Source organism: Camellia sinensis, chromosome 3 (assembly GCF_055761805.1).
Source record: "Camellia sinensis isolate YWXY chromosome 3, ASM5576180v1, whole genome shotgun sequence".
Taxonomy (NCBI): Eukaryota; Viridiplantae; Streptophyta; class Magnoliopsida; order Ericales; family Theaceae; genus Camellia; species Camellia sinensis.
The window spans coordinates 221,111,374-221,183,462 of record NC_138963.1 but is presented as its reverse complement, the minus strand read 5'-3'; the positions used below and the strand labels follow the sequence as shown (position 1 = coordinate 221,183,462).

Here is a 72,089-nt window from a genome sequence, read left to right as displayed (position 1 = left end):
AAGCTGACTAATCTTGCAGCCAGCTTCTCTGGCCCAGTCAAAAAATCCACAGGGCCTGGAGGAGAGAGGAATAACCAAAAACGTCAAGGACGAGCTTTCGCCTTGATACCTGGAAAACCAGAAGTTACTGAAAACATTGTGTCAGGTACACTTTCTATCTATGGTCATTTAGCTCATGTCCTCATTGACTCTGGGTCAACTCATTCTTTTGTTGCACCACACTTTTCTGCTAAGTTGGCATCAACATCCGAACCATTAGGATATATATTGTCTGTGTCTTTTCCTTCTGGTCAGTCTGCCTGTAGTACTGATGTATACAGATCATGTACTATATCCCTAAAAGGAAAAACCTTATATGTAGACTTGATTCCCCTTCGCATTGGGAACTTTGATGTAATCTTAGGTATGGATTGGTTGGCTGCCAACCACACCTCTATTGATTGTAAAGCTAAAAAGTCTCCCTCAGGTTACTAAACCAACTCGAGCTTGTCTTTGATGGGACTGGAGTTTCCAACCCTCCTTGTATTATATCCTCCATGACAGCCCAACGACTTCTAAGAAAGCGTTATGGTGGTTATATTTGTTATGTGATCAATGCACAGAAAGAGGCCCCCACCATTGATGCGATCCCCGTAGTACGAGAGTTCCCGGATGTTTTTCTTGAAGATCTACCTGGTATCCCGGTTGATCGGGAAATCGAGTTCACCATTGAAACCCAACCTAGCACACAACCAATATCAAAAGCTCCTTATCGTATGTCAATGGCAGAATTGAAAGAGTTGAAGACTCAACTCCAAGAACTATTGAACAAAGGTTTCATTCGACCTAGTACCTCACCTTGGGGAGCTCCAATATTGTTCGTGAAGAAAAAGGATGGCACGGTGAGTTTATGTATCGATTACCGGGAGCTGAACAAGGTAACCATCAAGAATCGGTACCCTCCGCCACGAATCGATGACTTGTTCGATCAACTTCAAGGCGCCCAAGTATTCTCCAAAATCGACTTGCGTTCTAGTTACCATCAACTAAAAGTCAAAACGGAAAGCATCGAAAAGACTGCTTTCAGAACCCGTTACGGGCACTACGAGTTTCTTGTCATGCCTTTTGGCGTCACAAATGCCCTAGCAGCCTTCATAGACCTCATGAACCTAGTGTTCAAACCCTATCTTGACGAGTTCGTCATTGTCTTCATTGACGACATCCTCATATACTCCAAGTCACCAGAGGCCCAAGAGCAGCACTTGCGAACAATTCTACAAACACTACATGATCACAAACTCTATGCCAAGTTAAAGAAATGCGAATTTTGGATCACTAGTGTACACTTTCTTGGTCACGTCATTAACAAAGATAGCATCTCGGTTGACCTCCAAAAAGTTGCAGCAATCGTGGACTGGCCACGACCTACTAATGTGTCAGAAATCTGAAGTTTCTTGGGTCTAGCTCGACGCTTCGTGGAAGATTTCTCAAAGATAGCATCACCCTTGACCCAGCTAACTCAGAAGAATACACCCTTCGAATGGACTAATAAACAGGAGCGTTGTTTTCAAGAATTAAAAAGTCGACTTGTGTCAGCTCCTATACTAGCACTCCCCATAGGAGCAGATGGGTTCATAATTTATAGTGATGCCTCATACAATGGTTTAGGTTGCATTCTCATGCAAAACGGAAAAGTCATTGCTTATGCGTCACAACAATTAAAGACTCACGAGAAGAACTACCCGACTCATGATTTGGAATTGCCTGCGGTAATCTTTGCTCTCAAAATCTGGCATCATTATCTCTACGGTGCAACCTGCGAGATTTACACTAATCACAAGAGTCTTAAATATCTATTCACACAGAAGGAACTGAATATGAGGCAACGGCGGTGGCTAGAATTTATGAAAGACTATGATGTAAAGATCCATCACCATCCAGGCAAAGCTAACGTGGTGGCAGACGCACTAAGTTAAAAGACAACAAGAGGTTTGGCATGTACTCTCATTTTCCACAAGATCAATGGGCTGCTCGGCAACATAACCGTGGAACCTACCTTGATTGAAGAAATTAGAGCACGCTAATGTGAAGATAAACTTTTGAAAAATAAGTACGATGAGCAAAGGAGTACACCTGATCCTGATTTCATTATAAGTAATGGGATACTAAAATTTCAGAATCGAATTTGCGTACCCGACATTTCGGAACTCAAGAAGAAGATACTGGTGGAAGCTCATAACTCGAGATTTGCAGTCCACCCTGGCAACACAAAGATGTACCATGATCTGAAAAAACACTACAGGTGGATAGGAATGAAAAGAGACATAGCAAGCCATGTCTCCAAATGTCTGCATTGTCAACGTGTTTAAGCAGAACATTAGAGACCTGCAGGACTGTTGTAACCACTCCCTATGCCTGAATGGAAATAGGAACACATCACTATGGACTTCGTGGTCAGGCTACCATAGTCATTTTCAAAGAATGATGCAATATGGGTTATAGTAGACCGATTGACGAAGTCGGTGCATTTTCTGCCAATCAAAATCATGTACTCCCTTAATAAGTTTGCCACCTTGTACATTAAGGAAATCATTCGTTTGCATAGCACCCCAGTTTCAATCGTGTCTGACCAAGACCCCTGCTTCGTGTCTCACTTCTAGAACAAATTACAAGAAGCTTGGGAACCACACTGAAGTTTAGCACTGTTTATCACCCACAAACGGATGGGCAATCCGAAAGAACAATCTAGACGTTGGAGGACATGTTACGTATATGCGTGTTGGACCTCAAAGGTAACTGGGATGAGCACCTACCTTTAGTGGAATTCGCCTATAACAACAGCTACCAAGCAAGCATTGGAATGTCACTGTATGAAGTTGTGCATGGAAGGAGATGTCGATCACCTCTGTGTTGAACAGAAGTCGAGGATAGGAAATTGTTAGGCCCCGAGATTATGCAAGTCACAAGTGAGAAAATCCAACTCATCCAACAGCAAATTCGCACTGCTCAGAGCCGCCAGAAAAGTTATGCAGATACTCGGAGACGGGACTTGGAATTTCAAGTAGGGGATCATGTGTTCCTCAAGATCTCACCAACAAGAGGAGTGATCCGATTTGGAAAGCGAGGAAAGCTAAACCCACGTTATATCGGGCCATTCGAGATACTGAAAAGGATTGGTCCTGTAGCTTATAACCTTGCACTACCACCTGAACTATCTAATGTCCACAATGTGTTTCACATTTCAATACTTCGACGGTACCTCCGAGATCCAGAGCACGTTGTTGATTACGAGGATCTAGAAGTTCAAGAGGACCTCTCTTATAAAGAGCAACCAGTGCAGATTCTCGATCGTCGTGATCAAATCCTCTGAAATAAGACCATACCGTTGGTAAAGGTCTTATGGAGAAATCATCGTATCAAAGAAGCTACGTGGGAAACGGAAAGTCAAATGCGAACCAAATACCCACATGTCTTCGACAATTAAGATACATAAAGTTTGGGGATAAACTTCTATCTAGGAGGGGAGAAATGTGACACCCTAAATATCTAATTAATACGGCAACCAACCACGATTATTAATAAAAATAATAATAATAGTGGGTGTGATAGTAAAATAAATAATTAATTTTCTATTGGTATACGATAAAGTATAATTTAATAATAAGAACAATAATAACAATAATAATAAAATAAATATATGGAATAAGAATAATAATAATAATGAAAATAATAAAATAAATAAGCTATACGTGCTATGTAAATTGATTTGTCATTGTGGTTATCAAATATATGATGAGGAGATTTATTTGAGGGCTAAATTAATCACTAATTAGTGTAAAAAGATTGGAATGTATGGATTTAGTTAAATAAATCAAGTAATAATGAATTAGGAAGATATTACAGAAATTTGTTTTAATTAAAAGGATTTACAAATATATATTAGAAGATGAGGAAGGGCCATTTGTATGTCTACATTTAGGGGGGCAGTGGTGAGTCATCAGTAGGGTTATTAATAAAGGGTGAGTCATCACCCAACATGTGCCTATAAATAAGAAGAAAGTGGTGGAGCTAGCCAGCGTGTAAGCAAAGAAAGAAAAGACAAGAAAAAAAAAAAGAAAGGAGATCAGTAGAAAAGGGAGGAGCCGAAAATCAACAAAAATATAAAGGAATTAGTAAGACTCAATCTTAAGGTGAGTTATATTATATCTTGAGTTACCATAATATATTTTACATATGTTTTGACTTACCATAATTTATTTTATACAAGTTGTATTTTATTAGTTATATTAATAGAAGTTATGTTTCATAAATATTTCAGTTACGTGGATTAATTTCTGAACTCTATTTGTTAAAATGAAATACATGGATATGTTTGTTTAAATTTTAGAGAATATTTGACTATGACCTTATAAACAATTGTGTTTTGTAAGTACCACTACGAGAGTCCCATGCCTTAGGGGACTTAAATAACCATTGGCCTCTATTTGGCCACTTTGTGGTCCTCTGTTTGTCATGAATCCATTGACCTCTGTTCTGATTGTTACTTCTGTGACCTCTGTTCTGTACTGTGGTTATAGTTATTTATATATATAATTTCTGTATTTCACTTTCTGCCACCTAAATGATTTATTTACCAAATTGAGTTGTGTGAATATTTTGACCAAACTAACTATCCATGGTTATTTTGTATACTCTATACTCTTGGCATAATATTTCTCACTCTGCTGTGTGCTTATAGCTATTACCCTTTCAGGTGACGAGATGTAAGAGAAACCCATAACCTCACGTAATGGAACGCGCACGAGGATTGATGTTGAACTACTATTTTGTCTTTCTTTTCTTTCTTTTTTTTTATATTTTTGCTCCCTTTTGTTTCTACTCAGGGTCAGTCACTGAATAATAAAATAATAAAAGCCCTATTAGATATATTTTCTCTTATTAAAATAGTAAAATGGAGTAATTTCCTGTTTAATTATTTTTATTTCCGATTATGCAGTTTAATTTGCTACGAATAGAATAAGGTAGTAAGTTGCGATTCCAACCCTAAGCCCCTGGGGTTGGGTTATGACAAAAGAGCTTCTACCTGGTTTGAAAGGTACACACTTTAGAATTTGTATTCATTGTTTGGTGGGTAAACAATATAGAGTTTCTTTTCATAAAAATATTGCTTTTAGAAAAGAAAATGTTTTAGAGTTGATTCATTCGGATGTTTGTGGTCTTTTAAAAGTTAGAACACATAGTAGTGCACTTTATTTTGTTATTTTCATTGATGATTATTCAAGGAAAGTTTGGACTTTTATACTAAAAACTAAAGATCAAGTTCTAGATGTATTTAAGCATTTTCAGGCCATGGTTGAAAGAGAAACAGGGCATAAATTGAAGTGTATCCGACCAGACAATGGTGGTGAATATATTGGGCCATTTGATGAGTATTGTCGCAGCCAAGGTATTCGGCATCAAAAGACAGTTAAGAAGACTCCTCAACAAAATGGTGTTGCCGAGAGGATAAACCGCACCATTGTGAAAAGAACAAGGTGTCTATTTTCACATGCTAAATTGCCAAGATCCTTTTGAGGTGGGGCAATAAGGACAGCGGTTGACGTGATCAATTTGTCTCCTTCCTATCCTTTGAATGGTGATGTTCCTAAAAGAGTTTGGACCGACAAAAATGTGTCTTATGAGCACATGAGAGTGTTTGGTTATTGAGCTTTTGTTCACATTCCAAAAGATAAGAGGTCCAAGCTTGATAGCAAGTCAAGACAATGTATTTTTCTCAGCTATGGGCGTGGTGAATTTGGTTATAGATTGTGGGGTCCAGTCGATAAGAAAGTCATTCGAAGCCGTGATGTTGTGTTTCTTGAAGACTAAACAATTGAAGACTTTGGCAAAGGTAATCAACCGGAGCCAAAAAGTAGTGATCTCATTGACATGGATCCATCTCCTTCATTTTCGATAGATGATGAAAATGGAAAAAATGTGCAGCCACCTATTGAAGATACGGAGGATGATACTAATCTTAATGAACTTGAGCCAGAATTTGAGGAAAAGCATCTAACTCAAGAACTGCCACCACAACTTAAGTCGAGGAAATCTACAAGAGACCGACAACTTTCGAGAAAGTATCCTCACAATGAATTTGTGTTGACTTCCGATCAAGGAGAGCCCGAGAGCTACCAAGAAGCAATTGAGCATGCAAAAAAAGATGATTGGAAAAAGGCCACGGAAGAGGAGATGAATTCCTTACCTAAAAATCATACTTATGATTTACTGAAATTTCCTAAGTGGAGGAAAATTCTAAAAAATAAGTGGGTTTTCAAATTGAAGAATGATGGCAAGAATCTGAGATACAAAACACGTCTTGTTGTGAAAGGTTTTGGGAAAAAGAAAGGTATTGACTTTGATAAGATTTTATCGCCAGTTGTGAAGATGTCTTCTATTCGGGTTGTACTTGGCATGACTGCAAGTATGAACCTTATAGTTGAACAACTTGATGTGAAGAACGCATTTCTTCATGGTGATCTTAAAGAAGAAATTTACATGGAGCAACCGGAGGGTTTTGTAGAGAAAAAGGAAAGAGAAATTTGTTTACAAATTGAAGAAAAGTTTGTATGGCCTCAAGCAAGCCCAGCGGCAATGGTACAAAAATTTGACTCTTTCATGATGAATAATGATTTTTCTAAAACCACTTCGGACCTTTATGTGTTTGTGAAAAAAATTTCGGATGGAAAATTTATTGTTCTTTTTCTTTATGTTGATGACATGTTAATTGTGGGTCAAGATTATACTATGATTAACAGGTTGAAATTGGAGTTAAGCAAGTCTTTTGCTATGAAAGATTTGGGGCCGACAAAGCAAATAATTGGTATAAAAATTGTTCGTGATCGCAAAAAGGGACTGATTTGGTTGTCTCAAGAAAGTTACATTAAAAAAGTTTTTAAGAGGTTCAACATGAATAAAGCAAAGTCGGTTGGTTGTCCACTTGCAGGTCACTTCAAGTTTAGTTCGAATCAATGTCTTACAAGTGAGAAAGACAAGGAAGAGATGCAGAAAATTCCTTATGCTTCAGCGGTTAGTTCTTTGATATTCGCTATGGTTTGTACAAGGCCGGATATTGCTCACGCCATTGGTGTAGTGTGATAACCCAACCTGTAATAAACTTAATTACGCATGCGATTTTGTGTTTGATGTGAATTTGTATGTTTAACTATGTGAGTTATTATGTGATTATGAATTAAATCTATTTACGTGGTATCCAATTTGAATATGAAATTTATCGACAAGGATTTTGAATTTGATTTGAAATTGAGGGCCTTGGTGATGTACGAAACAAAAATTGATGATGATAATAAGTTCAATTTAATGTTTGGAACCTCCTTGTTTTATTTTGGGACATTGATCGAAGTGGTAACATGATGGTAAAGTAAGAGTGAACCAAGAATTTAATTTGGATAATTTTTCCTACGAGCAACCATCACCCATTTGCCCTTTTCTTTTTTCACACCTCGAATTTGGATGTGAGGCTAGAACCAATGGAAAGCTTATTTTCAAGGCTTCAATTTGGACACAAGAACGACCTAGAACGGAGTTCGGATGAGAGAGTTATGCCCGTTTGAAGTTTTGGAATCTGTGCTGGAAGCAATTATGCTCGAGCGGGAAAATAGACGCTCGAGCGAACAGCGCGAATTCAGCAAGTTTAAAGGCACTTTTTTAGATCATTCTTCACACTTCTATCTTCTCTCTTCATCTCTCTCACCCTTAGTCCGAAAACCCTAGAGATTTTAACCCAAATACCTTCCATTTATCAAAGATTTGGCCTAGATCCCTTACCAAAAAGTAAAGAAGGCTTGAAGCTCAAGAAAATTTAAGGAACCGGCTCCTCTGCAGTTTTAACATAAACTGGACTGGACAGTCAAAGTAATAGGATGGTGACACGTCATCGAAATTGGAAATTAATGGCTCAAATTAAATTAGACACTCACAAGCTTTTTGGAAGATCTAAACGACATCATTCTTTACAATCGTCAACGTTAACACCGTCTTTGTGGGATTTTCATGTTTCTCATTGAAATCCCTAACTCTCTCTCCCTACCTACCTCCCCCTCATTCTCTCTCTTTACCCCCCCTCTCTCTCTCTCTATATATATATATATATGAGTTTACCACATCGACAAGCACTTATCCTAGGAAAGGCGAAGAAACAACAACAATATGCGGCCAAAGACTGACGCTCCGCCATGGGTAAGCTCAAAACCATTAGCATTCAGATCAGTTCAATCCAGGGTTTCAAATTTCTTGTTCAAAATATGTATATTATGTATGTGTGATTTGTGTGCTCTAATCGGGATTCATTGATATAAGGGTTCATGAAGTTTTGTTTCCAATTGTTAATTACTACAATGTGATAGTGTTTCTGCAAAGTTTGCTATTGTTGCATTTTTTACTTTTGCTGAACTATGTTGAACCTCCAATTACTTTTTGATTGGAAGTTGAAATTTTGTGGGGAAAAAAGAGAGTCTCAACATGGCTTTCTCTATCCTTCTGGGTTGTATATTAAATTTTTGCTCTGTTTTTATCAAGTAGTATGGGTGTTTCCAGTTCTAAGTTATGAAGTATGGATACCATATCCATACCCTGTATGGTGCTTCATATGGTTCTTTTGTATACGTATTGGATTCTCGAAACAAGTATTTAATTATTTTTTTTCTGTTCATTTTTTATCGTACTCAAACGAATTAATATATATCCAAATTGTATCTCAGTCGAAATAGTATTTTATTCTAATAGGGAAATAAAATTTCTTTAATTAGACTTCAAATTTTTATTAACATGATATTTTCTTAGTTATTTCTATCAAGTTGTAAAAGATGGAGGTTGAATTCTCCTATTAAGTGGGTTCCAACTTTCAAGGATTTTAGATGAACTTGTGGAAGGAAGTTGTTGATAAACAACCTGAGGATAATCATCCATGATGCATCTAGGACTTACTCCATGCTCTTCATTACCCATCATTGCTACTATACTGCAAGTGGGATACAATTTAGTGTCTTTTGGATTGTATTTTGTGGATGCATTTAAGTCATCAAAAGGGGTTGAAGAATGTAAGGAAATGTACTGTACACTTGAATAGTTAAATGAACATCTTATAAAAATTCAAATATTTCATCACTTGTATTATTTTGGACCCTTTTGATTTAACTAATTATTTTCTTGTGCTCATTATAGATTTACAAAGCATTTTCTTCATTTACAGTTCACATAAAAAGTGCAAAATTACTAGAAAAAATATTGTTCACATAACACTGGAGAGTCAAATAAATTATTTATAAAATTCTGCAAAAAAAAAAATGCATAAAAGGAATAACAATTGTACTTCTGCCTCAAAAGAAATTGTAAAATAATGAAACTACTAAAACAATTCCACCAATCAGTTACTGGAACTAAAGAAGCATTAACAAATGAAGAACATAGGGTCATTTTGTTTCAACGCATAGCACTTTCAGATCCTTGAGAATCTTGTAATGAAGAACAAAGCATAGAACTGGGCATCTGAACTCCCTGCAATAGAATAATAAATGAAGATACTAAACAATAATGCAATCTTGAAATGAATAATATAAATGGAAAATTAGATAATATTTTTTTTACCGTTTCCAATTGAGTGAATGAAGAATCATTCCAAGCTTGAAGTGTTTCTGGAATCATGCATGCCATGGAACTAGACATCCCAACACCCTGCAATTGAAGAATACTAATATAACTTAAGTTTTAATTTCATTTTATATGATCACAACAACAAGACATTTCTACCTATATTGAACAATCTAATAGTGGGGGATAAGTAGTATCTGCAAAAGTAGTAGATGAGTGAGGGGCTAATTGAGGTTCCAACATCTGTCTGCTTTTCTAGCTCTTTGCTTGCAACTCAACCCAACTTTTAGGCCTTTTTCTTGGCCTACTTTTCCCCAAACCCTCATTTTTCTTTAACCCCTTTGCTCCAAAGGTATGTAACTTATGAGGTTGATTTTTGTCCAAAACTTCTTCGCATGATTTCGATGAAAAAGGTGCATGAGCTTCACTTGCTTGTTGGTCAACACTAGGTTGTCGACTTAATACATCATCAATCTTTTTTGCCATCTCAACTGTAAATTTTGCAAGCATGTCCGTCATTTCTAAACTTTCAACCGCACGACAACCCAACTTAATCAAATTGGGGCATAACATCCTATAACGAAAATTCACATCCAAATTAGCCACTGTATGTGTATCTATACACCTATTAATGTCCTGTACTATTCCATTTTTTGCTTTCTTAGCCCATCTCTTTAGTAAGTATTGTTATGGTATATCCTTGATGTTCATCATGTCAAGACCTTTCAAAGCATGGGCACACAAAATTCCACAACTCTCAAACAATTGACAAGTACATGACACCATTGGGCCTTGTAAGTTGACTTTAACTTCACGAACTTTAGGCTCATCAAGCACTTTCACCATATAGTCATGTGAAAGGTTGTTTTTATCTCGTTTCCAAGCAAAAGCAGACAAGCTTTTCAAAAATTGTTCTTTAAATATCTCAAAGATTGGGTTTGTATAAAAATCTCCTGCATTGATCAACAAGGGAACGGGCAAGCCAATTTTTGGCAACTTTTGACGAGAAGCATACTCACAATCAAACTCAATATGAGTAATATCATCAATAATCCTCTCAAAATGCTTGAAAAAATACAATATCCCCAAATCTAATTGCAAGAAAGTACGTAGTTTACCATTGAAGCTTTCGCTAACTTGCGTGGTATCTGCCCAAGCTGACCAAACTTCCATGACATATGGTTTTCCCCATTTTTCTCTAACCCTATATATAGTAGGCAACCAACTATTATCACGAACATCAAATTTATCGAGTATGTCTTCCCTAACACTGGAGAAACTTTCCTCATCTTCATAATTGTAAATAAATTTAGTAAGCTCTGCACCAATCCCACCATCATCACCTCTATATTTGCTTCCTAAATGCTTAATTGCATTTTGCCTCATATGCCATGTGCATATTCTATGGAACGTATCAGGCAGAACTGTTGAGATAGCCTTTGCCATTGCAGGGTCTTGATCAGTGAAAACGGTCTTTGGCTGCTTCCCTGGCATAGCATCTAAGAAACTCTTAAATAACCACTCAAAAGAGGCAATTGTTTCATCATATAGAAGTGCAGCCCCAAATATAACAGTCTTCCTATAATTGTTAAACCCTACAAACACCGCTAGTGGCCAATAGTCCTTGTGGGTTCTATATGTTGTGTCAAAACTCATAAAATCCCCAAATAAACTATAGTCAATTATCATTTTCGGGTCAGCCCAAAAGATGTTAGTAATTTGTTCTCCAACATCTAGCTGCATAGTGAAGTGAAAAGATGAATCCTTCATTGATTTGTCTGCAAAATATGCTAACAAACTTCCAGCTTCCCCAAACTTCAATTCCTTCTGACATTTAGTTCAAAGATAATTTTTTAAGTCCTGACGTGTAAAACCAAGACATTCCCTTCCACCTGCCTGTCGAGATACAAGCTCAAATGTCGATCTCCATCTAATCCCGGATGCCTCTGCCAAATCAGCTTCAATTGCTTGAGCTTTTGCAATTTTTCTTTGTGAAGGCAATAAATGGACACATTGTGGAATATGAAGTGGGTGATTGTGGTCCTCAACAAAATCAATAACCACATAGTTTTGTCTATTTTTGTTGAATGAAACACTCATACGCGCCTTGCAACTAGTTCTTGTTTCTTGGCGTGAATTTTTAGTTTTATCATCTCTCTTGTCTTCACGTCGAAACCCTTCTTTTGAACATACAAACCTCCTAGAAATGATCCTTCCTGTTTTCTTACATGTGTTAGTATATTCAATTCTAAGACTAAAACCGGTAATCCGCCCGAACTCATTGTAGAAATCTTTTGCAGCATCTAGTGAATCAAATTCCAAACCCATTTGAGGTTTGTAATCTAGAATTGTGAGACTTGAAGATACAGCTTCACACATTGAAGTGTCTTTTATAAAGGGGCCTTAATTTGGGTGTTGTCTTGCTGTTTAACACAAGAAACATCATTAGTACGGAGGAAAATAAATTCTAAATACATCATGTTTAATAATTAAAAAGATCCAAAAATAAAACAATAATTAAAAAAATATCAAAAAATCAATAAAAACGTAAATAAAAAATAAAAAGTGCATAAAAACACACATCAATTTTTCCAATAACAAAAAAATATCTATATATATTTTTCAACCTTTTAATATGTGTATACATGAGTGTTTATGTACATAAACATATCTACGATGAACACAATTTATTTTCAACATGAGATTAGTGATTTGAATATTTTTATTTGCGAAGGGTTAATATGTCTATACATAAGCGTCTATGTACATAAACATATCTACAATGAACATAATTCATATTCAACTTGAGATTAATGATTTAAATCTTTTTATTTGTGTATAGTTTTAGTCTCTGTATATATATTGAGAGTTTTATCTTTGACTTTGAAAATTTTGATCTTTATCATTGTGCTTGTAACTTGTACAATTTTATTATAATATTATATATAAATCAAATAATAATAAATAAATAAAATGATAATATGTGCATCATACCTTTTCTTATTCTTTATGCTTGCTGGTAGTATACTTTTCAATCAACTAACCTACAAAGAGAAAAAGCAGAGGACACGGGTCACCATGGTTAATCATCAAAAACTCCAGTGGTCGTTGATTTGCTCAATTCTTTGACATATAGGGAGAATCTTTGGTTGAAAAAAATTCAATGACAGTGCTTGCGGCAAAGGAAATCAAATGCCCAAAGGAATTTGCGCCCAAATCAGATCTTTGAAAATCCCACAGAGACGGTGTTAACGTTGATGGTTGTAAAGAACGATGTCATTTAGATCTTCCAAAGAGCTTGTGAGTGTCTAATTTAATCTTGGCCATTAATTTCCAATTTCAATGACGTGTCACCATCCTATTACTTTGACTGTCCAGTCCAGTTTGCTTTAAAACTGCAGAGAAGCCAGTTCCAAAATTTAAAGAGAGGAAGAAGATCCAAGAGAAAATCAACCATAAATTCTGAAATCAAAATTTAAGGTAAGGAATTTATACTCAAATCATGTAGAATCTATATATAATACTCGAAATTAAGGAGACTATGGGATCAATTTCTTGTGAATTGTAAGAAATTGGGTTTTGAGTAAGAATTTAAAGCTAGGCTCATGGTTATAGGAATAAATATGGAAATTGATTATTTGTGGTTTGATGTTGAATATCGTACATGAATTTGGGTCTGATTTCTACATGCATGTAATTTGGAGGGATTAAAGAATAAATATGGGTTTTGACTTTGATTATTAACCCATGCATGAAATGTAATTTAAGAGTTTGATTCAAATTATACATATTTTGGAACATCTATAATTTAAGGAAATAAATTTGAAAAATTAATTAGTTTGAGTTTGGTTTTTTATTATTCTTCATAAGTTTGAGACTCATCCTTACATGCATGTTAGAATTTCGAAGTTTTAGATTTAATTCATGTGTAAAAGACTTATGAGTTTAAATTTGGGTTAGATATGAAGAAAATTAATAAAAAATCTAAATTAAAGTGATTCAAGAATTAAATTATGATTTGCTTGGGAAAGATATAAAATCAGTAGTTTTGATCCTAATTTTATATATGCAAATGTCTCTTTAAAAGAGTTTATAATTTCAATTTCATGATTCAAGAGGAATTAGTAAAATGAGAAAGAAATTGAATTGGATTCAAAATTATTGAAGGAAATTGGTTTGATTTTAATCTCTAGTCCATGCATGTAATGTAATTTAAGGTTTTCATTTAATTTAAACATGTTATTGAATATATTAAATTAGTTGGTTTTATTGGAATTACATATATGCAATGTTTACTAGGAGAATTGACAAGAAAATGAAGAATTAGAGCTAAGACCAAGTTTATTAAGTTCAATCAGAAATTAATTACTTTAGGTTTGATTTTGGAATATCATACATGAATTGAGTCTAATTTCTACATGTATGGATAAATTCTACAAGTTTTAATATTCTAATTGTACATACATCATGGGTTTCTAATAATTGATTTCATGTTTTGATGAAATAAGAATTAAGCTTTGAAAATTTATGGGTTAAAGGGAGTTTTGATGTGAATGATTTAAAATTGATCATATTTTCTTGATCATTTAAGAGTTTGTATGTTTAGACAACCCAAGTATGAACCCAAGTATGAACCCAAGTTTCGAAATTATTTTAAAAGCTCAATTCAAGTTTTAGAATTTGTGAGTTTGGAATTGGGCTTGATATGAAGAACATGAATTGAGTTGAATTTGATGAATTTGAAGTTGTTTGTACATGCATGTAAAAGATTGTCATGAGTTTGCATATTTGAGTACAAACATGCATTTCATAATGAATTGAAGGCTATTTGGCACATGCAAGCATGATAATGTTGAATTCCATAAAGTTGATCATCAATTGTACCATTTAAGTTAAAAATGAAGCCTATATTCCACATGCATGTATATTTCAAAATGATATGGAAATTAATTTGCATGAGCTTTGAAATTAAGAAGTGAGTTTGATATGATTCGAGTTTATGAGATGGATTTATGTAAATTGAGATTCAAATCTTGTAAAAGTGGCCTTTATGTTCATGTTAAAAGTTATATGGTGGAAATATAAGTCTTATGATATTAATTACATTGGTTGGAACCAAGTTTTGAAGCTCAAACATAATCTGGAAAAACCCAGAATTCGACCTGTCTGCTCGAGCGTGGAGAGTCTCGCTCGAGCGTACCTTGTTTTACTAAACTCCTCGCTCGAGCGTCAAAAGTCTCGCTCGAGCATAATTCGTAAGCAACCAGTACTTTTGCAGACTTAAGGGGTCCGCTCGTGCGGCTGAATCTACGCTGGAGCGGAGGGCCCTATTTTAGAAGTTTCGAAAATATGTTTTATGCTTCGTTTTCCGTTCCCTTTCATTTCAAAGCACTCTTAGGTATGCATTAAACATTGTAAATGAATTAAAGAACATGAAAAGAGCCTAAGAATGTTAAACAAGTTAAAGAACGGAATAAATTGTATTGTGACCCAATTTCTATGTGTATTATGAATTGTGTAGGGTCAACTACAAGGGCGAACCAGGCATTTGAACACTGTGAGTAATAACTTAGTAAAGCTAAGTTCAAGATAAGATACTTTCTGCCTATGAAGTAAGATCTGTTCAATAAGATGCTATGCTTTATTCTATGAATGATTGTCCAACTCTGACCAGTATTTGTGCCTTTATGATATGATTCAAGTATGTTACAAGTGACACTATGATATGATTCAAGTATGTTACAAGTGACATTATGATATGATTCAAGTATGTTACAAGTGACACTATAATATGATTCAAGTATGATACAAGTGACATTATGATATGGTTCAAGTATGTTACAAGTGACATTATCCTATGATTCAAGTATGTTACAAGTGACATTATGCTATGATTCAAGTATTTTACAAGTTCCCAGTCCGGAGGTTCCTTCATGGAACTGACAAGTATTCTGCACCCGGCTAGAGATTCTTTTATGGAACTGACAAGTTTACAAGTTCCCAATCCGGAGGTTCCTTTATGGAACTGACAAGTATTCTACACCCGGCTGGAGGTTCCTTTATGGAAATGACAAGTATGACGTTTGATGCTTTGTATGTGATTTGTAGCGATAACGGATGTACTATGTAAGATTAAGCATGAACTCTAATTTCTGTATATGAATTGAATAAGAGTACGAATATGAATCTGTTCTATGTACAAGACTCTGTCTCGGTATGGACATCATTCAGCAAAATCTTTACTCTGTTATTATTCACTGGGCTCCAGCTCACTGTATTATTTATGTATGTAGGTGATCATCCGCGTGACCAGGCCTAGAGCTTCTGTCTGGACTCTGTTTTGTCAGCCAACCTATATGCCTCCCGTGGAGGTTCCAGCTATGTCTAGTGGTTATGGCTAAGTACACAAGTACAAGTTTTGTTTTCTTGTTGGGTTAAACAAGTCTTTGTTTATTTTGTAAATAGGGCTAAGTCCCTTCTTGTCTAATCTGTATATATATGATGACGTAAGAATGATGTGTATATATGTATCTAAAAAGTTTCAAATTTTTCTATCTCATATAAGTCTGCATAGCTCAATGGATGTTGTATATCTGTTATATACTTCCGCTAGCCCCTATTATTATGTTAATATGTCTCAGAGGCCTTCGGTAATCCTAGCATTACTAGCCGGTTACGATGCTAAACCTATAGGGGCGGGTTTGGGTCATGACATGTAGTGAGTCGGTTTCTCTCTAATCCAGGTAAAGAAAATTGGGCAGAGGTGAAGTGGATTCTAAGATATCTTCGAGGGACTTCGAATGTGTGTTTGTGTTTTGAGGATGGTAAGTCAATGCTTGATAGGTTCACAGATTCCAATATGGCCAGTGATGTTGATTCTAGGAAATCTATTTCGAGATATTTGATGACTTTTGCAAGGGGAGTTGTGGCATGACAATCTAAATTACAAAAATGTGTTGCTCTCTCAACTACCGAAGCTGAATTTATTGACATTACAGAAGCTTGCAAGGAAGAGTTATGATCAAAGAAATTTTTACAACAATTCGGTCTGAAGCAAGAAAGGTATGTGTTTTATTGTGATAGTCAAAGTGCTATTCATTTGAGTAAAAATTCTACTTTTCATTCGAGATCGAAACACATTGATGTAAGATATCATTGGATTCGTGATGTGTTAGATTCGAAATTGTTGCAACTTGAAAAGATTCACACGGATGATAATATTTCGGATATGTTGACTAAGACTCTGTTGAGAGACAAACATTTGAAGTGTCGAACTTTGGCGGGTATGGTTGATGTCTCCACCTAAGTCAGTAGGGAGAGAATTATTAGGTATACTTCCTTATTGGAGTATGGGACCCAATTAGTTCGTTAAAAGAATTTAATTTGGTTTGGTATTGGTTATAATATATTTTTAATATATTATATCTAACTTTTTAGAGGCACAATAGGTATTTTATAAGCAATTTGATAGCAGTTAGGGTTTTGATAAAAAAAAACTCAAGATTCAACAATATATATATTGTGATAAGCTTCTAGCAATTAATCTCAAAATGAGAAAGGAAACTCAGCTTCTGTTATTCAATTCTCATCAAACGAAAGGAAGAACTCTTCCATGGAGTTTTACAATAAGAGAGAAAAAGAAAAAGAAGAAGAACAAAAGAAGATACAACCTCCCCTATCTGTAACTCCCCCTCCCCCCCCCCCCGGCCGCCGCTTATAATTCCTTTCCCGAAACAGATCCTGTAACAAAATAACTACCCCACACTCACAACTGCCTAACAGAGTAACTACCCACAACTGTCTAATAGAACAGTTCCTATCATTCCCCACCCCTTAAAAGGAAGCTTGACCTCAAGGCTGGAAATGAGGAAAACGCTGCTACAAGGAGTACCGAGCCTCCTAGGTGGCATCCTCAGGAATAGAATTAGACCAGTGGACCAAAACCATGGTAAGAGGCCGACCATGTTTCTTGATCAGTTTTCTATCCAAAATCGCAATGGGTTCCAATTGTAACTGGCCATCAAGACTGGTAGGTGGAAGGGAAGGTTGCACAACAATACCTTGACCCAGTTTAGGCTTCAATAAAGAGACATGGAAAATTGGATGCAGCTTGGAGGAAGATGGCAAATCGAGTTTGTAGGCAACAGGTCCCAGCTTCTGCAGGAATTGAAAAGGACCAAAATACTTGGGAGCTAGTTTAGCATTCCTCTGTAAGGCCAGAGAAACTTGCTTGAAAGGCTGAATTTTAAGGAAAACCCAATCGCCAACTGAAAAACTGACTCAGACATGTGCTTATCTGCTTGTTGTTTCATTCGATGTTGGGACTGAACCAGATGCTCTTTCAACAACTTCAAAATAGCAGCTCTATCCTGCAACAAAGTATCAGTAGCTGCCACAGCAGTATTCCCTGGAATACAATGGTTCAAGCTGGGAGGGGTTTGACCATATAAGGCCTCATATGGTGTGACTCCCGTAGTGACATGGTAGGTAGTGTTATACCACCATTCAGCGAGAGATAGCCATTTGGTCCATACAGTAGGTCTGTCTCTTGCTAAGCACCGCAAGTACCCCTCAAGGCATCTATTAACTACTTCAGTTTGGCCATCCGTTTGGGGGTGATAAGAAGAACCCATACACAAACTAGTACCCTGTAATCGAAATAATTCCTTCCAGAATTTACTAGTAAACACCGGGTCCTGGTCTGAAATAATAGAAAGAGGCATCCCATGAAGTTTAAACACATTATCTAAGAACGCTTGAGCTACTGCAGTAGCGGTGTATGAATGGGTTAAGGAAATGAAATGAGCATATTTACTAAGTCTATCCACAACCACATAGATCAAAGTTTTATGGGAAGAGCTGGGTAACCCTTCAATGAAATCCATCGAAATATCACTCCAAAGCTTAGTAGGAATGGGAAGGGGCTGTAACAACCCAGGTGCTGCCACTGTTTCATACTTATTCCGCTGACATGCATCACATTCAGCCACAAACTGAAGTACATCAGATTTTAGGCCTTTCCAATAAAAACCTTGTTTGATTCTTCTATAAGTTCTCTCTCCTCCTGAATGCCCATCGGTAGGAGTAACATGATGTTCCTTGATGAGTGTGGTCTTTAGTTGAGGTGAATTACCCACTACCAACCTGGTTTTGTAATAGAGCATTTCATGCTACCGAAGAAAATGAGGATGACTGGTTGGATTCTGAGTCAAATCTGCGATAAGTTGTTGGATAGAAAGGTCTTGTTCCCAACTAGTTGGAAGATCCTTAACCCAATGGCAGAGGACAACGGAGAGAGCGGACATACTACTCATATCTTCCTCTCCTTTTCTGGACAAGGCATCTGCAGCGTAGTTAGATTTACCACTCCGGTATACAATTTCGTAATCAAAACCCATGAGTTTGGGAAGCCATTTTTGTTGCACGAGAGTGGTAATTCTCTGCTCCAGCAAGAATTTGAGGCTTTGGTGATCTGTCCTAATATGAAAATATCTACCCAAGAGGTAATGCCTCCATTTGGTAGATAACCCAAAGCTGCGGCCAGACAATGACTTACTAAAATAGGCTATGGGTTGTCCCTCTTGCATTAATACAGTTCCCAACCCCTTATCAGAAGCATCACATTCCAGCACAAAGGTTTTATCATAATTGGGTAAAGCCAATACATGAGCAGTAGTCATAGTTCTTTTCAATAGAACGAAAGCTTGTTCAGCATCCTCTGACCATTTAAAGGCATCTTTTTTAAGCAATATAGTAAGGGGTTGGCTAATCTTGCCATAGTCTTTTATGAACCTTCGGTAATAGCCGGTCAAACCCAAAAATCCTCGAAAAGATTTCAAAGATTAAGGTCTAGGCCAAGTAGACATAGCGTCTATTTTAACGGGGTCTGCAGCCACACCAGAACTAAAAATAATATGCCCCAATACTCCACTTGCTACTTCCCAAAAGCACACTTGGACATCTTAGCATATAGTTGATGAACTCTCAATTTTTCCAAGGTTAAAGTCACATGAAACATATGTTTGGCCCAGCTCTTACTGTATACGAGGATATCATCAAAAAATACCAACACAAACTTCCTCAAAAATGGCCTAAACTCATCATTCATCCGATTTTGAAAGGTGGATGAAGCATTGGTCAAGCCAAATGGCATGACCAAAAATTCATTGTGGCCTTCATGTGTTCGAAAAGCTATTTTTTCAATGTCAGGAGCATGCATCCGGATTTGATGGTACCCAGATCTTAAATCCAACTTAGAGTAGAATTGAGCTCCATGCAACTCATCAAGTAATTCATCAATCATGGGAATAGGATATTTGTCCTTGATAGTGTCCTTATTTAAAGCTCTGTAGTCAATACACATTCGCCAGGTATTTCCCTTCTTTTCGACCAAAAGGACTGGTGAAGAAAAATAAGACGCACTCTGCCTTATAACCCCTGTGTTCAACATCTCTTTTACTATTTTCTCAATCTCATTCTTTGAATATAAGGATATCGATAAGGCCTGATATTTGGGGGATGACTACCATCCTGAGAGGTATTTTGTGATCATGTGATCTACTTGGAGGTAAGTCACTGGGTTCCTGAAACACATCAACATAATCATGTAAGATTCTATCAAGATCCGAATGAACCTTATGGTCAACTTCCACAGAATTGGAATGTAGGCTGCAAAGATGAGCTGCATCAACTTCTCCATTGCCTTAACTTCAATTTGTTGTATCTCCACTGTTGCACCACCTCACAGCCCATGTTTTTTGCCAAATGCAGTGAATTCCATCTTCAAATTATGAAAATCCCATAACACCGGTCCCAAAGTAGATAACCACTGGACTCCCAATACCATGTCACAGCCCCCCAAAGGTAATAATCTCATGTCAGTTGTAAAAATTGTACCCTGCATAACCCACTGGAAATCCTTCACCATAGCATTGCTTTGTAACTTGGTACCATCAGCTACTACCACTGTTAAAGGATTGGTGAATTGGATTGATGCTCCAGTTCGTTTTGCCATTACTGGGTCCAAAAAATTGTGGGTACTACCTGAATCAATTAATATAGTGACCATATTCTTCTTAACCTTTCCTTTAATTCTCATAGTCTTATAAGAGAAAGAACCTGATAGGGCATGAACTGAGATTTGCAATTCTTCTTGCACATTTTCTTTGTCCATGTCCTGCACCACCTCCTCAAAGACATCTTCCTCATCTTCACCTTCGAGCATAAAGAGTTGCTTCTTCTTGCAAACATGGTCTCTGAAATAACTCTCGTCACATCCATAACATAATCCTTTCATTCTTCTCTCCTCCAATTCCTTCTGTGTCAATTTCTTTGCAGCAGTTACTGACTCCACAGGTTTTGAAGCTGGCTCCATTGATTTGCTACTTGTAGAAAAACCGGTACTGTAACTTTTGGAATAAACTCTATTCTTCTTAGCTAAGGCCTCAATTTTGTCTTCTTGTAACCTTGCTAAACCCATGGCTTGTGACACATTTCTTGGCCTAAACATCTGTACTCCTGCCTTGATTTCATCCTTCAAGCCACTTATAAAACAACTAACAAAGAATTCTTCTGATAACCCATTTGTTTTATTTGCCAATTCTTCGAATTTTCCCTGGTAGATTTGGACTGTTGATATCTGTCTCAATTTCGATAGCTGTCCTATGGCATCATCAAATAGGCTATCTCCAAATCTATCAACTAGGGCCCCAACAAATTCCCTCCAAGATCTGAGAACATGGGTCTTTTCATACCATCGAAACCAATGAATAGCCCTATCCTCCATGTGTATTGAAGCCAATCGCACTTTTTGTGTTTCATCGATCGGATTAAATTCGAAAAACTTCTACATTTGTATACCCAAGCCTCAGGGTCTTCACCGAAAAATTTCGAGAAATCCAATTTGGCAAATCCAGTGTGCCACTGATTTGGATTATTGGTGGGTTCTTGTGTAGGAATGATCGAAAGAACTAAAGAAGAAGAACTCACCTTTTCTGCGATTTGCTCATACTTCAGGTTCAAAGCTAAAACTAGATCCTTGATTCCAGCCATGGCTTCGGCCTGTTTATCCGAACTTTCTTTTAGATGCCGAATAGCATCCTTGATTCGTTTGATATCTTGAGATCGTGTACCGTCCGCCATTAACGAAGTGATTTGCCCAAGTCCAAAGAACGGTGGCTCTGATACCTCTGATAAGCTTCTAGCAATTAATCTCAAAATTAGAAAGGAAACTCAGCTTCTATTATTCAATTCTCATCAAACGAAAAGAAGAAATCTTCCATGGAGTTTTACAATAAGAGAGAAAAAGAAAAAAAAAGAAGAACAAAAGAAGATACAATCTCCCCTATCTGTAACTCCCTTCCCCTTATAAACCCTTTCTCATAATAGATCCTATAACAAAATAACTACCCCACACTCACAACTGCCTAACAGAGTAACTACCCACAACTGTCTAACAGAACAGTTCCTATCATATTGTCTTTGTTTGTCCCGTGGTATAGAGTAGGGGCAACGGCCGAAAATCAACTCAGTGGGTTCGTTTTATATGGCAGCCATAATCATTGATTCATTCTAAGATTGGTAAAGGCTTTGTACTTGATTTGTTTATGCTTGTGCTACCTCTAATTTAAAGCTTATTTGGATTATTTTTTTGAGTCTTCTTCAACTCTATTTCGAATATTGTTATTTATCTATTTGGTGAGGTTTTTCCTCTTAATTATTTGTGATTATTTGAAATTCACCTAAGAGTGATTTTGTGAGATCATTTGTGTCTCGTTTGTAATCGTTTAAAAACTCTTTGGTTGATAGTGAAATCAGATTTTAATCCCATAGACGCACCTCACATTAAGAGAACCACATAAAAATTCTTGTGTTGCTATTGATTTAATTTTTCCGCATTTATTTTTATTCCTATTAATTAATTTACTTGTGGAAAATCGTTGATTTTCCCTAACAATCCACCATTGTAATTTGTAATTATAAGATGTCTCTCCATTCTCTGTTTTTAGTCTTTCTTTTCATTTCTTTTCCTTTTTCTCCCCTTTCATCCTTTTCCCACTTTCTTTCTCTGCTCTCTCTCGCTACCCTCCCAAGCTGGAAATGTATTGAACAAACCTTTAACAAACTCATTAACTACATTTGATAACCTCCTCATTAAAGACTTTCATGGTGTTTTAACATGTACATGACTAGAGGCTTCAATAAAAACGGGTTGGAGTGGAGAAAAGAAAGAAGAAAAAAATAGGAAAAAGATTCTGATGATTTGATTTGAGCATCATCCCATCCTTAATATAACATGAGTTCCATTAGTTGCACAAAAATCAATCACGAAATCAAACACAACTTTTTCACATGAATGGAGGACCCACAAAAAAAAGAACCCACCTCTCCTATATGATTCCGTTATTGGTTTTTTGTGTTTTTAGATGTTTTTATATAACATTAATAGCTATGGTTCCTCGCAGTTGCAATTGCTGGCTTTGAAATTTGGAGGAGTTGCCTTTATCATCATGCTCTGAACAAACGATATCATCTACACAAAAAAATCAAGTCCACACAACCAAAATAAGGACATTAATAAATGACAAGGATACCTATTAAATACACACAAGTACCCATATACATTTATCAATGTATGTATCCTTTAAATTACACTGTTGGATTAGTAGGTGTGAGATCCTCTGATCCCAAAAGGGTGCCCAATCTACTGTCACATGCACTTAAATTTGCATTATTTGATCTATAGTTCAAATAAAATCAAATAATGTGATTATAAGTAATGGAATAGAAACACTTTATTTCAGAACAGAGGATTTTGGTCGTGATCAGTAGTAAGTTGGTTGGTGCTTCTACATACGGCCATGTTTAAATATCATCTAGTTTGTACATGTATTTGACCAATTACCTGTTGAGAGTGACCTGGAGATAAATCAATCGAATGTCGAGGGTTCAAATTACAAATGGGATCAAGGAACATGTGCTTCTATTGTCCCCTGGAGTGTCTATTCTATTGTTGTTCTCACCAGTGCCTATTAAATCAAATGAATGGGAGTTGCTATTGCCCAGCATGGACAAAGAACATAAGCAAGCAGCTTAGCTACCATGAAAAAGCTCTTACCAGAGTGAATCCGGCACACGCAATACTCAAGCCAGGGAAATTAAATGGAGCACTCGCAGAGAGGAATAAAGCTGGAATTCAAAGCGAGACTTTGTTAGTCTACATCAAACTTTCAGGCCTGATGTAAGTTCCAAAAAAATTGTTTACCTGTCAAAGGACTGAAAACCATGGGAGAAACAACATTGGCAAAGGAACATAAGCCTGAAATGCAACCTTGAGCCTTCCCCTTTGAAAAAGACGAGGAATAAAAAGCAAGAACAAAAAAAAAAGAAAAAAAAGGAACATAATTGATGTAAATAAGCAAATAACTGATGGGGAACAAGCAGGGAGGCCATATGCTGCACTGAGGACATGTTAATTAACACATAAAGTGATGGTTGATCAACCCAAAACAGTCACTTTTTTTTTTTTACCTGCTCATTGGGGCCAACTTGTTTAGATGCAATGCTCCGTAACTGCACATTTTTTAGATCCTCTATTCATTAAATATGAGCTTCAAACTAGTCACAACACATGACTGAGTTTGTGATCAGATTTATAGAACTCACACAAGGTGTTGCAAATACAGCCAGAAGAGAGCACATAGCAGCCGCGTAAGGAACCTACCAGATTCCAATTGTTAGAGAAACTAAGAGGTAACACAAAATTAGGTAACCATCAGCAATACAAGAGATCTTGGGGAACGAGCGTGATGAGATGGAGAGTGAAAAGCGTTTTCGTGGACCATATAGAGAGGTTTTTTCAGATGTTGCTACAGACGATGAAACGGAAGGGGCAAGAACTACTGAACAATCTTCTCTCACTGAACTAGATGAGGTAGAGTGGCTAACTATAAGATTAAAGGCAGCAAAGAAAAGATTGAAAGAACTAGAGGAGAGGCGTGCTCAGTATGTTGCATCTCTATTGCTCAATTCTGGGGATAATGAGTGAACGTTTAGTGAAGCACTGATTTGGAAGAACCACTATCTTGCTGTCAATTATCTGAAAGTGCAACTATAGATAGAAAGAGACAACAGATTTGGAAGTAGGCAAAATCAGCACAACCGTCTACCATCTTAACAAAATATATTCAGACGATCCAACACATGTACATGGTAATTGTAAAAAGTACCAATAACCAGAGCAGTTCACATAAGCACTATTAATATTTAAACCAAGCTCCAAGAAGAAAAGTTATGTAACCACATTTCACAACAAGCAGTTCTAGTAAGAGATAATTAAAGCTATATACTCACGATTCTTCCAAGTCAATAACTTTATTAGCAACCGCTTTGTTAAGCTCATTATCAAACCTGCAAATCAAGAAAGCTATTACCTTAATATGCAAACAGATTATCAAATTATGTCAAATACGAATTTCATAGATCACTATAAAGGCATGGGACAAGCCCTATAATCTGAACCATATTTACCCATCTACTTCAAGTGATTCGATTCAATTCAATCCATCTACTCATGTCTGCATTCTTCTACATCTGCAATTTGAAAATAATGTGACATTAAGATATTCATAGAACTAAACTAAATAACATCTAATTATTTAAAAATTTCAATATTTCACTTACTTCTATTTTTGGTTGATTCAATCCAATCATTGCAAGTGATCAAGGCCTCCACAATATCTGGAAGTAATGAAGCACGTGTCTCATCAATCACCCTACCTCCTACACTAAACGCCGCCTCTGATGCAACCGTAGTAGCAGGAACACTTAAAACATCACGAGCTATCCTTGCCAAAGTAGGAAATTTTGCTTTATTCACTTTCCACCAATGTAGAATATTGAAGCTCTCATTACTTGGAAACACCAACTCCTCCAAGTATTGCTCCACCTCTGATTTTTGATAGGCATGAATGTTAGAAGCACGTTCTTGGGCATACCACGCATGAAAAGCAGCCAAACTTTCTTGTTTCGAAGAACCGACAAGCAACTGACTACCACTTGAGCTACTATTTTCAGAAACAAGTGCAATGCTACTCATAGAATCAGAAGAATCACTCCTATACTCATAAAAAAGATCAACAAAACCATTACGGACCCTCTGAATATGCTTATTAGCATCAACACCATAAATAAGCCCAAAGTAGTATTCCACCAAGTCCATTTTAAATCTCGGATCAAGAACCACTGCAATTGCTAACACCAAAGAACATTCTTCCCAATATTTTTGAAATTTCACTCTCATTGGACCGGCCATCAATCGAATGCAATCATACTCACTTTGCTCCCATTTTTTCATTTCAAGTTGAATAAGACAAATATCGGGAAAAAACACATTTGAAGTCGGAAAAGTGGTACCACTAAAGTGAGATGTAGCATCAAAAAAAATCTTCAAGCACCCACAAATCACATTTGCTACATTCCACTCATCCTCAGAAGGATTGTGCTTATATTGTTTGTCAATTTGCCCTAAGCGGTGGAATGCACTTTTCAAATCTAATGCAGCTTCAAGCATTGAATACGTGGAGTTCCATCTGGTAGGAACATCCATGGGGACTTTCTTTTTATGATGTAACTTAACATGATTCACTGCAACATCAAATTTTTGTTTTCCATAAGGAGACCTCCCTAAATATCTCACACTTTCTCGGATTTTTGAAATAAGACTCCCAATCACCTTCAAACCATCCTGAACAACTAAATTCAATATGTGCGCGCTACAACGCACATGAAACAATTGTCCACCCAAATGTAGTAATCCTTGGTCATGTAGCCATCGCTTTAAGAGTCTCACCATGACATCATTACTCGTTGCATTATCGACTACCATTGAAAATAACTTCTTATCTATGTTCCACTCTAAAATTAGATCTTTGATAAAACTAAACAAATGGTCTCCATCATGCGGGTAATCAATGCGTCTATAAGCAAGGATTTTCTTCTTCAACTCCCAATCATTAGTCACATAATGAGCAGTCAAACATGTATAGGCAAAATTCTGATGGTCTGAAGTCCATATATCAGTTGTCAAGGTGATCTTAGAAGAGAGTTCATCCAAAAATTGATATAACTTGGCCTTTTCTATTTCATAAACATCAAGGACATCCGCCCTAACAGTGTTACGAGAAACAAGTTTGAACATTGGTTGAAGATTATTACAAAATATTTCAAAAAATTCATGCTCAACCATGTTAAAAGGATAATTGTGCTTGATTACCATCCTAGAAAAATCCATACGACTTCTCTCTTGATCGAATTTAAAATTTGCAGCCTTAGGAGTAGATTCAGAAGCAGCCTTACTAGCAATCCTAGGGGCATTTGGCCCTTTAAGTACTGGACATGTCTTCGACAAATGATTTTTTAAATGACTAGTCCCTTTCCTACTCTCTCCAACAAATTCCCTATTGCAATGCTTACATCTAGCTATGTCATTTCCATTAGGTCCTTTAAATTTGACAAAGTCATCCCATACCTTTGAAGTTAGTTTTCGAATCCTCTTTGTGGGTCCTTGAGATACATCGTCATCCAACTCGGCATCATCAGCAGTAATAGGTTCGCTATAATCCGAAGACATCTTTGGCTCTAAAACTCAAATATGCACTACACAAGAAATCAAACATAAAGGAGCAGGAGTTCATTTAAAAATAGTGTGCACCAATTTGGAAATTATATAGATTTGTGACTTAGTGATTTTTTTGTGATGTTTTTTTAAACTGTCACTAAAACTTATAGTTAGTGACATTTTTTGTGACAATTTTTATATTGTCGCCGAAAATTAACAAATAGTGACGTTTTTTTATAGTGTTTAATGAAAAATGGCATTAATTATAGGACATATTGGACAATAAGTCCACCTAGTAGGACATACACGTAAGTCCCCCTTTATTTACTTCTCTGTTTTTTTCTTGTTTTTCTTTTTTTGGGTGGTCATTATGAAGAAGTAAACTATGGTTCTTAATCCAGAGTAGACACAGGTTACCACCAAGAAAAGAGAGTAAACAGGCTTATTGCTATAGCAAATTGGGTAAACTCTTTCACGTACTATTCAATCTTTCAAGGAAACAAAGAGATTGTAATTCAGTATAGACAACAAGGATAACCATCCCCAAATCATTCACCCACATATAAAATGTTGGGAAATAGGAGTAAGAGAATGTGTCGTAAGTTATAACTAAATACACAACTTTTGGAATTTTCAAAAGACAAACAAAGATCTTCTTATATATATATAAAGGTTTCACAGTTTATCCTCAAATTAAGACATTCTAATTCTAATTATAATATACAAAAGCATAGCCATCACTGTATTTAGCAATATAAAGGGCAGGAGCTAATTTATGTTGCAATGAGCAACAATGAGGAAGAAGTGGGGGTGTTCAGCAACTACCTGAGGTTTAATAATTTCTTGGACAGTCTTGAGAGCAAAATTTTCTGGTGGCCCTGACTCCAGTATGGCCCTCCTGAATAAATCCTGATTTACATATCATCGGTTCATAAAAATAGTCACACAATTAAAAAGTAACTAAATTGAACAGTGCATGCTCTTAGGGTCTATAGTACAAATCAGATAATTGAGATAATCATATAAACTACAGTAGCAAAGCTGGTTAGAATCATAGATCAGTCACTAAATGCATGCATCAAATAAATGCCATCAATAACAATGCCTGACAACAGAAATGCCTATATGAATCTGGCATAAAACTTGGCTTATAATAACAATCTTATAAATTTCATAGCAGAGTGTAGATTTAATTGTTCAAAAGTTTCAAAGGACCCGAGGACATTCCCCATGCAATATTGGAATAATAAATTTTGCTTCCATTCTTTTTTTTGAAATCTTTATTTACAGATATGAATCAAGTAATCAGCATCATTAAACTCTTCTATTCAGTGACATATCATGTCATCTACAACCCAATTTCTATTTGGAAAAAAGAACACCACAATAATAACTTTCTATTATTTTCTAGTAGCCCTCTAATTATTAGTAAATTTTTTAGATTTATTACTTCCAAAATTGTTCTAATGTGATTAAAATATTTCATAGATTTTACTAATCAATATATATATATATCATAGTTATTAAAGAACAGACACTTGAAGTTAGCCTTCTAACGACTTCATAGTTATATATGGTGATCTTGTTGAGCATGAAATTGTACTTCTGCATGACTTCAAAATGTTTTTCTCTCAATGATTCCGATCCTACAAACTATAAGAGATATAAATATCAATAAACAGTGAATAATAAAAAATTATAGGGTCCAAAACAAGACCTAATAATGAATAATATCTCATCTACATCCTGCATGCCAAATATCACATGGATCTAATTCATAAACTCAAATAAATATGTAAAACGATAACTTGAATTGGAACAATGTATGTATGGAAGAGCCACTAGCCTCCAATCTAACTGATATTTAGTATATCATGAACATGGCAAGTTCATACTTTAATACAATTGAACATTAGTCCTAGAGAAATAGAAGCCCTACATAGAATTGAAGAGGTGTAAGAGCAACTCCACAGTAGTTTAGTGTTTAGGAGTAGTAGTGCTAAAATAGTACAACACATCATAAAGAACACACTCTAACAGTGTAGTATACTGTGTGCTACAATAGCATTAAAAATTGCATCTATAACATTATAATTAGAGTTTAAAAGAAAAAAAGAATGTGTTTTCCTTCCCTTTTGTTTGGTTAAGCTAGAGAGAAACGAAAATTCTTTACTGGTTTAAAAAAGAATAGGAAAAGAGAGAACAGAGAATATTGGAACAGATTTATCCAGATATAGAAACAAGAAAGATTGAATATTCGTCAAGATACAATCAATTGAAAAAAAACTACTTGTATGAATCTTTATATCATACTGATGAAAACCCACATAAGTATTCTACACATCTACTTAACAAAAAAAAAAAAATAGTAAGATTTGAAAAACCCTCCAATCAAAAATATTCATTTGCTCTTTTTTCAAACTTGACCTTCAAAGTTCTTTCTTTCCAGATTCAAAACCCTCTACAAACTAAATTCTTTTCACACGCCCCAAATTTAAAAATTAAAATTAAAATTAAAAAAAAAATGCCCATAGTTATCAAAAACTATAAAATTAAAAAAAAAACTTCCACATTAACAAAACCCAACTCTCATTAACAAAACCCAACTCTCAAATCAATAAAAAGAAACAATAAATTCACGGTCTCCTTTGATCTTGTTCAATATTGTAACAAAACCCAGCTCTCATTAACAAAACCCAACTCTCATTGACAGAGCAATAGGATCAGATCTGATACATACAACTTTAAACCAAGAATCAGATCTGATACGGGTAAGAATCAGATCGGCAACAAAAACAGATCTGATACGGGACAGAGACCCAACAAAAAAAATAAAAAATAAAAAGGAGCAGAGAGATGATCTCTTACAGTTCGTAGCTCCGATCTGACAAGATTTGGACTTCGTTCTTTGAAATTAAGCGTTATGAATCCAATCGGAGCAGAGAGCTCGATTTGGCTAGGTTCATCGTCATCAATCGGAGCATTTTCAGACGATGAGAGAGAGATTTGATCTTCAGACGATGAACTTCAACAATAGAACGCACTTTTCAGACGATGAGAGAGATCTGTTTATGAGAGATCTGATTTCAATGGAATCGGATTAGGCAAACAAACGGATTGGATCGGATTTATCCGAGTCCGACCCGTTTAAAATCGGGCTACACAGATACGGGTTAAACAGATACTCGGATTCGGATTTGCATAAATGGACCGGATTAATCGGATCGGATTCGGATCGGATTCGGGTTATACCCGATCCGTTGACAGGCCTACTTCCACCTTAACTCGCTTAAACCCATTTATTAAATGGGCGAATTTGAGTTTGGTTATTTTAATCCCATTTTGACCTGCCTAAACTTGCATGTTTGCCACCTTTTGGTTTTAGTCAAACTAAGGTGAAATGTAGTGCAGAACTAGTGGCGTGCTTACTTGTGCACAGCTGAAAAATAGACCTATTGAAAGCAGCCTCTCCTCTCCTATGGCTGGAGCCAACATGGGCATGAGAACCATCTGCAGGATTGCCTTGATATTCAGATGCTTGCGTGCACATAAAAGGAGTTCAAAACAAAGCAGCATTCGAACAGAAATGAGATGAGACATAAATGACAACCGGAGCAAAAGCAGTGCAAAGCATACCTGAGATATGATCCCTGAAATACCTGCAATCACCATTAAATCGGCAAATTGGTCTTTGTTGAAGTGAAAACAGGCCTTTAAATAGTACTGCACAACATTGGTGGAATTCAACAATTCAGTGGAAACATAGAAGGGGGAAAAGCATACATATTTCAAAATATTTAATGTAACAATACAATGAAAAGTACCATTAATGAAGCAGAAAGGCCAACATCGGCTAGATTGAGAAAGAAGGCAACAATAGCTGCCTGTGAAAATGTCAAGCTGCAAAATGATTTTTTTTTACAAAAAAAAATCCACCTAAGTCAAAGACAAGAGGCATTTACATTGCTGAGAGATACAAAATGGAAACAACTAGGTTCTTATCAAAAAATTAAATTGGAATAAGGTTTAGCAACATTCAACCATTTTTTTTTTAATTTTTTTTTCTCTCACATTTCCCAAGAAACAAGCAGAGCCTGAACCTTAATTATACAGAGTAATGCGGGCAATTTATACCAGTTGTCCCTATAATTTGGTCCTTGTAATTTGAGTTGACTCAATTTTGACTATGAAGTTTTGACTATTTCAATTTGGTCTAATTGGTTCAACAAATAGCAATTTGTTTTTGGAAAATGCGCATATGAGTTGCATTCGCCATATTTTTACAGATAAAATTGTAAACTTGATCAACTTAGTAAGTTAATCTCAATTAACTCCGTAATGATTTTTCATCAAAAACCCTAACGTCGTTATTAATTGGAACAAATTGACACAAAATTTTGAAGGTCAAAATTAAGCCAATTAAAAATATAAGGACAAAAATGTCACATAAGCAAAATATAGGGTGTAATTTGTCCTAGTAATGCCACAAAACATAGGGTTTAGCAACATTCAAAAATTTGTTTTGTTTTTCTCTCTCAGATATCCCAAGAAACAAACTAGCAGGGCCTGAAGCTCAATTATACAGAGTAATGCCACAAAGATGATATATAGATATTTATTTGACTCCATTACCTGCTTCTTAACAAGGAGACAGTATCATCAAAGGAAGGCATTGTCTTGAATATTTTGAAATTGTTTTTGGAATCTTCATCTTCATCTAAAAGGCTAAGTTTTGCTTCTTCCTTGGTATAAACGCAGTCATCATCGTCTGTAATCGACTCCGGAAGGAAAACTCTCATGTATATTGTAGCTATCAGTGCTACTAATGCAGAAACCTGATAAGTCAATTCAAAATGATCTAGTTGATGAACCACATACACACTCATACATAAAAACACACACTCATACATAAAAACACACACACACACACACACACACTCATACATAAAAACACACACACACACACACACACAGAGAACCTGGAAGGTGGAAGGAGTGGAGAGGAAACGAGTAGAGAGGTTTCCGCAGACGAAGGCACAGGAGGTGATGCCTGACAGGATTCCGAAAACCGATGCCCGTCGATTTTCCGGAATGTTGTCCGCCTGAAATTACAGTAAACAAGCACCCTGAAATTATTTTGAATTTTTGCCTGTAATGCCACCAGGCTGCCCTCTGTTGATCACCATCCACATTTTCAGAGTAGCCTCTTTGTATTTATTTGTTTATCTTCATTCACGGCCATATCTACACTTCGTTTGGGAATATTTACAAACAAATGGGCAGAAAAAAAAAAAAAAAATTTAAAAATTAAAAAATGTGATAATTTATAATGGTCAAATTTAGAAATTTGATTATTTTAATTTTTAATTATTTTAGTAAGAGTATCTTCAACGGTGAATTTTTTTTTTCATCACATTTGAGTAAAAAATGACTCATTTTCTCAATTTGATATCAGTTGTTCCAATAGTTCATTTTCATCAAATCTACTCCGGGACAACCGGTTGGCCGACCGGCCGGTCGACCGATAAGGGGAAAAAAAAAATTTTTTTTTTTTTTGAATTGTTTGAACCAATAAATTTGAACTTTTTGAACCTTTTAGTGGTCGACCGGTAAGGCAAAATTTTTTTTTTTGAATTGTTTGAACCTATAAATTTGAACTGTTTGAATCTTTTAGTGGTCGACCGGTTGATCAACTGGCTAGGCAACCGACTAGTTGACCGGTTCCTCCCTCCAACGGTCACACATAGTGATTTGCTGAAATCTGTATTCTGTCCTCACTTTGATGATTTGTTTGATGAATTCTCAATTTAATATCAATTTAGTGAAACTGTTGGAGCATGAAAAAATGTTTTTTTCACCAAATTTTAAATTTGATGCCAGGTTTAGTGAAGCGTTGGAGATGGTCTAAATTATAATTTTTGTGTCTAGAAAGACGAGTAGATATTTTTTTTATAGTTTGATGTGATGTTTATGAGTAAAAAAATAAAATAATTATGAATTTAATATAAAAATTTATTTTATTAATTATTTTAATCTGTTTTATCTTTTTATAAATTTTAGTTTAAAAAAATCAAAAATCCACTTACCAAACATGTCATAACTTTCTAATTTTATAATTAAAATGCTTAGTTGCCAAATGAAAACTTCCAAAAATTCATGCGGCGGAGGAGAGGAGGGCACCACTTTTCTTCCACCCTAAAATTTTTCTATTTTGTAATTAATGAGAGCGGCTCCGATCCTTTCTTCTTCTTCTCCTTCCTCTTTTTATTTATTTATTTTGTTAATATTAAATTTGAAATAAAAAATTAATTATAAATTTGATCTGATATAGAAGACTTCAATTCTTCTTCTTTTTTTTCCTTTAAATCTTTTTGAAAAATTCTAAACTTATACTAAAAATTTATTTTAGCAATTTTTTTTGGAAAAAGAAAATCACCATCCTTATTGTTATTAAAATTTCATCAAATTTGAATAAAAATATGAGCGTTGAAAATTTGTCGAAAAATTTGATTCATTCTTTTGGTGAAAAAATTACATCTGCCTCTTCATTAATGATGTGATGTTTTGGCCTTAGAGTTATATATATATATATATATTTTTTTTTTACTTTTTTAATGCATTAGTGCTATTAGTGGTGATGTTTTTAGGGATGAATCATTGTTGTTTTTGGAAACTGTTTTCTTTTTCTTTTCTTTTTTTTTTTTTTTTTTTTTTTTACTTGAAATGGCATTTTCGGAGGATTCGGGCTCCCCCTTTCGGGGGATGAATCACTGCCGTTACAGTAAACAAGCACCCTGAAATTATTTTGAATTTTTGCCTGTAATGTAACCAAGCTGCCCTCTGTTGATCTCCATCCACATTTTCAGAGTAGCCTCTTTGTATTTATTTCTTTATCTTCATTCAAGGCCATATCTACACCTCGTTTGGGAATATTTACAAACAAATGGGCAGAAAAAAAAAATTTTAAAATGTTATAATTTATAATGGTCACATTTGAAAATTTGATTATTTTAATTTTTAGTTATTTTAGTAAGTTAATTATTTTAATCTATTTTATCTTTTTATCAATTTTAGTTTAAAAAAATCAAAAATTCACTTACCAAGCATGTCGTAACTTTTTAATTTTACAAATTAAAATGCTTAGTTGCCAAATGAAAACTTTCAAAAATTCATGCGGCGGAGGAGAGGAGGTCACCACTTTTCTTCTACACTAAAATTTTTCTATTTTGTAATTAATGAGAGCAGCTCCGATCCTTTCTTCTTCTTCTCCTTCCTCTTTTTATTTATTTATTTTGTTAATATTAAATTTGAAATAAAAAATTGATTATAAATTTGATCTGATATAGAAGACTTCAATTCTTCTTCTTTTTTTTCCTTTAAATCTTTTTGAAAAATTCTAAACTTATACTAAAAATTTATTTTAGCAATTTTTTTTGGAAAAAGAAAATCACCATCCTTATTGTTATTAGGGGTGAGCATGGTTCGGATTGGACCGGATTGGGGTAAAACCAGGACCAATCCGTTATCTACGGTTCCTAAAAAATTGGAACCAATCCAATCCGTTTAAATCATGGAACCAATCCATTTAAATACGGATTAGATCGGTTTAGGACCACGGATTCACATAATTAAATAACAAAAAAATATATATAACACTTTAATTTCATAAAAATATAAACATAGCGCTATATTAGTTCCACAATAGCAACATCTATTTCTATAATAGTGACATACTGTGCTAGAATTTAAACAACCATAAGAAAACTGGTTTCACCATAAGTATTTAGACCATTACAAATTAAAACTAAAAACTAACAAACAAAAGTAATAAAAGAAGATATTATACGGTTTTAAGTTTGAGTTTAGATTTTATATAGAATAAGAGAAGATACTATGGGGGAGGATGTATAATAAAAATATATACTATTTGTATACGGTACGGATCGGTTCCAATCCGGAACCGTGGGATTCAATCCGGAACCAATCCGTGTACTACGGATTTTTAATTTTTCAATCCGGAACCGAACCACGGATTCAAAAAACCAATCCAAACCTATCGGATTGGACTGGATTGGATCGGATTACGGATTTCACGGATTCCTTGCTCAGCCTTAATTGTTATTAAAATTTCATCAAATTTGAATAAAAATATGAGCGTTGAAAATTTGTCAAAAAATTTGATTCATTCTTTTGGTAAAAAAATTACCTCCGCCTCTTTCTTAATTTGATATAGATTTGATGAAATGGTAGCACACACTTCTAGTCTTTCTATTTTCTGTTTTTTTTTTTTTTTTTTTTTAATCAAATTTCAATTTGGAGATGGTCTAAAATAAATAAAGGCTCTTGAAATTCAAGGGCTAATTGTTTTGAAATCGAAGATAGGTAAAAGGGTATATGTGAATTTAACAAGTAATTGACAGATAACAAAAAAGTACTGAAAAACTCACGATATAAGCAAGGGCAAGGCAATAGACGGTTCCTTCACAAACCATGGCAGTGAGAGTCTTGACCACGTAATATGCATAGAAATATTCCTTCGTCCTGCTATATGCCAATATGGCTGTAACCAAAAGTTAGTACCCTCATAAACTGAACTGAACATCAATGCATAAACATCAATACATGGTCTAGATTCATTCTGTACTTTCGAATTTTGAGCAAATTTTTTGGTCATTTTCCTGAGACGGTTTAGTGTAATGCAAACAGTTGGGGGAAGTGAATGTCGGCAGGCATTGAAGAAAGGTTTAAAGGAAGGAAGTATCACACCAAGGGGAATGATGGTGAGACTCATGGGGAGAGTGAGCATAGCTTTCCTTCCATAAGTGTCTGAGAGATTCCCTATCAGAGGCATAATCACCAGCGTTCCCAATCCCATAATCTGCATAAATTCACGACTCTCAAATTCAGATAAAAGTGTGTATTTTTTTCTTTTTTTTTGGTCCAAAGATAAAGTGCTCTCAAATAGTCAAAAAGTGTCATGTTTTTCAAATTATTATTCAAAAATGTTAGAGGTCCTAAAAATTCTATCAAATGTCTCATGGGTGTGGGATCCACATGGGACCCATATTATGTGGGCATTTGATAAAACTTTTAGTAAAATATTTAGAGTCTCTAGCATTACTCATTATTGTTTTTCCCTTATATTTGAAACTGTTGTTATGCAAGACCCACACAAACTAACGATATCATCAATCGTGTATGGCTATGATTAATGCGAAAACCAGTTAAGAATAGTTGTAATAACAGGTCTAAATTGTGAGATTGACAGACAGACGCAATATTTTAAAATTTTCACTTGCTATTAAGTTACCCTCAACTAATACATCACGTCAAGCGTTGGTGAAGGTGAAAGAAGGGTTGAATTTTGGGCTTCCTTCTATAGGCTGGGATATCAAATTAAACATATAAGTGAAAGGACTAGATTGTCCCCATTCCACACACATTGGATTGGACTAGTCTAGTCCGAGCCCGTGGTCTTTCTTTTGATAATTTGATTAGTTAATCTTTTAGACTCTTATGTTTAAATCATTCATGAAAAAAATTAAATTAATCTAATAATTATCAATATCAAACTAGTTAAAATTTTATTATATTTTAACTTAAAAGTTAACTTTTTATTTTGGTTTTACATCTTTCTAATCTATTTTTTTTTATACTATTTAAATATTATTTTATTCATTTTAATTTGAAATTATTTTTTATAAACTCAACACAATTAATTTCAAAATATAAAAAGTAATACTTTTTAATAGAGGCAAAATTTAATAATTTATTCACTATTTTAACTAAAAAATAAAAATAATTAGTTTGGTGGAGATGCTCTTATATAATTTCAACATATTTGTGTTAAAAAAATGGACAATCAATTTTCAAATTTGATACATGTTTATTTATTTAGACACGATTTAGGAAAATTCTAACAATCTGAATAACCTGACCAATCAAATTCTCTATGTTAGAATTTGAGCCTAACCTAAATCCTTTGGCATGCAAATAAGGGGTGTTTTAAAAAGATGATTAAAAGTTAATTTTTTTGACTTTTTTTAGCTTTTTTTTTGAAAAAATATGTAAAAAAATGTAAAAGATGATATAATTTAAAATGAGTTAAAAGTTAGGAAGTGAGTTTTAATCTACTTCCCAAAAGAGGCAACAGTCATTGAGCTCAAACTTTGGCTTAGACAACTTCTTCTATACTTTGGGATTGGGCATAAAAAGAATCTCAATCCAACCAAACCAATCCAATTAAGTTCTATGGGCATATTTGATTGACATGATTAGAGTATGGCATTGGGATAATTAATCTATGAGCTCAATAATCTTATATTTGTTTTGAAGTTTTGTTTAAGATTTTTTAATCCAATGGATAATTAATCCAACAAATTTGTAGAATTATTAATAAGGTAGGAGAGTGAGATTATATATTATGAGTTGAGAAATAAAATAAAAGACTCTTTTATCCTTGACTAAAAATTAAAACATTTATTATTTTTATATAATTTTATATTTTAGAAGACTAAAAATAATTTTTAAAAATTTAAAAATATTTTTTAATATTTATTTTATCAAATTAGTTTGTATTTTTTAAAAAAAATTAAAAAACAAACCAAACATGGCTTTGTATTTTGTATTTTTATTTTGCATTTATTTATTTATTTATAGTTTTTTTTCAAAACTACGTTTATGAAAAAAATTTAATAAAGTAAAAATTGTAAAAAAACATTGATGAAGGGTAAGATTGGAAAAGTAAATAAATATAATTGTAATTCTACATTCATATATTTTCTTATCCAATGCAAATCAAACAATGTATAACATTTATCTTACTAATCCAATTAAATAGTAAATATTACACTAATTTGATGAGATTATTAATACTTTCACTATTAATTTTGTAAATCAAATATGACCTATGTACATTTTGCATATACATAAAGAGTGAAAACAACCATTTTCATCTATGGAAGCATATTGATTGAACGCCCGTGAAACGACACATTCTTTTCCTCAATGGCCCAGGTGCGTGAGGACCATATATATATAGAAAAATGTATCAAACTCTCTTTCCCTCTCATCCCCTTTGACCCCCTTTTTCTCTCATTAGTCAGTTAGTTTTTTTTTTTTTTTTTTCTTTCTCCTCCAATCACTACCCATCACGTGTGTGTGGAGGTGGTAGGGGCAGTGATTAAAAAGAGTCTCTATCAATGCTGATATATATACTGATATGATAATCCAGCACAATAGTATCCAAAAATGCTTTTGTTTTGAAACCAATGGAAATTTCCTAATCAGAGCCAAAAGGAAGATCTACGTGGGGTTCAATGTAACAAGGTTGTTGCACGTATAATAAAGTTTGTCTACCTACATTATTGTGATCTTCACATCTAAGTTGAATAAGTAGAAGGGCAAAGTTATGTACACGAATTCGTATCGAGCAAAATATAAAAAAAAATATTTAATGAATGATCTAGATTTATTTAAGATGTTTATTTTATCACATAAGAATTTAATTTCAATCATATATTATTTTTCTTGATATATTTTTATCTTAAAAAATGCATTTGCTTTTGAACATGGCAAGAAAACTAGGTATATATCTATACTAAGAATAATTTTACACATACTAACAATCATATTAAAAAAGGAAAATGTTTGGTAGCTCAAATTTTTGTGGCTCAAATGGCTCAAATCTGTCAAAACGACGTCGTTTTACACTCAAAATCTGTCAAAACGACGTCGTTTTGACAGATTTGAGCCATTTGAGCCACAAAAATTTGAGTTACCTAGCATTGTCGATTAAAAAATTTACTAAAAATACAAATGGTCAAATGTGAATGAGAGGAGCACCTGCAAAAATAAGAAGGTTATTTATATAAAATTTTTATATAGAATTTATAGTAATTAAATAATATAATATTTTTATAATTAAATATTATTTAGAAGAGCACATTTTTTTAAATTGACAAGTTTCAATACAATTACATATATATATAAGCTAAAATGGGAAGCTTTTAGCTAAAATAGTTTAAAAAGACAAAATATATTTTTTAATTCAATAAAATAAAATGTCACATCCAAATCATAATCATTTTATTTTTTCTCTCACAAAAGTCAAAAAAAATTTTATCTGAGACTTTTTAATCCCAGATTAAAAAAATCAAAAAGTCAACTCACATCCAAATGAACCATAAATTTTTTGATTCCTCTATCACTATTCATTTAGAATAATAAAAATAAAAATAAAATTACACGCCCAACTACTCCGACAGTTGTGTAAATGCGCGTACGAATCAAATCGGTGTGGTAGTGGCTTAAGATAAAAATACAAAAAAAAATAAAAAATAACAAAAAAAAAAAGTGTCCAAATTTTGAATTATTAGTGTAGAATTAAGTTGGGTGTGGTGCCTCGACTATACTTTAGCCTTAAAAAATAAATAAAAAAAATTATTCAGTGTGTTTGGTTTGAGTTTTTTGAATTAAATCTTTTGAAGATTAAGTTTTTTAGTTTTCGTATTCTTTTATTTTCAGTGAATATTTTTTAAATTTTAAACATTTTTTTTACTTTTTTAGATGTACCTTAGTTAGGTGTATCTAAAAGTAAAAAATTTGTGAAAAAATATTTTAAAAAATTAATAAATACATAAAAATATAAAAAATATACTGAATTTTTATATTTTTTTATATTTTTGGCATTTAGTGAATTTTTAAAAGATTTTTTTTACAATTTTTTTACTTTTTAAATGTATTTATGTTAGGTGTGTCTAAAAAGTAAAAAAATTGCTTAAAATATTAAAAAAAATTCAGTAAAAACAAAAAAACACAGAAAATAAGAAAGTAGAATTTTCTAAAAAGTATTTTCTGAAAAATGAAAACAAGCAAGTTCATTTGTTTGAGCTTTTTAATTATTTTGATGACTTTTCAACAAAAAAATAAATTTATCAAATGAGCTAAATTTTTTTTTTTAAAAATGTACTTTTTTAATTAATAAATTAATTTTTAAATCACAATAAAACAAAGTATTAGAATAAATGTGATCCACATATTTTTTAATTAATACTATTTCAGATAATTTTTTTAAATTAGTTGAAAGAAACTTGATACTTAACTAATTGGACAAAGAATATATTATTTTTAGTTGTATGAATAAACAAAAAACAAAATCAAAAATCAAAAATTAAAAATAAATAAAGGAAAAGAGTAGGGAAAAAAATTTAAAGAACATGAAAACGATCACAATCACACATCACATCACTTTCTAAGATATGGTCTAAATTTTTTTAAATTTCATGTGCGAAAATAATAATTTTCTAATACAAATAAAAGAAGAGAAAGAATAAAGGATGGTTAGAGAAGAAACATACGGCTTGTTGAATTCCGGTGAGATAAATGGCAATTGAGCACTCATCTTCTCCGGGACAAAGCGCCGACATAGTGACGTCAGTGATTGCCGGAATCACCATGAATATCGAGAAGTTGTACAGAAATATCGTCATTAACAGGTGGCTCACCCCCGGCTGCCGATTTTCCATCTCTCTCTCTCTCTAGAGCCCAGTATACACTTGCAAGTTACAGGTAATGAATTAAAGCAAAGAAAAAGAAGAACCACGATATCTAAGGAAATGACAATGGTTAGTTATTTATATACAATTGATGATGTCATGTGTTGTGAAAAAATATTTGGTGGTTCGAGACACCACAATCACCAAATGTTATGCCCATGATGTTTCCCATCACTCAATATAAATCGTGAATTTCATTCCATTCACTAATATCACAATACCCGAACAACCACCAAATAACTTCTCTATGGTGGGTTTGCTTTCATCGTCTCTAGTTTTGAAATATTGTGCATGTCGACATCACTCCTTGACAAAAACTGCCTCGGACCCACCAAATCTCGTCTCACCCCTCACCTCCAATTTTGACAACTGAAAGCTGATTCAATCACAACCCTCCATTCTGTAGAGAGGTGCTTGGTATAATTGTGGGTTGGGTTGTGAGGTGGTGATTTTGGGTGTAGCCGTCAGATTAGCCACATTAACATTTGTCTTCACGACGGTGCCCTACAAGTCAGAGAGCTTCGAAAAAGTGACCGAGAAAAAGGATGCGTAGCTTCTAGTTGATTTCAAAGGTATATGAAATCACACGTATGATTATTTTATTTAACTATTATTATTTATGTCAAAAAATTATACTTATTTTTTAAATTTAATAATATGATATTTTATTAAAATATTTAAATTATTTCTCTTTCATTTATGGTCTAATTATTAATCAATTATCTTATTGATAAATTACTTTATTTTATTTTAATTTTGACGAAAGTTTGGATGTGATGAATATAAAATTTTGATTTAGGGTGAGTTTGTAGTGTCTTATTCCTAATTATATTGAGAATACGGTAAATTGAAAAAAAATTAATGAAATCTAATTAATTTTTTATATGAACAATGATGGTATTATTAAGAGCTCGTTTGGCATAAAAAAAAAAAAAAACCAAAGGTTTTTTTGTTAAAATAGTTACAAAAAGACAAAATAGATTTTTTTAATTTAATAAGACAAAACATCACATCCAATCCACAATCATTTCATTTTTTCTCTCATAAAATCAAAAAAGTCTATTCCAAATGAGACTTTTTAGTCCCAAAAATTCAAAAAATCAACTCACATCCCAAACGAATTCTAAAAGTGAGAAATGATATAAATATATTATAAATAATAATTTATAAGTAATAAGATTATAAAGATATTCACCCCAAAAAAAAATAAGATTATAAAGATGCAAATGAAAAATAAAAAATGAAAATTAATATTTAAATGTAATATAATATTTTATTATGTTTAATAGAATTATGTTATATATTAATACATATAAATTTAATCTGAGGGGAAATTTTGTACAAGGCGGGGGATGAGGGAGCAGAGGAGGGTGGAGGAGAAATTGTCAACATTAGCGGCTCACACTACATTTTGGCTGAATTTATTTACATTTTGAAATAATAAAAAAAAAATTGCAGTTTAAAAAAAAGCATCACAAATTCAGTTTCAACAAAATTAAATATAACTAAAAAAATTAAATTTTTGACCAAATATTCTAAGTTTATATAGTATAGTCGCTTCAATATGAAATTTTAATTTTTTAAATTAAATAAAATACAAAATAATTTTATCAAATAATAACTAACGTGAACATGAAGAGAATTGTCTCCATTAAGAGTCTACATAAATGACGAATTAAGCTGGGCACAAAGTTTTTCTTTCCTTTTTTGATTTAGCTTTTTTTTTTTCCCTCCTCATTTCCAAACAGAGGTAGATCACCGAGGGTGCTATTTGGGCTTATAAGGCCCACCACAGTTCTCGTTTTGATAATCTGAATGGTTTTTTTTTGTTGAATACTTCATGTATTTCATCCATACAAAAAATTATACGGACCCGATAATTGTAACTTGTTCAATTTACTGTATTTTTCACACAAAAAAAAGATGAAGATATTTTTAAAAAATAGATCATATATTTTTTTTATAACAAATGCAATAAATTAAACAAATTATAGTTATCGGATCAATTTAATTTTTTGTATGAACAAAATACACGAAATGCCCAACAAAACAGGCCCCCTCCAGTCGAACTGAGGGTTGCTGTTGTGTCCCAAGGCACAGCAGCCCTGCTGTGAGTGAGAGTGTTTTCGAAGTATATTTTTATGAATCAAACCATTCATATTGTAGAGTTAGTAGAATATATCATCCATACAAAAAATCAAATTAATCGGATATGCATAATCCCATGATCAGGTCCTAATTGTTTGAAAAAAATTATTAAAACCGAGTTAACCGTTTATTTTTAAAAAAACAAACGTATTCTTTTTATGAGGTTATAGATATCCAATCAACTTAATTTTTTACATGAATGATTTATTCAACAAATTTTGCAATATGAATGATTTAAATCATTAAAATTAACCAGAAAAAACCCTCATTGAGTGACACAGCAGGATCCCCATTCCCCTCCAGTCCCAAACATAGTGTTAATGTTGCTGTAGAGTAAAATTTGAAAGATTTTTTTGTTCCCTTTTTAACTTTTTTGGACCAAGAGATTCATTCAACTTCGTTATAGGAAAGTCAGTCTTGGTTTAAAAGTCTTTTGAATTAATTTTTGGACTATTGAGTTTGGGACGTGATGCAATTAGAATTGTGATTACCGCTTTTACAATCAATCGACCGACCATTTAACGGGCGGACCAATCGCTCGATGCCCATTTCTTTAAAATATGTTATGTTGGGTCGGTCGACGGAGTAATTTGTAATTTTGTGTTCTTACAAGATAGTAAATTAGTTGCTTAAATTAGATTTCGTTATTGTTACTTTATCTATGCGTGATCTAACAGATATTGACTTGCAATTCGCAGTGGATATACAAGTCACATAATAAGCAAATTCATAGTAAAACAAATTCAAAAGCATTGGCTTCTCCGGTGAGAATACGAGGCTATTATAGATGATAATAAAGGCAGTAATACTAATAATAGTCAAACAAAACTCTTAGCAAAAGCCCTGAGAATTTTGCTATATCGAGAACGAACAAAAACAAAAACCAACTGCGCAGAATATAATATCCCTAGGAAGGATTTCACATTACGCAACGAAATTGAAATTTGAAAAAATCTTGATGCACTTGTTTTTGTTACCCACTTGACGATGAATGATAGAATAGAATCGAGTGTATTCAGATTAGCGGCGTAAAGACAGGTGTCACGCTCGTGCTTATGACCACGTTTGTTTATTTTAATGTTTTTAAAATTTGTGGATTGAAAAAAAAAAATTGTTTGGCTATCTCTAGAAAAACAATTTCCCAATGGCATCTTAACCTCTTCATCTTATTATTGTTGGTACTATAAATTTGAAATCTTCAGTAAACATGGGCATAATTGGGTGTAGTAGAGGTCCAAGAATCAAGGATATGGGAAGATTGAGGGTGTGACACATGACAGTTTTAGAAAGAAAGAAAGTTCAAGACCGTTGCAAATCCTGGGCAGGTGAGGGAAACTAGCAAATGGACACGTGGCGACATGACATGGCCAGTGAAGCCATATAAAAGCTAAAAATTTAAAGAAGAGCGGACCTTGAACCAAATTCACAATTCATCTGAAGTCTAAGAATAGTATAACTTATTTATGCTGTGTTTAGTTGGAGGATTTGGAGAGGGATTTGGAAAGGGAAATGGAAAATGTAGGTGAAATGTGAATAGTATATCATTAACAATTGCAGAATATTAATTTGTGTTACAGAAAATTATTGTGGTATTTTATTTTTTTAGTTTTAGTAACAAGGAAAATAAAATTATTTTGTGTAATAATTTATTTTCTGGTTTTAATAACTAGAAAATTAATTTGTGTTTTAATTTTTTTCTGATTTTTGTAATAAGAGATTATGGCTACTGCAACTGGTAGTGGTACTCCGATTGTTACACCAACACCGGTCCCTATCTAGAACCATATTCAAGTACCAATAAATCATGGAGAAAAATCGAAAAAATTTAACGGTACTGAGTTTAAGAGATGGCAGCAGAAGATGTTGTTCTATCTTACAACTCTTAATTTGGCCCGGTTTCTCCATGAAGAGACTCCAGCACTTAAAGAGGGTGAAAGTGATCGGCAAGTTGTTGCCGCTGTAGATGCTTGGAAACATTCAGACTTCCTATGCAGAAACTGCATCCTCAATGGCCTTGACAACATGCTATATAATGTTTACAGTCCTTTAAAGTCAGTAAAAGAATTGTAGGATTCTTTGGAGAAGAAATACAAGATAGAGGATGCCGGCACGAAGAAATTTGTCGTCGGTAAATTTCTGGACTTTGTTATGGTAGACTCCCAAATGGTAATTTCTCAAGTTCAAAGTTTTCAATTAATTTTACATGATATTCATTCTGAGGGTATGTCTCTGTGCTAGTCTTTCCAAGTCGCTGCTTTAGTGGAAAAGCTATCACCAGCTTGGAAAGATTTTAAAAATTATTTAAAACATAAACGCAAAGAGATGACCATGGATGAACTTATTGTAAGACTGAGAATTGAGGAAGATAACCGTAAGGCTGAAAAAATGAATGGAAAAAATCCCATTGAGTCCAAGGTTAATGTGGTTGAACAAGTTCATAAACCACATAACAAAAAGAGGAAGTTTACTGGAGATGGTTCTAAACAAGGCGATAGCAACAAGAAGTTCAAAGGAAAATGCTATAACTGTGGCAAGACTAGACATCGAGCTTCTGACTGCCGCCGTCCTAAGAAGGATCATGGAAGTACAAGCAAGAAGACTACCAATCAGGCCAATGTAACTGAACTAGATTATATCTCTGACGGGGTGAATGACATAAACCTCTCTACTGTGGTGTCTGAGGCTAACTTGGTTGGAAATCCCAAAGAGTAGTGGGTTGACACAGGAGCAACTCGTCACATATGTGCGGACAAGAAGATGTTCACTACCTACAATGAGGCTGCAATGGTAAACAACTTTTCATGGGAAATTCTTCTACTTCTGCTGTGGCTGGACAAGGGAAAGTGATCTTGAAGATGACGTCAGGGAAAGAACTGACCCTCAACAACGTACTGCATGTACCTAACATCCGGAAGAATTTAGTTTTTGGTTCTTTGTTAAGTAAAAATGGTTTTAGGCTTGTTTTTTAGTCTGATAAATTTGTATTAACAAAGAGTGGTATGTATGTTGGTAAGGAATGCATGAGTGATGGTCTCTTTAAACTAAATATAATGACAGTTGTACCGAAAGTTGCTATGAATAAGAATAACACATCTTGTGCTTATATTCTTGAGTCGAATTTATGGTATGGTAGATTAGGACATGTGAATTTTGATGATTTGCGTAGATTAATTGGTTTAGATTATATACCAAAGTTTGAAATTAATCCTACTCATAAATGTGAAATTTGTGTAGAAGCGAAACTAACTAAGGCTCCATTTAAATCGGTTGAAAGGAAAATCGAACCTCTAGAATTAATTCATACTGATGTATGTGATCTAAAATTTGTTCAAACTAGAGAAGGCAAAAAGTATTTCATAACATTTATCGATGATTGCACAAGATATTGTTATGTTTATTTACTTAGAAGTAAAGATGAAGCCTTAGAAATGTTTAAACTCTACAAAACAGAAGTTGAAAATCAACTTGGTAAAACCATTAAAATGGTTATAAGTGATAGGGGTGGTGAATATGATGCACCATTAAATGAATTTTGTGCACAACATGACATTATTCACCAAACTACAGCACCCTATTCTCCTAGCAAAATGGAATTGCTGAAAGAAATAATAGAACCCTAAAAAAAATGATGAATGCCATGTTACTAAGTTCAGGCTTACCACAAAACTTGTGGGGGAAAGTAATATTGTCTAATAATTATGTTCTTAACAGAATACCCCACAAGAAAACTAACAGCACCCCTTATGAATTGTGGAAAGGTCGACCACCTTCCTACAAATACTTAAAAGTGTGGGGTGTTTGGCAAAAGTTGAAGTTCTTGTTCCTAAAAAGACTAAGATTGGACCAAAAACAGTAGATTGTGTGTTTATTGGTTATGCTCAGAATAGTAGTGCATATCGGTTTCTGACTCATAAATCAGAAATACCTGATATAAATGTGAACACTATTATAGAGTCAAGAAATACTGTGTTTTTTGAACATGTCTTTTCTTACAAGAAAGGACAGGAATTAAGTTCACAGAAAAGAACTTATGATTGTACACAAAGTCAAGAGACTAATGACAATCAAACACAAGAGACTAGTAATGGTCTCGACCAACAGGATTTAACTGATGATAAACCAAGACAAAGTAAGAGAGCGAGAACATCAAAATCCTTTGGTCAAGATTTCCTAACATACCTGTTAGAAAATGAACCTCAAAGCTTTAAGGCAGCAACGACAGGTCCTGAAGCATCTTTGTGGAAAGAGGCTGTTAATAATGAAATTGAATCCATTATGCAAAATTATACATGGGAATTGGTAGATCTTCCACCAGGTTCTAAACCTCTTGGATATAAGTGGATATTCAAGAAGAAAATGAAAGCAGATGGTTCAATTGACAAGTATAAAGTAAGAATTGTAGTTAAAGGTTACAGACAAAAGGAAGGTCTGGATTATTTTGACACATATTCCCCTGTGACTAGAATAACATCTATTCGCATGCTTATTTCTATAGCAGCGTTGTTTAATTTAGAAATACATCAAGTAGATGTTAAGACAGCTTTCTTAAACGGTGATCTAAATGAAGAGATCTATATGGAGCAACCCGAAGGGTTTGTAATGCCAGGGCAAGAAAAGAAAGTTTGTCAGCTTATAAAATCTCTTTATGGATTAAAACAAGCACCTAAGCAATGGCATGAAAAATTTGATCATGCAATGTTTACTAATGGGTTTAAGATAAACGAATGTGACAATTGCGTCTATGTTAAAAACACTGACCAAGGATATGTCATAGTTTGTCTTTATGTGGATGACATGCTTATCATTGGAAATAGTCAAAACATGATCAAATCAACTAAGCAAATGCTTAACAAAAGATTTGATATGAAAGATATGGGGGTCGCAGATGTTATATTAGAAATAAAAATTACTAAAACATTTGACGGATATGCATTATCTCAATCATATTATATTGAAAAAAATCTTGATAAATTTATCAAGGATGATATGAATTTAGCTAGAACACCTATAGACGTCAATCTTTATTTATCAAAAAATAAAAGTGATGCGGTATCTCAGTTAAAATACTCCCAAATCATTGGAAGTCTAATGTACCTAATGAATTATACTCGTCCTGATATAGCTTATGCTATAAGCTATATCAGTAAATTGAGTCGGTACACTAGTAATCCCGGAGAAGACCATTGGAAAACAATCATTCGGGTTCTTAGATATCTAAGATTTACTCGTGATCATGGTTTGAACTTTACTCGATATCCAGCAGTACTCGAAGGTTATTGTGATGCCAATTAGATATCGGATACTAAAGATTCAAAATCCACTAGTGGATATGTCTTTACTCTGGAAGGCGTTGCTATTTCTTGGAAGTCCACGAAACAAACTTGCATCGCGCGATCCACAATGGAATCCGAGTTCATTGCTTTAGACAAAGTAGGAGAAGAAGCAGAATGGCTTCGTCACTTCTTAGAAGACATTCTAATGTGGCCAAAACATGTGCCAGTTATTTGCATTCATTGTGATAGTCAATCTGCAATAGGCAGGGCACAGAATCACATGTATAACGGTAAGTCACGACATATTCGTCGTCAACATAATACCGTAAGGCAATTGCTGTCAAATGGAATAATCTCAATAGATTATATAAAATCTAAAGAGAATATTGCGGATCCGTTAACAAAAGGTTTGACAAAAGAGCTAGTGTATAGTTCATCGAAGGGGATGAGATTAAAGCCTATTACATAAGAGTCATCATAATGGTAACGCTACTTATATGACTGGAGATCCCAAGAACTAAGTTCAAATGGACAACTAAGTTATGTATGGCTCACCAGAAATCACCAAGGGATTAAAATTCCTTACTCATTCCTATGGTGAGAGTGATATCTGCAACATATGTTGTATGCAGGGGTATAAGGATAAACTTTGCTTTTAATGATTACTTATATCTTGATTGAGGCATAAAATCAAAACGAATATAAGGAGATACTCACAATAAGAATCACATATATGAGTGTCGAACTGGAGCCGATTCTATGAGAATGAAAAAGGCTAAATTCTCTAGAAACACTCATGAAAACCAAGAGCGTTCAAGGCCAAAATGAACATAACAGTGAGAACCACGATTTGCTAGAAGATATTTTGTGTGAAATCTATTGTCTTGGCTTGCACAAACAGCTGAACAATTCAAGGCATCGCGTCCATTGGTTAACTAGTAAGTCCGATAGGTTATCACTAGGGAAGGTTCAAGGCCGAAAGCTACCTATCCTGATGCAAGATATTTTCAACTTATACTCTTTCGATAAAGTCTACATATTGTTGCATTTCCGTTGTCATCAAATTCCATTCATGTGGGGGATTGTTGGAAATGGTTGGGAAAATTCTGGGTAAACCATAATTTTTTCCTAACTTTGGTCTAATTTATAGGTGGAACCCGAGCGTCGATTTTCGTGGGTCAAAGTGGTAACGCGTTCTATGCCGTGTTGTGATTCACGTGGTATATTTGGTTGCTCAAAACCATTACCGGGTGAATGGAAAATTGAAGCCAAAGTATGCTCCATGGAAATGGAGTTTTGGTGAAAAATCCTTCAAGGTTTGAATAAGACTTGTCCCACATTGATTTGGTGGGAAGTTTTGAATGGGTTTATAAGGCATGGGATTGGAACTTGGGGTATGCCCCAAGGAGTACACAAGTGTTTTAGAGAGGGAGATTATGAACAAAATGGGCTAGACCCATTGGACCCAAAAATCACCACACGCGTGCGCGCGTCGCCGCCGCCGTCCGTCCGGTCGGGCAGGCTGGGCCTGAACGCGGGTGCGTGGTGTGAGATTGGGTTAGGCTTGTCTGGCCCAATGCCTATCTTTTTGGGTAAAAAACATTTGAATTTAACTTTATTTTTTGAAAAATAAAATCCAGAATTCAAATTAATTCCGAAAATAAACTGGTCCGGTTTTTCTGTACACCCAAACAAGTCCCTTCGCGTTTTTATCTGTTTAAATTTTGAACCCAACAGATTTAAATCTGTTTAATTCAAAACCAAACAGGTTTCATACCTGTTCAAACAGGTTTGCACCTGTTTAATTCAAAACCTGCAGCCACCAATCCATCTATAAATAGGACAATCCTCATTTGATGTTTCATTCAGAAATTTCGTACTTCACCTCTGCAAATTTATTCTTCATTTTGCTGCATTTAATTTTTGTGACAAAGAGTATAAACACTTAGTGTGTTCATTAGGTAAACAATTTGTAGTGCTGCTATTGTTTGTAGTTGATCATTTCATCTTGGGAGATAGACGTCCACATTTTGAAAGCACCGTGGAGAGGACGAATCTGTCTTAAGGACACGGTGTCAAACACTGAACTTTATCAGAATAATATTCAAGATATTAATCAAGTAAGTTATTTATTTATTTTCTGTTTTTTATTATTTATTTAAATCAGATTTTAATTTTATTTTTGTAACAAAATAAAATATGTTTTTATTTAATTAATTCTTTTTCTAGTTTGATTTTTGTAATCAAACATTCATTCTCCTTTCCTATATTTCTTTTATATTATGTTTGTCATTTAGTACCCAAACAGAATTAATTAATTTAAATACAGTGAAAATTGTTCAACATAGGACACGAACCACATTCCTTGATTGTATTTCTATTTGTAAAAATTGATTTTCTTGTCAAATCTTCTCTGTCGATTTGACCCAAACCAGATTTTTGCTAACTGAGGTTAGTGATTAAATTTTCCTCACTTAGGTGTGGATCTTATTCTCTATATATTAAAATATTTGTGATACCCACCCAAAAAAATATATTTGTGAAGAAAAATTTTAAAAAATCAATTAATACAAAAAAAAAATGAAAATATCCTGATTTTTATTTATTTTTAGTATTTAGTGAATTTTTAAAAAAATTTCAAAAATTATATATTTTTTTAGTGTATTTAGATTAAATGAATATTAAACATAAAAAAAATAAAAATAAAAATTTTACTAAAAAAATACAAACTCAAAAACTATTTTTAAGAATTCCAAAATCATACAGAGTGATTATTGCAAATTTGCCCATTGTCAGGCTAGCTTATTAAGTTTATTAAGAAGTCAATAACTCAAATATTCTTCACTACATGTAACTTGTAAGTTTTATTTTTCATATATTTATTTGAAATTTCTATCTTCTACTTCATGCATTCTATTTTTTTCTTAGAGGGTACTTTGGCCTTGTTTGGTAGGACTTATTTCCAGTTTATTTCAGCTTTCAGCTTAATTTAAGTTATTTTGATGTGTTTGGTTCAACTTAACAATACAGCTTATAACTTTTTATAAGTCAAAAATCAACTTATTCTTTGAGTGGGGGAGGAGAAGCTTAATTTATAAGTCAAAAATCAGCTTATGTTCTGTTGTTCAAAATTGTGAAATTAAATAAATAGATTTATGAAGAAAACAAATTATATACCAAGAACATATGCTGATAATTACAACTAAATTTCAACAGAAATACACAAAAAATAATAAAGGGTAAAGAGACAAAACCGAAGCCTGCACGGAAGCAGTTTCCTTAAAACAGATTTCGCCGCCTCACGGGTCGAGTGCTTGAGGAAACCCGACGTCTGTCTCCCAGGATACGACGGTCAAAACCAGCTACGGCAGAAGCACTATCTATCTAGCTTAGCGAACAAAACAATGGCAGCACTCTCTCACAATAGGAACTATCAAGCAAACTGACTTGTAAAATGGAAGCAAAAATTTCTATATACAAACTTGACAGGAGGGTCTCAATTTATACATGTATAGGGGAGAGAGGAAAAGCCTCCAGCCTTTAAGGCTAGTCATTAAAACACCAAGCATCCATAGCCCCTTTCCACAAAATGAAAAGTATGGATGCCCAAAGGATTCACACCCTTTAGCCAAGAAAAAAGATTTAAATACTCTTTAAAATCCTATTCATGAATCTAACATCATGAAGCAATTTCTTGGCAATTTCTTATTCAAAACCCAATGGTTTTTGGCTCACTTTAAAAAATGGTTAGGATTCACTTTAATATTTAATTAAAGTCACCACACTTTAATATTAAATTAAAGTCCCCAAAAATCATTTTTTCCAACAATCCCCCACATTAATAAAAATTGACCGAATGACTCAACAAACGGATATCGTTCAACAATAAAGACTCTGAGAGAGAGTACAACGGACTAACCCCGACATCAGAGAAGGTAGCTTTTGGCTTTGAACCTCTCCCAGTGAAAACCTATCGAGTTTACTGGCTGATCAGTGAATAAGACATATTGAACTGCTCTGCCGTTTATGTAAACTGAGATAATAGATCTCACACGGGAATTACTCCTACCACCATTATGTTCTCACTGGTGTGCCTTGTGTGGCCTTGGACACTAGCCTGGTTCAGCGAGTGGTTTCAAAGAATCTTGGCCTGCCCAATTCTTCTAGAAACGGGCCCACTTCAAACTCACATAGGTGACTCTACTAAAGTATCCTGCAATACTTAGCTCAACAGCTTAACACATAAGAGTCATTAAAAGCTCAACTTATCCTCTACACTTGCAGGTATCACTAATAGAAGGAATGGCTGGAGGTTAACCTCCTCAGTGACATACCACCGTTACACACAATTAGGTTGTCCCATTGAACCTAGATCTTGGAATCTCCAGTCAACTAGGTTGGGTTCCATTCCGGTAACTTCCAAAGGCCTTAACCCCATTCCTTTTGACGACGTTTCGACTAACACTCGACTTAACCCTTTGGTTAGCGGATCTGCAATGTTGTCCTTAGACTCTACGTAGTCTAAAGAGACAACTCCATTCGAGAGTAGTTGTCGTATGGAATTATGTCTACGACGAATATGTCTAGACTTTCCATTATACATATTACTCTGTGCCCTACCAATTGCAGATTGACAATCACAATGAATACAAATAGCTGGCATAGGTTTAGACCAACGTGGAATATCTTCAATGAAATGGCGAAGCCATTCTGCTTCATCCGTTGCTTTATCTAAAGCAATAAACTTTGATTCCATCGTTGATCTAGATATACATGTTTGCTTGGAAGATTTCCAAGACACGGCTGCCCCCACCAAGAGTGAACACATATCCACTAGTGGACTTTGAGTCCTTTATATCTGATATCCAATTCGCGTCACTATATCCTTCAAGCACCGCTGGATATCGAGTATAATGCAGCCCATAATCCCAAGTGTAGCATAAATACCTTAACACCCGCACAATGCCCTTCCAATGAGAAGCATCAGGATTACTTGTGTATCTACTAAGCCTGCTAACCGAGTAAGCTATATCTGGCCTAGTACAACTCATCAAATACATTAAACTTTCAATTACCTGAGAATATTCTAACTAAGAGACACTCTCTTTATTATTCTTGGTAAAGTGTAGACTTAAGTCTACAGGTGGCGAAGACACACTCGTATCTAATCCACTAAACTTCTCAAGTATCTTATCAACATAATGAGACTGAGAAAGTACAATTCTGCCAGAGATTCTGGTAATCTTAATTCCCAGAATAACATCTACAATGCCCATATCCTTCATGTCAAATTTAGAGTTTAACAACTTCTTGGTAGTTTTGATCATTTTATCGTTACTACCTATAATGAGCACATCATCAACATATAGACACAAAATGACATAACCTCTGTCAGTGTCTTTGACATAAATACACTTGTCACATTCGTTGATTCGAAACCCATTTGACAACATTACATTGTCAAACTTCTCATGCCATTGTTTAGGCGCTTGCTTCAAACCATACAAAGATTTGACAAGTTTACAAACTTTCTTGCTTTGTCCTGGAGCTGAAAACCCTTCAGGTTGCTCCATGTAGATTTCTTCATTCAAATCCCTATTTAAGAAAGCTGTCTTTACATCTATCTGGTGTATCTCAAGATTGCGCAAAGCTGCTATCGCAATCACTATGCGAATGGATATTATCCTAGTTACAGGTGAGTACGTATCAAAGTAATCCAGGCCTTCTCGTTGCCTGTACCCTTTGATAACGAGCCTCGCCTTATACTTGTCAATAGACCCATCGGCCTTTATCTTTCGTTTAAAAATCCATTTGCAGCCTAAAGGCTTACAACCTGGAGGTAAATCTACCAACTCCCAGGTGTGGTTCTGTAAGATGGAGTCAATCTCACTTTTGATCGCTTCTTTCCATAAAGGACTCTCAGGAGAAGTCACAGCTTCGTGGAAAGTTTGAGGTTCGTTCTCAACCATATAAGTCAAGAAGTCTGGACCAAAAGATTTGGATGTCTTAGCCCTTTTACTCCGTCTGGGCTCATCTAAAACCTCAATTTGATCATCACCTGGATCATCAACATGATCATCCTCAATAGCAAGCTCATCAAATTGCTCCAAAGACCTTGGAACCCCTGCATGGGTTCGGCAAGGAAAAATGTCTTTAAAGAAACATGCATTCCTTGACTCCATGATGGTATTCCTGTGTATGTCTGGAATTTCAGACTTATGAACAAGAAACCGATATGCACTACTATTATGTGCATAACCAATGAATATACAATCCACAGATTTCGGGCCTATCCTAACCCGTTTGGGTGTAGGAATCGCCACTTTTGCAAGACACCCCCACATTCGTAAGAATTTATACGAAGGCTTAACGCCTTTCCATAACTCATACGGCGTCTTGTCCACCTTCTTCTGGGGTACTTTATTCAGAATGTAATTTGCAGAGAGAATTGCTTCCCCTCACAAGTTCTGTGGCAATCCAGAACTTATCAACATTGCATTCATCATTTTCTTGGGTTTGAACCCACCAGATTCACCTCAGAGACAACGGCAGACAAGTGCATATCATCCTCCTCATGGGAGTGCTCTTGTAAGTCTGCCATATGAGCACAAGGTTTGGTCTTGTATGGCTTCTTCTGCTTGCGGCAGTCACTAGCCCGATGCCCCTCGTTACCACAGTTATAACATTTCCCAAAGAACCGATAACCAGGTTCCTGCGGCTTGTAAGCCGACTTCTTTGCAACACCACCCCTTGGCCCCAGCTTAGAGCTCTTGTTCACAGGGGGCTTCTTCCTTATCCCAGAAGATTTGCCATGCTCAACGACATTGGCCTTTACTGAGGAGGTACTCCCTCCTTTCTTTCTATTATCCTCTTCAATCCGGAGTCAGACAACCAGCTCTTCAACAGACATTTCCTTGTACTTGTGCTTCAAGTAATTCTTGAAATTCTTCCAACCATTGGGAAGTTTCTCAATGATCACAGCAACTTGGAATGACTCGTTCAAAGGCATCCCCTCAGCATGAATTTCATGCAAGATCATTTGGAACTCCTGGACTTGGCTTATCATAGTTTTAGAATCTACCATTTTAAAATCAAGGAAACGGCCAACCACAAATTTCTTTGCCCCGGCATCCTCAGTCCTGTACTTTTTGTCCAAAGATTCCCATAATTCTTTTGCTGAGCTCTTGGAACAAAACACACTATAGAGTGAGTCTGCCAAGCTGTTGAACACATAGTTCCGGCAAAGATAGTCTGTCTGCTTCCATGTGTCAAGCGCCATGACTTTTTGCCTGTCAGGCTCATTCTCTGCCACGGCTGGAGGATCCTCACTCAGAACCTTGGCAAGGTTTAGCGTGGTCAAGTAAAACAGCATCTTTTGCTGCCATCTCTTAAAGTTTTCCCCAGCAAATTTTTCTGGGCGCTCATGGTGACTAAGCGGTCCTCCCGGAACAGCCGGAGTAACACTAGGGTTGACCACAGAGGTCACAGCAGTAGGGGTTGGCAATCCAATTGCCCCGGGGTTCAAATCCCCACTAACATTAGTAGTAGTAGCAGCATCAGTGATAGTTTCCATTTCTGAAAATTACACCAGAATATCACTTCTGTGTTTCCAGAAATTAAACTTAACCCTTAGAAAATCCCTTAGAAGAAAAATTAATTCAAAAATTAGTCTCACCACAAAACCTAGAATCGAACATGGTCAAGAAAGTTCCCAGGAAGACTGGAGGGTCACATCGGTCCCACTTAAAACTCAGTTAACCTTTTGACAAAACTTTTAAGAGCATGTTGACTCCTAGTCCGTGATAAACAAATTAAGAATTAAATTTTCTTAGGGATGAACTAGGTTAAAGCAAATCAGGGTCCAAAACTTTTACAAGCAATGTAAAACCATTGCTACAACAATATAAACAAATAAAACTTACTACAAATTGGTAAACAAATCAATTACATCTCAAACAAACATGCTTCAAACATTTTTGTTTTTACATCCCAAATTCTATTCATTTGGTTTTATATTTGTTTTTCGCATTGGTATCCCTACAAAGAAAGTTAGTAGCAAACCACAACAAAATACAAACAAATAACCTAAAAAATTTAATTATAATAAATAATTGAAACCATCTAGCCAACTATTAATTATATAAGTAACCAACTAATATAAGGTACCAAAACAAAATACAATTTGTAACTTCAAAATTAAATTACAACTTTAAAATAAAGTTCAATACTCATGAGTCACGAATGAAATTAATTCATAATAAACATTTAAACTAATAACTCCAAATAGATAAGTCAAATTCAAAGTTAATGCACCTAATTAAATAATTCAGATTAATGCACCCAATTAGATAATTTAGATTAATGCACCCAATTAAATAATTCATATTAATGCACACAATTAGGTAATTTAGATTAATGCACCTAATTAAATAATTCAAATTACTGCACCCAAATAAATAATTTAGATTAATGCACCCAATTAAATAATTCATATTAATGCACACAATTAGATAATTTAGATTAATCATGTACACAATTCATAAAACTCTATAACTCCAAATACATTAAATTATGTAATCTAGCCTAGAAAATAATAAGCATGTAACAAATTAAGACTAGAACAGAATTAGCATGTCAAAATTGCAACATCCATAAATTATATTTTATAACCTTAAAATTCATGCAAATCATGGTAGGGAAATGATGAACCATACGCATAAAACAAGATCATACTAATACAATTAAGTATGCAAATTATAATAGAGCATTCTAATTAAACTAAGCAATTAGAGAGTACCATTGCATAATTTACAATTATTGAAATAGTGAGCAATTCCGCAACAATTCCTAATAACATTATACAAAGCTAACCTAATAGTCTATATAAATCAATTCGATCAATTTCATAGAAAAGATATATAAAATCTGTTTTAAGCTTGTTGTTCAAAATTGTGAAATTAAATAAATAGATTTATGAAGAAAACAAATTATGTACCAAGAATATATGCTGATAATTACAACTAAATTTCAACAGAAATACACAAAAAACAATAAAGGGTAAAGAGACAAAACCGAAGCCTGCACGGAAGCAGTTTCCTTAAAACAGATTTCGCCGCCTCACGGGTCGAGTGCTTGAGGAAACCCGACGTCTGTCTCCCAGGATACGACGGTCAAAACCAGCTACGGCAGAAGCACTATCTGTCTAGCTTAGCAAACAAAACAATGGCAGCACTCTCTTACAATAGGAACTATTAAGCAAACTGACTTGTAAAATGAAAGCAAAAATTTCTATATACAAACTTGACAGGAGGGTCTCAATTTATACATGTATAGGGGAGAGAGGAAAAGCCTCCAGCCTTTAAGGCTAGTCATTAAAACACCAAGCATCCATAGCCCCTTTCCACAAAATGAAAAGTATGGATGCCCAAAGGATTCACACCCTTTAGCCAAGAAAAAAGATTTAAATACTCTTTAAAATCCTATTCATGAATCTAACATCATGAAGCAATTTCTTGGCAATTTCTTATTCAAAACCCAATGGTTTTTGGCTCACTTTAAAAAATGGTTAGGATTCACTTTAATATTTAATTAAAGTCACCACACTTTAATATTAAATTAAAGTCCCCAAAAATCATTTTTTCTAACATGTTCACAGTTATAAGCTATAAGCTGTTAAGGTATAAGCTATATGGCCCGTTTGGTAGAATTGTGGGAAAGTAATTATAACTTATAACCTAACAGCTTATAACTTATAGCTCTGAACATAAGCTGATTTTTAACTTATAAATTAAGCTTCTCCTCCCCCACTCAAAGAATAAGTTGATTTTTGACTTACAAAACGTTATAAGTTGTATTGTTAAGCTGAACCAAACACATCAAAATACCTTAAATTAAGCTAAAAGCTGAAATAAGCCCTACCAAACAGGACCATAATCACTTTCTCACAGCTCTACCAAAAGAGGGCTTTATGCATTCTATTTAATCCTCATTGTGATGGTAATTTATTGAATTTTTTTTATAATATCATATATTAATAAATAAATAAATAAATAAAAACAAAATCTACGCATTGTTTTATCAATTGGAAATTGGACTCGGACCCTACTAAGCACTTCATGAGTAGACTTCAATTTTTTGCTTTTGGTCCATTGGTATCGTTGATGATTAATTGGGTTTTGCATGGCCCATTACGTTTGGGTGTAGTTACTTCGCCATCGGGTCCTAGTGCGTGGCCCAATTTGTTATTATTTTTGTTGAACTTTTTCTAAAATACTTATATCTTTTCAAAAGAATATAGGGTTGTGTAGTTTTTAACAGATTAAAATTTTTTTAGGATTGTGTGGCCTTGACAAACTTAAAAAATTACATATTTTTTATTTATATTTTAAAAAATTGGTAAAAAAATATTAGTTGGTAAGTTGCAAACAAAAAAATTATCATACATGAAATAATGATTATAAGAGTGCATTTCATGAGCAAAAGTATCTCCAATGATTTGTCATTTGAACTGTCATTATAATATAACAGTTGTCCCAGAAAAGTGGTGCTCCAATGGTGAATATGGCAACTGCTATATGTGTCAATTCAGATAAACCCAATTGTTTCCCTCCCTCCCTTCCTCTCCCCCTTCCAGCAAAATAGATAAATTTTTACAGAACTAAATACAGAAACTGTTGTGTTTGAGACAACCGGATGCACAGTTTTTGTGTTTAGATCTACTAAAATGGCATTTGACCATTGGAGTACCATTACTATAATTTGACAATTTGTTATTATTCATTATCAAATTATAACAACGGCAATGCTATTGTAGTATTTGCCATTGGAGATGCTCTAATGAGGTTGATATGCAGATTTGAGTGTAGGGAATAAATACTAGTAATATGTTGTAGGTGGGATGTAGGCGACATCGGACACATGAGAGGTTATCTGGTGGTGCCGGAGCAATATTTCACTATCGTTTACATTGTCATTTATTCCTTTGTTTTTTATGAGGCAACTCAAAATAGTAGTACTACAAATTCAAAAAAATTATGTAGAAATTACTTTAAAATATTAATTGATGGCTCAGCTAAAAAGATAGTGATCAACATCTCAATTTTTGTTCTTTTTTTCTGTCGTATAATACAGTAGTTTTTATGCAAGTTGATGCTGGTCAATATGAGATCTACCAAAGGTTTTTTTTTTTTTTTATAGGTCTCGGCATGATCCACCAAATATGCCTTCAAACGAATGGAAATGCCAAAAAGATTTAAGTGGACTGCAAAACTTAATGCCGAAGAGATCTAGTTGCATCTCATTTTAGAAAAATAATTTTAAAAAAAAAATATGTAGGCGAGAAATAATATGGTAGGTGCAAATGCTATGTTTATTATTTTATGGTTAGTTAGCAGCCCACGACTAACTTGATGAGTAAACCTAGTATTAGCTTTTGTAATCAAAATCCATTTTCCTAGTCACCCGTGTTTGTAATCAAATCACTTTAGAATGGGATTTGATTAAAAAGGAAATGATTCATGTACGGGGAGGAAATAATTCTCCTCGTATAATCCTGTTGACCAAGTCCATGCTCCTCCGTACGACGTCGCTTTATTACCTGAAAACACAAACGTGAGCTAGCCGGCGGGTGTATGCCGGAAACCTCTCCGATGTCTAAGTCAGTAAGCTTGACAAATAGACAAAGTTTTATGTTCTCAAGAAGGATGTGTTCAATTACCTCCTCCAAGGTGATGCTTGTAGGCTTTTATAAGTTTCCCGTGGCACAATCCTGGTAGGACTTGTATTTCTCCATGCAGAGTCCTCCTAGGATTCATACTCCAAAGGATAATGCTTATCCTTTTACACCCTCCCCCACTGCTTAAACCAAGTGGGATGGTTTTCTCCATAGCCGAACTACCACACGACCGAAATAACACTGGCTATGCTGAGCCACAGAGAAGGCTGAACTATCCTTAGCTCGGTCTTCTCCTTTAACTCATTACTTCGGCTGCCCCTGTTCAACCTTGGTATGCTTAGATCAAACTTCCAAGTAACAAGTTCTGACCGACTTAACCAGAGTGTGTCACGACCGGACTAATTCCGAAACCGGTTTTCCCAGAACGTACTGCGACCGGACTAACTCTAAGACCGGCCCTACTCCGAGTTGTCTCTAGACCGGAGTAGCCTTACTCTTCCTTGGGCCGAAGCAACTATCTCTTCTTGAGCCGGAATAAACTCACCTCCTTGGGCCGAAGTAACTTTGTCTCCCCAAGGCCGGAGTAACCTTGCCCTCTAGGCCGGAGTATTCAGTACGGCCTTTTTACCTAGTCCTCTGCGTTTTGGGCCTCAAAACCCAACTCGAAGCTCGGCCCAATTTTCCCAAAAATTACCCTCTCAATTGCCCCTTAATTCCATCTGTGCAACATGATTGGGATTACCAGCCTTCTGGCCGAGCTAGAGTTTGTTACGCTTTTTCAGCCGAGCTAAAAAACCCTTTTAGCCTTTCCAGCCGAACTAAGTTTACCTCGGGTATCACTATGTCCGGTCAAAACGTCTCTTCAATCACAGCGACTGTAACGCTTCCCATTCCAGTGACACGTGGCAAACTCTGATAAGCTGTGGCCAACTGTCATGCCGCCCTTTAGAATTTTTGTACTGTTCCCGCTTCTTTTTGCCGCCTTTTTCTCTCCCTTCTTTCACAAAACAACCTTTTTACTCTTTCTCGAATTACTTCACCTTCCATTGTTCAGTTTCTCTTCTCCTCTGTTTCCTGAGTTTTTGAGCTTTGAGCTTACTGTGTTCGTGCTTCCGTTGCTGCTACTGCTCCATCTTCAGCTTCTTCTTCTCCAATCTGGTAAGCAAGCCTACCCTTCTCGCTTTTTTTATTTGTTTTTCCATCTGTTTTTGTTTTGTATGCTTTTTGCAAACATTTTTCTTCATTTGTCTGCTTTGCTTTCGTACTTTTATGAAGAAACCAGTATAACCCATGAGTATATGTCTTATACCCTAGAGAAAACTCGATTTTGATCCAGAATCACATCCCAACCGAACTAGGATACTGTTTATGTTATGTATGTAGATAGATTTCAGAGAACAACTGAACTAGGACTTGTAGGAATATCAGTAGTTTCTTCTGAACCACTCTAGCCAAGATAAGATCACCGAAAAAACGTGCACGTGCCGAACTAGGTACTTCGGTCTATAACCGAGCTAAGCCTTTCGGGGCCAAGCCGGCTTTCTTCGCTCTTAAACCGAACTCAGAAAACCGCCCCTAGGGGTTCAACCGAAGTAACTTTCCTCATACTGCAACCGATTTAAGCCTTGGGACTAAACCAACTTTCTTAGTTTTTAGACCGAACTCAGAAAGCTGCCCCTAGACATTAAACCGGTCTAAACTGCTCAAAACCGAGCTAACAAACCTTCTGATGGGCCGAGGTAGAACCAGCCCACTGAGCCGAAGTAGGATTTGTATATCTTGCTTATAATTTGTAGCGCGGTCCAACGATCTGTGCTTAACCCCTTTGTTTTCTACCTTGCAGACTTAGGTTGCCCAGGCATTCCTGCGTGTGCTCAACCGAGCTACTGAGCCTAATTTTTGTACCGAAATAATTTATTCATAAATTATACGACAAATGGGTAAGTATAGATATTTAGTCGAAACCCCTGGTGGCATGGCCGAATTTAGGCAAGATTACCAGATTCCTGATGATGTCCAACTGGTGTTGGCCAAGAAAGATGCTACTCCCTGGGACAATGAAGGCTTCGTCCCTTTTACCCTTCAATCCATAATAGAAACCGGACTACGGTTTCCTGTCCAACCGTTAATCTGCGAATTTCTTAGACAGACTAGGTTGTGCCCCACCCAACTGTCCACCAATACATATCGTATTATAATGGGAATAGCCGCATTAAACCACCAAACCGGACTAAATCTTGGTCTGGCCGAGATCTTTCATCAATACTCTATTGGCTCAAAGAATGCTGGGTGGGTCTATTACCTTAGAATTCGCCGCCGCCGAGAGAAAATAATTAAACACAACCCGGACAAAGATCTTAACGATGATGATTTCTTTTGGGTCTCTGGGAACTTTGAGGATTTTCAAGCTCAAATTCCTGGCCGACCTATAAATTGGAAAATGGGAGAGCCTGGTAATTTAACTTCGATCTTCTTCTTTGCATTTTATTTCGGTTCTTCAGTCCATTGACCGAACTAACACTTCTCTTTTTTGCAGATTTTGCCCACCTCCGTTCTCTATATAGTTATCCCAACCTTGCAATTTTGCGAGCCGCACTACGGTGCCAAGAGAGGAGTTGGGCTAAGCTTCTGAATTTCGAACCGACCTACCGGTACAGCGGTCGACGGAAAGCAAAGGTAACCGATTTTCTTCTCGAGGAAGACCCAGAACCGGACCCAACTTTGCCCGAGATAAGACTTGTCCCACTAACAGCTGAAGAAGAAATGGCAAAGAAAAGCAGAGTTAGGGCCCTCCTGACCGCAACAACCAGGGCCGAAGTAACACCAACTACTGAGGTGCAGCCCGCCGTCGTGGCCCTTCCTTCACAACGGCCTTCTTCATCTCGCCCTTCCAAACGCGCCCGATCTACGTCAGCCGAACAGCAACTTGTTGATGAGGTCGAATCCGTCCCCCAAAGTCCTCATCCTGCCCCCCAACCAGAGCAAACTGACCGAGCTCGATCTCCGAAGTGGGCTCCGCCGCTGATCTTCAACGACCGAAACATCAAAGCCACTGACTCGGTCATGGCTGAAAAAGACCACCAACTGGCCTTTAACCTGGCCAAAAGTGTGTGCCTCCCCAAGGACATGGAGCACCACTTGAAGCAACTGAACACCGAAATGAAATCAATTCGGTCTGCTTCCAAGTCCATGATCTTGGTAAGTAGCTCTGTCTGTTTTTTCTGTCTAAATTTTTCCAACTTTTACTTCGGCTGAGATGAGATTTTTGTTTTGCCAGGCCTTGCAAAAGAACAATGTCACTTATAGGAAAGTCCAAGAACTCCGCAAAACCACAAGGCAGGCGATGGCGGAAGCCGAAGCAAAGGCGGCCGAACTACTACAAGCCGAAAAGAGAATGGCCGAGTTAGAAGCGGAGAACGACCGTCTTGCCGATCTAGTTAACTCGGCTGAAGCGGAGAAGCAAAAAGCGGCCATTGTAATGAAAGACAAATATCTGCGTGAGCTGCTGAAGCTTGAGAAGAGAAAAGACGCCGAAATAAACGAACTGAAAAAGAACATGGAGGCGGCCGAAAAGGAGGGGCACAAGCGGGGTTACAAGGAGGCGGAGGAAGCCTATGTGAAACAATGTGATGCTGCCAAGGAGTTGTTCTTCAAATGTGGTTGGAGGGCGGCCGTTGAGCAGCTCGGTCATGACCAACAGGCCGAGGTCTACAACCCTCCAGAATACTTCATACCGAAGTCCCTTGCGGCGTATGCAGACGCTCTGCAACAAGAGTTTTTGGAGGACTCAGACACTGATGACTCCTCTGCTCCAGAAGACATTCCGGTTGTTGGTGCCGACCCGTCACTTCGGTTGGAACCCATGGTAGAGGACCATCCTATCGAGCAGCCGAATGAAGACGTGGTTCCAACCGAAGGAATCATGGCAGCCGAGAGTGAGCTTCCTCTTGAGACCGGTCTTCGAGTTGATGATGCGGCTTTTGATGCTGAGATTGATGAACTTTTCTCTTAATTCTATACTTTTTCTTTTGTTATTTCGTCTTTGTAACCGGGCTATGCCCCTTTTGTACTTACTTTTTCAATGAATGGAAATTTTGCTCTTACTCCGGTTTTGATGTGTATGCTTGCACTTTGTAATGCCTTTAATTACTCCAACTTGTATTTCGGTTTTGGCTTTTTAAACTATACTTACCAGCCAACCACTCCTTAGCCGATATGATTACTTCGGCTGAGGAGTACCAAGTGTTGGTTTATTCCAGCCAACCACTCTTCAGCCATGCACTTACTTCGGCTGAAGAGTAACTAGAGTTGGTTTATTCCAGCCAACCACTCTTCAGCCTTGCACTTACTTCGGCTGAAGGGTAACTAGGGTTGGTTTATTCCAGCCAACCACTCTTCAGCCTTGCGCTTACTTCGGCTGAAGAGTAACTAGAGTTGGTTTATTCCAGCCAACCACTCTTCAGCCATACACTTACTTCGGCTGAAGAGTAACAGGTGTTGGTTTATTCCAGCCAACCACTCTTCAGCCATGCACTTACTTCGGCTGAAGAGTAACTAGAGTTGGTTTATTCCAGCCAACCACTCTTCAGCCATGCACTTACTTCGGCTGAAGAGTAACTAGAGTTGGTTTATTCCAGCCAACCACTCTTCAGCCTTGCACTTACTTCGGCTGAAGAGTAACTAGAGTTGGTTTATTCCAGCCAACCACTCTTCAGCCATATACTTACTTCGGCTGAAGAGTAACAAGTGTTGGTTTATTCCAGCCAACTATTGGAGTTAGTTTTTCCAGCTAACTTATAGTATTTGGTTATTCCGACCAAATGTCCTGCAGCCTGGATCCTTATCCTGGGCTTAGGAAGGGTGTTGGTTTAATCCAGCCAACCACTCTTCAGCCTTGCGCTTACTTCGGCTAAAGAGTAACTAGAGTTGGTTTATTCCAGCCAACCACTCTTCAGCCATACACTTACTTCGGCTGAAGAGTAACAGGTGTTGGTTTATTCCAGCCAACCACTCTTCAGCCATGCACTTACTTCGGCTGAAGAGTAACTAGAGTTGGTTTATTCCAGCCAACCACTCTTCAGCCTTGCACTTACTTCGGCTGAAGAGTAACTAGAGTTGGTTTATTCCAGCCAACCACTCTTCAGCCATATACTTACTTCGGCTGAAGAGTAACAAGTGTTGGTTTATTCCAGCCAACTATTGGAGTTAGTTTTTCCAGCTAACTTATAGTATTTGGTTATTCCGACCAAATGTCCTGCAGCCTGGATCCTTATCCTGGGCTTAGGAAGGGTGTTGGTTTAATCCAGCCAACCTCTAAGTTAGTTTTTCCAGCTAACTTAGAATAGAATGCTTGTAATATACTTAAGTCTTGAAAGTTTAACTTTTACAAAGAAGAATTTGTGCTGAAAAGATTTTCTCATTTTATTGAAGGAAGAGAAAAGTACATATGCTTGAAAAAAAAGATAAGCTAAAAGTAAAATAACTTGAGATTGGCCGTATTCCATGGCCTAGGGATTGCCTTGCCATCCTTGTCTTCTAGGTGATATGCCCCTTTGCCAGCTAACCCAACCACCTTGTAAGGACCTTCCCAATTTGGGCCTAACTTGCCGTCTCCTGGGACCAAGGTGTTTCCCATTACTTTGCGTAGTACCCAATCCCCAATCTTGAATTGTCTTGGATGCACCTTTTTGCTGTATTTTCTGATTAACTCTCGTTGGTATGAGGCGATGTGGACTAGCGCTCTTTCTCTTCTTTCTTCTGCAAGGTCGAGTTCTAAGGCTATGGCTTCTCCATTTAAGTTTGGATCAAAATTTTCGCTTCGAATTGTGGGGAGGCCAACTTCTAGTGGGATCACTGCTTCCATGCCATAGGCTAAGGAAAATGGTGTTTCTCCAGTTGATCGCCGAGGTGTGGTGCGGTAAGCCCATAAGACGTGAGGAAGTTCATCCGCCCACTTGCCTTTTGCTTTCTCTAGCCTTTTCTTTAGTCCATCCAAGACGACTTTATTTGATGCTTCAGCCTGCCCATTTGCTTGAGGATAAGCCGGTGTGGAATTGTAGAACTCTATCTTGTATTCTTCACAAAAGCTTCTAAAGATTCTGCCGTCGAACTGAGTTCCATTGTCTGAGATCAGTGCTTTTGGTATGCCAAACCGAGTGATAATATTTTGCCAAACAAACTTCTTCACATCTTTTTCTTTGATTGATGCCAATGCTTCTGCTTCCACCCACTTTGTGAAGTAGTCTGTTGCTACGAGAAAGAATTTTCTGCCTCCGGGTGCTGTTGGAAGTGGTCCTACTATGTCTAAGCCCCACATTGCGAAAGGCCATGGGCTAGTTAAGGGTAGCAGTTCTCTTGCCGGTTGATGTATTTGGTGTGCGAATTTCTGGCATTTTTCACACTTCTTCACATATTTCTCTGAGTCTGCTTGCATATATGGCCACCAATATCCTTGTGAAATAGCCCTGTAGGCGAGCGACCTTCCCCCTTGATGACTTCCACATACCCCTTCGTGTATTTCGAACAGGAAGGCTTCTACTTTGCTGGGATGAACGCACTTGAGGTAAGGCCCAGAGAACGACTTCTTGTATAATGCCAAAGATGGAGATAGCCAAAACCGTTGCGACTTTGCCCTTATTCTGTTGGCTTCTTTTTTCTCTTCTGGTAGGATGCCGTCTTTCAAGAACAGGATGATGGGATCCATCCAAGAAGGGCCTAATTCTGCGCAACATACTTCTTCTGCTTCGGGGTCTTCTATGCTTGGTCTTGGTAAGAAGTCGATGAGTAATGGATGAGGGATTGATGTATCTGCCATTGAGGCCAGGCCTGCTAGCTCATCCGCTCGGCTGTTTTCCTCCCTACCAATTTGTTCTATCCTTACCACATCAAACTTCTTGATCTCCGTTCTGACTAACTCTTGGTACTTGGCCATTCTGTCGTCCTTTGCTTCGTATTCGCCAGAAATTTGGTTTACCACCAGCAGAGAGTCACTGTACACCATTAGTTCGGTTGCTTTCATGAAGTGTGCCGACTTGAGTCCTGCGAGAAGCGCCTCATACTCCGCTTCATTGTTGGATGCTGGGAAGCCAAGGTTGATTGCTTGCTCTATAACCAGGCCGTCTGGAGAGATGAGGACTATGCCAAGCCCTGCACCATGTCGGTTGGATGCTCCATCCACAAAGAGCTTCCACATCTCTCCAACGAATAGTTTCCAGCAAGCGGAAGGATCAGACGATGTCGTGAGGTCAAGAATAGTGTTTTCTTCGAGGTCCATGTTGGCTGTCTGTTGTTCGTCCTCTGTTTGAACTGCTGGTGAGCCTTTGTTTGGCTCTTCCTTGTTGTCCTTAGTATGGTCTGCCTTTGTGCTTGATGGACTACCTTCCACTAGGGGTTGAGCTATTCCGGCGTCAACTTCCGTCCCTGGTTCGGTTGATGGACTACCTTCCACTAGGGGTTGCGCTATTCCGGCGTCAACTTCCGTCCCTAGTTCGGTTGAGTCAGTCAGGTCGACTGGACAGATATGATGACTTCCAGGAGTAAACTCTGCGACGAAGTCTACCAAAGATTGGGCTTTTATTGCTGTCTTGGGTTGGAATTTGATGTCGAATTGTCCCAACTCCACTGCCCACTTCAAAATTCGCCCACTAAAGTTCGCCCTTTCAAACAGAGCTTTTAGTGGAAAGGCCGTGAGGACGACTATGGTGTGGGCATGAAAGTAGTGCGCCAATTTTCTGGATGCCATCATTAATGCTAATGCTAGTTTCTCCAATGGTAAGTACCTTGTTTCGGCTCCCAACAATGTCTTGCTGACATAAAAGATGGGCAAGTGCTGTGTTCCTTCTGCACGAACCAACACTGCGCTGACTGCATGCTGAGAGACTGCCAGGTACAAAAAGAGTTCTTCACCTGGTACTGGAGTAATGAGTAGTGGTGGGGAAGACATGTACTCTTTCAAGCTTTCCAGAGCTCGGTCGCATTCTTCATCCCACTCAAACTTGGCTTTTAAAGCTTGGAAGAATGGTCGTAGTCTGTCTGACGACCTGCTTATGAACCGGTTGAGTGCAGCCGCCATACCAGTGAGATGCTGCACTTCTTTGACTGAGTTTGGTCTCTCCAGCTCCTGGATTGCTTTGATCTGAGAGGGGTCTGCTTCTATACCTCGGTTGGTCACCAGGAAGCCCAAGAATTTGCCAGATCCAACTCCGAATGCGCATTTGGACGCGTTGAGGCGCAACTTGTGTTTCTTCAGGATCTGGAACATCTCGCCCAAATCTTTCAGATGGTCATTCTTATCCTTGCTTTTGACCACCATGTCGTCGATGTAAGCCTCCATTGTTCTGCCTAACAATGGTTCAAACATCTTGGTGACCATTCTTTGGAATGTCGCCCCTGCGTTCTTTAGGCCAAAGGGCATGACCTTGTAGCAATATAACCCCCTTGGTGTTGTGAAAGAGGTGACCTCTTGGTCCGGTTCATGCATGGCGATCTGGTGGTAGCCTCTGTATGCATCCAGGAAGCTAAGACGGTTATGCCCCGCCGTTAGGTCCACCAGTTGATCTATCCTTGGTAGAGGAAAGCTATCTTTTGGGCACGCCTTGTTGACTGTTTTGTAGTCGACGCAGACACGCCATTTACCATTCTTTTTCGGCACTACGACTGTGTTGGAGATCCATCTTGGGTAGTGCACTTCTCTTATTGCTCCTGCTTCCAGCAGGTTGCCTACCTCTTCTGCCACTATTTCGGCGTGGTGGAGTGCCGATCTGCGTGTGCGTTGAATGACTGGTCTGGCGGATGGGTGGACATTGAGTTGGTGACTGATGAAGTTTGGATCAATGCCTGGCATGTCGTAAGGTGTCCAGGCAAACACTTCGATATTGGAGGTCAAGAATTCCAAGACCTCTAATCTCTCAGCGCTGGACAACGATGAGCCAAGCAAGAAGAACTTATCCGGGTTCTTCTCATCTATTTTTACCTCCACCAAGTCTTCCACTGCTTTTTGATCAGCCTCTTTGCCGACGTCAGCGAATAGTTCATTACTTTCTGGCTCTTCCACCGAATGAACATATCCTTTGGCAGCTCGGCTTCCGTTCGCTGTGGCGAAGCACTGTTTTGACATGATCTGATCGCCATAGACTTCTTCAATTATACCGGCGTTATTGGGGAACCGCATTACCTGATGGTATGATGACGCTACCGAACGCATGGCATGCAGCCATGTTCTGCCCAGGATGATGTTGTAGGTGGAGGGGACCTTCAATACCCAGAACTCCACCTGTTTTGTTACACTTCCTGCTCTGACTGGAAGGATTATTTTGCCGACAGGCCACTCTGGCATGGAGTTGAATCCAATCAGGGGAGAAACTGCAGGTGCCAAGTCTTTGTCTTGCAGCTTTAGTTGTTTGAATGTGTCGTAATACATGATCTCACATGAACTACCCTGGTCAATCAGAATCCGCTTGACGTCAAAATCCTTGACTCGGAGAGTGACGACCAGGGCATCATTATGGGGGCAGTAAATTCGTTCTAAGTCCTTATCTGAAAAGGTCATGACGTTTGTTGCCTCTGTCCTCCCCTTCTTGATGGCAGGTTGGGCACTCAATACTTCCCTAAAGTGCTCAGCCTTCTTGATTGAACCTCTGAGCTCACATACGCGCTCGGGTTCAAAAACTCCATGAATTACATTGATAATGCCTTGAGGTGGTGCATCGTTTGGCATTCTATTGGGATGGTCATTATGATCTTGGGGGGCCGGCTGCACTCCTCCTTCAATGTATTCGTCCAAGTGGCCTGCTGCCACCAATTCTTCCAAGTGCTGTCTCAGTGGCGTGCAATTCTCAGTTCGGTGCCCCTTTTCTTTGTGGAAGGTGCACCGTGATCTGTCATCGTAATTCTTCTGACCTTCCCCTAGCTTGGCTGGCCACTTGACAAAAGGCTTGTCTTTTATTTCGCTCAGAATCCGATATATTGGTTTTTTGAACACCGTTGTTATGGCAGTGCGGATTCTCAACCATCTTTTGTCTGGGTCTTCTCCGTTATCTCGTCTGCCACGTCCGTTCTTGTTATTTCGGTCAACCGTGTTGACCTTGGCAGGGGTTTTCTTTTCTGGTGCTGCGGTCGTACTTGATTTTGCTTTAGCACGCGCGCCATCCTCTTCTACCCTGATGTGCTGATGCACTCTTTCCATCAGGGCCTCCATGGTGAGGGATGGCGTCATGGTGATCGAGTCCCTGAGTCGATTCCCTACTGGTAGGCCTCTTTTATACTGCGCAATGGCTAGATTGGTGGGGCAGTCTCCAATCTGGTTGAATGTCTCCCAGTAGCGACTGTTGTAAGATCTGAGGGTCTCTTTTTCACCCATGTCGATGGAGAGTAACTGGTCTATCTCCACCGGTGTTTTAGTATTTGTCCGAAACCTTGTTACGAACGCTTCTGCCAATTGGGCCCAGGAGGCTATGCTACCCTCTGGGAGCTTTTCGAACCAAGTCAAGCCTAGGTCGCCCAGACTTGACGGGAAGAGTATGCACATTAAGGCCTCGTTTCGCCTGTACACAGCCATGACTTGGCGAAAGTGGCTCAGGTGTGAATATGGGTCCGTCTTCCCTTCATATGTATTGAATTTCGGCTGAAGGAATCCTGATGGTAGGGGTGCGTTTTCGATTGCTGGGACAAACGGCGAAGTCTGTAGTCTTGCCAATGCCTTGTCTGTTGGTTCGTAGGCCGGTCGCGGTATTGGCATTCCAACCTCGACGCTTCCGTGCGTCCGAGGAGCCAACCGTTGTAAGGCCGAAACTCGGTGTGGATCCCTTGCCCTGGCATCCTCCTTGCATCGTGCTTTTTCTTCTAGTACGGTTCGTAAGTCGGATGACCTGGGTAGCTCGGTTTGTCTGGATCTGGTTTGGTGTGAATGTGAAGGCCAATACGTGCTTCCTTCAGTGTATGATCTTTCGGATCTCGTCCTCTCAGACCTGGAGTGACGAGTTCTTGAAGACAAGGAGTGAGTGTCGCCTGTCCTGAGGCTTCTGCTCTCTCCTTGGGAGGGCGTAGTATTCCTACTACGATTCTCTGAGTGGCGAGGGGGCGTCTTATGCTTGCGCCCCTCTCCTGTCGCCACATCTTTAGTCTTCATCTGGCGTTTTAAAGCCTCCATGTCCGCCGCCATCCTTCGAATTAGTTCATCCTGTTCCTTTACGCGATCTTCCAGGGCTTGAGGATCAATCCTCCTTCTTTGCCTGTCGGGACTTTGAGAGTGACGAGGGCTGCTATTCCGCCTTCCCCTGCCACTCCTCCTGGAGTTATGTTGTTGGGGCTCCAGATCTGCCATAGGAGGGACAGAGGGTAATCCTTCATGCCTTGCGCCCCCTTCTGGAGTTAGTCCGTCGACGGCGGACTGCGGCAAGTCTTCAATGTGTGCCATTGAATGAAAAAATGAGAAGCTTAGTCAAGAGGTTTTTTGTTCTCTTTCTGTTCTTCCCACAGACGGCGCCAATTGTACGGGGAGGAAATAATTCTCCTCGTATAATCCTGTTGACCAAGTCCACGCTCCTCCGTATGACGTCGCTTTGTTACCTGAAAACACAAACGTGAGCTAGCCGGCGGGTGTATGCCGGAAACCTCTCCGATGCCTAAGTCAGTAAGCTTGACAAATAGACAAAGTTTTATGTTCTCAAGAAGGATGTGTTCAATTACCTCCTCCAAGGTGATGCTTGTAGGCTTTTATAAGTTTCCCGTGGCACAATCCTGGTAGGACTTGTATTTCTCCATGCAGAGTCCTCCTAGGATTCATACTCCAAAGGATAATGCTTATCCTTTTACACCCTCTCCCACTGCTTAAACCAAGTGGGATGGTTTTCTCCATAGCCGAACTACCACACGACCGAAATAACACTGGCTATGCTGAGCCACAGAGAAGGCCGAACTATCCTTAGCTCGGTCTTCTCCTTTAACTCATTACTTCGGCTGCCCCTGTTCAACCTTGGTATGCTTAGATCAAACTTCCAAGTAACAAGTTCTGACCGACTTAACCAGAGTGTGTCACGACCGGACTAATTCCGAAACCGGTTTTCCCAGAACGTACTGCGACCGGACTAACTCTAAGACCGGCCCTACTCCGAGTTGTCTCTGGACCGGAGTAGCCTTACTCTTCCTTGGGCCGAAGCAACTATCTCTTCTTGAGCCGGAATAAACTCACCTCCTTG

The 72,089-nt window shown here is 36.5% G+C and overlaps 3 protein-coding genes across 3 annotated transcripts; all 3 read right to left on the bottom strand.

Moving 5' to 3' along the window:
* Window positions 1-10,314: 10,314 nt before the first annotated feature.
* Window positions 10,315-12,006, bottom strand: LOC114262844 (protein FAR1-RELATED SEQUENCE 5-like). Its single transcript, XM_082918867.1, has 2 exons — window positions 11,536-12,006; window positions 10,315-11,454 (listed from the first exon to the last, which is right to left on the bottom strand). The coding sequence occupies exons 1-2, from the start codon at window positions 12,004-12,006 to the stop codon at window positions 10,315-10,317; spliced, it is 1,611 nt and encodes a 536-aa protein (XP_082774993.1).
* Window positions 12,007-22,870: 10,864 nt separating this feature from the next.
* LOC114262863 (uncharacterized) lies at window positions 22,871-41,189 on the bottom strand. The gene is given in 14 exon segments (XM_082922308.1): window positions 22,871-23,158; window positions 23,744-23,814; window positions 23,891-23,969; window positions 24,157-24,198; window positions 24,292-24,371; window positions 27,887-27,896; window positions 30,674-30,754; window positions 30,881-30,967; window positions 31,069-31,144; window positions 31,877-32,079; window positions 32,224-32,346; window positions 35,692-35,804; window positions 36,011-36,122; window positions 40,603-41,189. Coding segments are annotated over 14 exon segments (1,329 nt in total). The 5' UTR covers window positions 40,771-41,189; the 3' UTR covers window positions 22,871-23,074.
* LOC145823116 (zinc finger BED domain-containing protein RICESLEEPER 2-like) lies at window positions 24,957-30,303 on the bottom strand. The gene is made up of 5 exons (XM_082922307.1): window positions 30,113-30,303; window positions 28,070-28,153; window positions 25,309-27,282; window positions 25,156-25,218; window positions 24,957-25,035 (listed from the first exon to the last, which is right to left on the bottom strand). Exons 3-4 carry the CDS (start codon window positions 27,254-27,256, stop codon window positions 25,193-25,195), a joined length of 1,974 nt encoding a protein of 657 aa, XP_082778433.1. The 5' UTR covers window positions 27,257-27,282; window positions 28,070-28,153; window positions 30,113-30,303; the 3' UTR covers window positions 24,957-25,035; window positions 25,156-25,192.
* Window positions 41,190-72,089: the final 30,900 nt, after the last annotated feature.

Coding starts and splice junctions, on each gene's coding strand:
- LOC145823116 (XM_082922307.1), bottom strand. CDS start 27,256: ATGTCTTCGGATTATAGCGAACCTATTACTGCTGATGATGCCGAGTTG. Junction 25,219..25,308: donor TGAATCAACCAAAAATAGAA/GTAAGTGAAATA, acceptor TTCAAATTGCAG/ATGTAGAAGAATGCAGACAT.
- LOC114262844 (XM_082918867.1), bottom strand. CDS start 12,006: ATGTGTGAAGCTGTATCTTCAAGTCTCACAATTCTAGATTACAAACCT. Junction 11,455..11,535: donor GGAGATCGACATTTGAGCTT/GTATCTCGACAG, acceptor ACTAAATGTCAG/AAGGAATTGAAGTTTGGGGA.